The sequence below is a fragment of the Vigna unguiculata genome, chromosome 7 (genome assembly GCF_004118075.2).
Source record: "Vigna unguiculata cultivar IT97K-499-35 chromosome 7, ASM411807v1, whole genome shotgun sequence".
In the NCBI taxonomy this organism is placed as follows: domain Eukaryota; kingdom Viridiplantae; phylum Streptophyta; class Magnoliopsida; order Fabales; family Fabaceae; genus Vigna; species Vigna unguiculata.
The window spans coordinates 7,428,156-7,500,244 of record NC_040285.1 but is presented as its reverse complement, the minus strand read 5'-3'; the positions used below and the strand labels follow the sequence as shown (position 1 = coordinate 7,500,244).

At 31.4% G+C, this 72,089-nt stretch overlaps 6 protein-coding genes across 7 annotated transcripts; 2 read left to right on the top strand and 4 right to left on the bottom strand.

Moving 5' to 3' along the window:
- Positions 1 to 3,421: 3,421 nt before the first annotated feature.
- On the bottom strand, positions 3,422 to 7,552 carry LOC114192040 (threonine dehydratase biosynthetic, chloroplastic). Its single transcript, XM_028081592.1, has 9 exons — positions 7,063 to 7,552; positions 6,381 to 6,560; positions 5,987 to 6,256; positions 5,688 to 5,894; positions 5,035 to 5,283; positions 4,890 to 4,960; positions 4,540 to 4,657; positions 4,096 to 4,230; positions 3,422 to 3,997 (listed from the first exon to the last, which is right to left on the bottom strand). Exons 1-9 carry the CDS (start codon positions 7,498 to 7,500, stop codon positions 3,857 to 3,859), a joined length of 1,809 nt encoding a protein of 602 aa, XP_027937393.1. The 5' UTR covers positions 7,501 to 7,552; the 3' UTR covers positions 3,422 to 3,856.
- A 5,926-nt stretch (positions 7,553 to 13,478) lies between these two features.
- Positions 13,479 to 14,672, bottom strand: LOC114190417 (zinc finger BED domain-containing protein RICESLEEPER 3-like). Its single transcript, XM_028079289.1, has 3 exons — positions 14,355 to 14,672; positions 14,108 to 14,269; positions 13,479 to 13,535 (listed from the first exon to the last, which is right to left on the bottom strand). Exons 1-3 carry the CDS (start codon positions 14,670 to 14,672, stop codon positions 13,479 to 13,481), a joined length of 537 nt encoding a protein of 178 aa, XP_027935090.1.
- An 18,351-nt stretch (positions 14,673 to 33,023) lies between these two features.
- LOC114190368 (protein CHUP1, chloroplastic-like) lies at positions 33,024 to 34,586 on the top strand. The gene has a single exon (XM_028079218.1). It carries the CDS (start codon positions 33,245 to 33,247, stop codon positions 34,484 to 34,486), a length of 1,242 nt encoding a protein of 413 aa, XP_027935019.1. The 5' UTR covers positions 33,024 to 33,244; the 3' UTR covers positions 34,487 to 34,586.
- A 9,539-nt stretch (positions 34,587 to 44,125) lies between these two features.
- LOC114191590 (peptidyl-prolyl cis-trans isomerase FKBP16-4, chloroplastic) lies at positions 44,126 to 46,790 on the top strand. Of its 2 annotated transcripts, none has more exons than XM_028080851.1 (10): positions 44,126 to 44,365; positions 44,442 to 44,594; positions 44,690 to 44,745; positions 44,853 to 44,908; positions 45,197 to 45,254; positions 45,604 to 45,678; positions 45,906 to 46,025; positions 46,169 to 46,246; positions 46,332 to 46,372; positions 46,460 to 46,790. In XM_028080851.1, exons 1-10 carry the CDS (start codon positions 44,296 to 44,298, stop codon positions 46,485 to 46,487), a joined length of 735 nt encoding a protein of 244 aa, XP_027936652.1. In that variant the 5' UTR covers positions 44,126 to 44,295; the 3' UTR covers positions 46,488 to 46,790. The 2 variants fall into 2 exon arrangements, with proteins under 2 accessions (XP_027936652.1, XP_027936653.1); XM_028080852.1 differs by having other exon boundaries at positions 45,936 to 46,025; positions 46,460 to 46,734.
- Positions 46,773 to 54,061, bottom strand: LOC114191589 (cactin-like). The gene is made up of 14 exons (XM_028080850.1): positions 53,953 to 54,061; positions 53,378 to 53,706; positions 53,190 to 53,281; positions 52,018 to 52,117; positions 51,758 to 51,829; positions 51,500 to 51,562; positions 51,272 to 51,412; positions 50,999 to 51,094; positions 48,391 to 48,675; positions 48,180 to 48,315; positions 47,937 to 48,088; positions 47,671 to 47,847; positions 47,196 to 47,462; positions 46,773 to 47,116 (listed from the first exon to the last, which is right to left on the bottom strand). Exons 2-14 carry the CDS (start codon positions 53,663 to 53,665, stop codon positions 46,997 to 46,999), a joined length of 1,989 nt encoding a protein of 662 aa, XP_027936651.1. The 5' UTR covers positions 53,666 to 53,706; positions 53,953 to 54,061; the 3' UTR covers positions 46,773 to 46,996.
- A 13,040-nt stretch (positions 54,062 to 67,101) lies between these two features.
- Positions 67,102 to 71,444, bottom strand: LOC114190903 (polyadenylate-binding protein 7). The gene is made up of 9 exons (XM_028079971.1): positions 71,080 to 71,444; positions 69,912 to 70,030; positions 69,618 to 69,811; positions 69,109 to 69,368; positions 68,905 to 69,011; positions 68,638 to 68,827; positions 67,965 to 68,245; positions 67,534 to 67,678; positions 67,102 to 67,429 (listed from the first exon to the last, which is right to left on the bottom strand). Exons 1-9 carry the CDS (start codon positions 71,273 to 71,275, stop codon positions 67,425 to 67,427), a joined length of 1,497 nt encoding a protein of 498 aa, XP_027935772.1. The 5' UTR covers positions 71,276 to 71,444; the 3' UTR covers positions 67,102 to 67,424.
- Positions 71,445 to 72,089: the final 645 nt, after the last annotated feature.

The following is a 72,089-nucleotide window of genomic DNA, read 5'->3' as shown; positions in this document are numbered from 1 at the left end:
CCCAAGTTTGGCCTATGAATATCCTAGTCCAGTGCGTTATTCTGAACTATCCAGATATTCACCTACTTGGTAAAACTTCCTTAGACCCCACCATGGTCCCTGCCTTTCATTTTGTAGTGTATCAAACTGTGACTTCCCAAATACAAACACTTTGACACTGGTTTAATCTCAACTTATTGAAACCAGACTTAACTGATATACTCTTGGATATTTTCAAAGGTCATAAAATGTGATGACTATCAAATCATGTCATTATATAAACTATACACAAAGAATATAAAATAACAATAAAATCTACATGTAATTTTCTTCTATCCAAGCTCATTGAATAAAATAATATTTACTTTTATTTTTAATTTATATATTTATTTATTAATTATAAAATAATGATAAAATAAGAATCAAAGCAAGAACTTTAAATAAATAATTAGATAAGGATTAGAATGTTATAAATAAATATAATAATATAAATATAAATTAAACAGGACTAGTGCGTAACTAGAGATATATTAATTGAAATAAACAAATAGAGGACCAGTGCATAACTGGAGATAAATAAAATAAAATAAATAAGTAGGACCAGTGGATAACTAGAGAAATTAAATAAAAGAAATAAACAGGACCAGTACATAACTAGAGATTAAAAAATAAATAAATAAATAAATAGGACTAATGCATAACTTGAGATAAATTAAATAAAATAAATAAACAGGATCAGTGCATAATTGGAGATTAAATAAAATAAATATAAGAGATAATAAATGAAAATAAGTGAAATGAAGGTAAATAGAATAATATATGAATCAAAATAAATAAAAGGTTAATATAAAACCTATGAGTTTATCAAGATTAATATAAAAAGAGCTTAACCTCACTTCCCCTTACCTTATTGATTCAAGGGCACACTACTAATAATATTTGTAGAGGACTAGGATCTTTTTGAATCTTTGCTCTAAACTTTCTCTCTCTATTTTCTCTTTCTCTATTTTCTTTCTTTCTCTCCTTTCTTTCTTTTTCTCCTTTCTTTCTCACTTTCTCACTTTCTTACTTTCTTACGTAATTCACCTTCACTCTTTCTACATTTCTTCCATGTATTTATAGGTTAGGATAAGATTCCTTTCATTAATGAAAGGTAATCCAAAATTTTTCAAAGTAATCCATGTAATACATGTGGATGATGTAATCTTAGGTCATCTTTCTTTCATCATCCATTTAGAAGCCATGCATGTGCCAACTTGCCAAGTAATGAATGGATGCATTAAATGTAAGGTTATCACTTCTAATTATTCTTATCTTCCATGTATATAGATAAAACTCCTTTAAATCTCCTTATCTTCTTTCTTTTTCTTTTATTTCTTTTATTTTCTTTGTTTTTATTTTTTTTCCTTTTTTTTTCTTCTTATCTTCTCTCCTTATCTTCTTATCTCTTTAGAAGATTTTTTTTTAATACACACCTATTTAATAATATTTTAATTAATATATTTTTTTACCTAATATTTTTTTTAATATATATATATATACATATTTTATTAGTTTTGTTTTCTTTTTATTGTTATTTTTAATAAGTAAAAACTACATCATGATAAAATATATTTTTAATGTTTAAAATATATCATAATAAAATACAAAATATTAGTAAAAATAGAATATTTTCTAAGTGTTTTATTTAAAATAAACAATATAGTTTATTAAAAATAGGAATGTTACAACTTCCGTAGGTGGTGACTTTCATAGTTGAAAATGACTTCCGTAATTTGAAGTATTTTTCGTAAGAAGAGATGAGTGATTTAGTGACTTCCGTAAGTGTTGTGCCCGAAAGTGGATTTTCGTAGGTCTGCAAAAAATATCACTGAAAATTGACTTTTGTAAGCACGTGGGCAACTTCCGGTGAATGGTATTAGGCAACATTGGCTTAACTCATCGGATGTCGACTTTCGGAGATATCGGATTTCGAATGTCGACTTCCAGTTGCTTTTTTTTTCAATATAATTTTTTAATATTTATTATTTTATCATTGTTGTTATGTTATTTTTCTAGGTTATGTACTTTTTTTGTACTTAATTTTAATGTAAATAAGTTTTAATACTAATTAATTATAATTTAAATTAATTACAATTTAAAATAATTAAAATTTTAATTATTTACGATGAAAGAAGATAAATTTAAGATGAAACTCGAACTTGCTTGTGATTTTATGAAAGTTAAAGGAAGATTGTCCATTTTAAATAACTTTAACCACCTAGAATCTAACATTAGTAATCAATACCACTTTTTTCAAAATAAAAAATATATATAAAAACAAAATTAAAATATTCCTCCAACAATAAAATAAATATAAAAAAAATAAAACATGCATAAACAGTAAACCATAAAAAAAATTAAAAATAAATAAAATAAAATTAATAAAAAATAAAAATATTCATTCAAAAATGTAAAACAAACAAACAAACAATAAATAAATAGTAAACTTAAACAAATAATAATTAAAATACACAAAAATATAACAATAAAAAATATATAAAGAAAAAAATAAATATTCATGTAAATAAAAAAAATAAGTAAATAAAGCATAAGTTATTACTCATACCCTAACAAAATTACAAAAAAAAACAAAAAAAAAACCACTTACTCTATCTACATTACATATCCTCAACCTAGGGAAGCATCCTACGGAAGTTGAAAAAGAAAAGGAAAACCATGTTATCTTAGCTTCACGCATCAAGAAGGAAAAGAAAGAAAGAAAAACCTATGCTACCACATCTAAAGAAACAAAAGCAACTCACCACTTCTAAAAGAAAAAAAAATGTACTCACCGAAAATCGATATTCGTTTATTTTTATTTCTAGATGTCGACTTTCATAATATTGTAAAAAAATTTCGCTTTAAAGGACCAGAAGTCCACTTCCGTAAGATTGCGAATATAAGTCCACTTTGGTACCTCAAACATAAACTTATCAAATATAAACTTATCAGGTGTAAGCATTGTAATGCATACCTTTTTTCTGAGAAGAAATGAAGCAAAGTGATAAAATACCAATAGACCCTGAACTGCAAAATTCATACTTCAGCCACCAACAAAAGTTGTTTTAATGCAAGTGAAAATGGAAAAAGAGGGAGATATACTTGAGGGTGCAACAATATATATACAAACACTGTTATCAATTGAGACAGTCAACTACCTCTGGCACTTCATAATTATTTAATTATTACATTTACCTGATTAAACTTTTTTATTTATTTAATTTTTCAAGGGCATAAATGGAAGAACATGAATCTTTGGAGGTACAGAAGAAATATTGGGGGTGGGGGTGCAGAAAGAAAAGCCCTGTGCTTTATCACTTGAGGTGCTGAATAGAATGATGTTTGGATTCTTCTTTCCTTTAGAAGGTGTTCCAAGATTAATGCACAACATTAAACAGCATTTAATAAAAGTAGGCCCAACCCCATATCATGGTGTCAGCATTGGCACCTGCGAAGGTTGTTCCTTTCCATTAATGCAAGACCATAAATTCAAGTTTTTCAAACATATTCAGGCTGCTGAGTTTAGCAAACAAAAGACGCTTATATTACAGAAAAAAAAAACAAAAAAAGAAAGATCAGTCAACAATATTATAGGACTCCTCCAATGCTTTCCAAAATAAATATAAAATAAAACTACACATTATAAAAACTGTTACAGGATGCCGCACTAGGTAACAAGAGCTACTTCCTCTAATCAACAACCAATGACATGTCTGAAGAGGCACTTCTTTTTCAGCTTTTCCACATCCAACTTGTAGAGGTGAGTGATGAAATATTAAATATGAGCATTTTGTCCACTAAAATGCACAGTAATGACAAGTGCTTAAAACCATGATCAGTGCATTAGAAGCTGGAAGTCACCATCATTGTTCACCACTTGATAATCATATCCAAGTCCGTTGGCACGGTCATGGAATTCATCCATCTCACTTTTGGGTACCTGTATTCCAACTAGAACATTTGCTCCAGTCTCACCCTGTTCGTTACCAAAGTGAAACTCTAATTAAGATCAAACAACAACACCAACATGCTGTGTGTTTCACTAAAGGAATACAAAATGAAAAAACTTCCCACCTCCCCTCGGTAATGGAATAAACTAATATTCCAACGTGGACTGAAGGAGTCTAAAAATTTCATCAAGGCACCGGGTCTTTCTGGAAATGTAAAACGACAAAGAACCTCATTCTGAACATCTGATCTGCCTCCCATCTGAAATGTGTTCAAAACAACATTAACTTAGTTCAACAATACAAACACAACTGTTTGTGAGAGACACATGTTTGATGAAGACTATTGCAAGTAGACGAGATAAACAAATCAAATGGGGCGGCTTAGCTGTGTCATGTTACTTCATTTTCAACATCTAACCTTATTTGGACCGGGATCATCAGAAAATACAATATACCTAACAACAATAATGTTACAGTATTTGATGGTTGGGAATAGTGCCGGGAAAAGGGATATGAATGTACGATACGATAACCTTCACTGTGAAGGAAATTTGTGAGGCCAACATACCAGGTAACGCAAGTGGTCTTTCACCAAGTCACTTTCTGTGAGATTGAAAGTTTTGAGTTGGGAAGATTCCATCCTCTCCTGCATTGCTCTTAGCTCGGAGACTGTGTGAACCCCAACGCTGCACATTCACAATATGTTAAGGGCCGTCTTAACATAATACTAGTTGTTAACAAATAAACATCAATAATAATAAAAAGTTGATAAGAGATAGTTTCCATAGAGAATTTGAGAGTCAATGAAAACTAATAAATTATGACAGAGAGATGTTAATATTCAGCGAACATATTGGTCTATAAAAAGTTGATTGACAATGAATGAAGAAAAAAATAATCAGGCAATTATGACCTCACCTGTAAAGTACAACCGCCTTTTTATCAGAGTTGTATCTGTATTTGAATTCTGTGATGTTCACTTGCCCCACCTGCCGGACAAGATAGAAAATAAGATTATGAAGAAAACTTCTAGAAGCAATGTTTGCTAAAGTAGCAGACATACCAATTGACAAAATTGTTTGAAACTGCCAGGTTCCTCCGGCATAACAGTGGCCAGCACAGCCTCTTGTTTACGACCAACATTTGCAAGCTCAGTTACAACGCGAAGTTTATCAAAATTCATGTTTGCTCCACTGGTGATTACTACAATGTTTTCACCCCGGATCCCATTGTACCTGCAGTATGCCTCAGCTCCAGCAAGTGCAAGTGCACCTGCTGGTTCCAATATGTTCCTTTTCTCCTCAAACATATCCTGCAATAAGTTTCATCCTTGTCAAATTCCAAAAGTTCAAGTTGTACCAAAAATGCACTGTTTTTCATTAAATGTACAAGACAGTCAAAAGGGCTATGTAAACTTAAGTCTCCAATTCTGATGATACGAATAGAAGAGCTACATTTGGACCAACAGAATTCCAACAAAGGAACAGCCTCTAATAGTTCCTAAAATATGCACAAAAGATGCTACACTTTTCATGTGTAGTGAGTATAGATTTACTTCATTTGACAAGACTCAATAAAGTTCCTAAAATATGCACAACAGATGCTAAAGAAGCATACATATCACATATATGAAGTCAAAAATATAAATCTGGAAATATATTAATGCATCTGAGATTTAGAATGTAAATTTCACAAGCAAGCAAAAGAAAATGTTACCTTTATTGACGCACAAATTGAATCACGGCTCACAAGAACAACACCGTCTACCAACTCCTTGCATATTCGGAAAGTTTCTTCGCCAACCTCTTTAACAGCCACACCATCTGCAAATCCTCCAACCTGGTCCAAGATCACTCTCTGATCATGATGGAATGACAACGCCATTGCATTTGCATCAGAGGGCTCCACCCCAATAATCCTCACCTATGTATTCATACTAGCCATCAACAATCATTTCTCTTAATAAAGAAAGCCGTACAAAATCACAACAACCAATAACATAACATCATGCAAACCTCTGGATTAACCCTCTTCACATAAGCAGCAATACCAGCAATGAGACCACCCCCTCCCACAGGAACAAAGATTGCATGCACTGGACCCTGAATTTGGCGCACAATTTCCATCCCAACTGTTCCCTGACCCATGATGACATCGGGATGATCAAAAGGTGGTATGAATGTCCTACCCTCCTCTATCGCCTGCTTCTTAGCATATGCTTGTGCTTCATCGTATGAATCCCCCACAAGCACAACCTTAGCACCCAGCGCTTCCACAGATTTCCACTGCAAAGTTACAAGAAGCAAAAATGCATAACTTGATTGAACAAATTTTCCTTCTCTGGGATACAATCAAAGACACAAACATAAAAGCAAGCAGGCAAAAGCAAATATATAAACAAAAACACACCTTGATTTCTGGGGTGGTAACAGGCATAACAATCACCGCACTGCAATTCAATCTCTTGGCAGAAAATGCAACTCCTTGAGCATGATTCCCAGCAGACGAGCAGATAACCCCCTTTTCCAACAACTCTCTGGGAAGCTTTGCCATCATATTGTAAGCTCCACGAATCTTAAATGAGAAAACCTACACCCAATTTCAAATACTCATTCAATAACACGCACGTATGTTGTTCACTCATCTTTCACTGAACCATATAGCATATCTTCATGTTCCATTTGTTTCAAAATCCAGGTAAGCCCTTCACTACTAAAACTTAAAACCAAGAACTTGGTAAAAGAAAAAATAATTAAGACCGAACCACAGTTCCTTCCATCTCAAGCAAAAATTATAGCCATTTACATCACTGTAATATTTTATTAACAATAATATTTTTTCTTTAACACTGCCAACTCATGTCGTCATGTATAGTAAAGTATTGTAACGATATTTTCAAAATAGTGAACTTAGAAGTTATATCTTCCACCACGATTAATTAAAAGACAAAGATGATCTCCGGTGAGTTCGGAAGTTAAAACTCTACTCTTTTAACAATATTAGGTAAATAATGAAACATTTAAACACCCATTGCACATAAAAATCAAAAATTGATATCGACCAAGATGAAACAAAGGTGGTGGGGACTTACAGGTTGCAAATCCTCTCTCTTGAGCCAAACCTTAACCCCGAGTTTCCCAGAAAGCTTTGGCGCCAATTGCAGAGGGGACTCAATTGCTACGTCGTAGACCTTCGAAGTGAGAATATTCGTCAAATAATTCATCGCATTCATCACGCCGTCGCCACCACTGTCAGAGCGTGACCGGTGGGGAACCGCACCTACGTATCCGGGTGGATACTGGAGGGTATCCGGCGAGACCCGGGGGCGCGGGGGAGCCACAAGCGGGGGACCCTCTACGACGGCTGCCGCGGGGGAGGAAGAGTGCGCGGCCTCCGGCGGCTTGGAAAGCGTGGCGGCGATCAAGGGCCTGGGGCTAGGACGCGCCGCGAGTGGTTGGCGCGCCATTTGGTAGAGAGCTTGTCGGCGGAGGAGAGGTGGCGGTGTAGTGGCGACGCGCAACGAATCCATGGCAGTGAGGTAGGCTTGGGTCTGCGACACAAATTGTTCAGGTTGTAGTGGAATTCGTTAAACAAAATATATATATATATATATATATATATATATATATATATATATATATATATATATATATATATATATATTGATTAAGATTTGTTTGAAATCATCACGTGTCTAGAACCATTAAATGATACAAACAACACTTTCTTAACTAGTAAATTTTGTAAGAGCATGGATAAAAAAAGTATAACTAGCATTTCCTTTTAAAAAAGATTATTGATAAATAATATATCAATGTAAATGTTTATATAACGACAATCTCACACAGTTGGGATTTTAAAATTGAATCGGACAATAACATATAAAATATATAAATGAACACTACCTATTCGTAATGTTATTGGACTGATTTTGTTTAAATTTAAAATAAGTATTTAAAAAGTAAACAATTTAAAAATCAGCACGACTTATTTTAATAATTAAATGAAAATTTACTTATTTTGTAAATAACCAAAGAATGTAAAAGTCATTAGTTATCATGTCGTTTTGGTTTTAGGATGGTAAAACTCTTCCGACTATTTTGGTCCAATCTGTTTTTAACTCGAAAACGAATCAGGACGAATCATTTCGTTTATATAGTACGGGTCCAAAAATGTCATTCATCTCGTCCTCTAACAGGTTTTTAGGAATATAACCTGTCCCGTTTCTTGACAGACTAATAGGTCAACCGATCTAGTCCGTCTTTACTTTTTTTTTTTTAAAAAGTTTTTTTAACTTGATTGTCTATTAAACTATTGATTAGAAAAGAGAACATATAAAAAGGGATACACTAGACTAATATATGGAGATAAAAATCACACATTCATAAAAATAAACTCTTAAAAACTTTAGTTCATGTTAATTATTAATAAAGAGAATTTTACTTGATGCTGACAGGCCATGAGCCAGCCAATGATCAACCTGTTCTGCAATCCAATGAATTGACGTGCCAAATGGGTCGGGTTAATATAGGCTAATGAGCCTAAATTATTAACCTGATCCACCTTTTTTCTTACAAGTTGACTGGCTGGTCTGTCGAGTCTAATCCAAAATGTCATCCTACTTGATTTCAAAAGCTTTTTTAATTTTAATTTTTTTCTATTAATACATTTTGCATTATTTTTCTCAAAGTTGGAGCCTACTTATGGTGAGGTTACAAAACCATGTTAGGTTTCAATAAATCTAAATTTGGAGTTAGTTGTATACACAATTTAATGACTCATAAGATGTATAAATTCTTTTAAAATGTAGAATAACCAAATGAGTAATTTACTATTTTAACATTCTTTTATTTTTAAATAAGACCTTGAAAAGAAATTAGTTTCTTCAAGTTATTTAAAAAATGTTTAATATTGTTTAAATCGAAATCAACACAGATGAAGATGTTAGAATTTTATTGATCATATCGTTTGTAGAAACAATTTTGGTGGAGATTTGACATTTCCTTTTTATGTAGGTATTAATAGATTATTAAATGATATTTCCAATTGAAATTTGAATATATGAAAATAGATAAACAAGAAAAAGAAAGAAAAAAAAATGAATGGAAATGGTTTAACCCTAGATTTTAGAGTGAGGGTGTGAAAGGAGAGAGAGAAATAAGAGAAATTATAAAAGAGAGACCAAAAGATAACTTGTCTTTTCTTATGAATAATTTAGTGTGATACTATTAGACTAGAGAGACCTCAACTTTTCACAATACCCCACGCAGGAACTCTCACACTTTTATAATGTTTCATACTTTCTTTTTAACACTGATGTTGACATGCATATATGATAGCACAGTGTCTTAAATTTTTCAATTAAAATTTTTTAATTTTCGTGGACTCTATTTTTCAAGAGAGAGATATGCTTTAATCATTAGAGATCATGAAATATTTGATTTTCCGCATAATTTGAAAGAGAATATTGTCATTTCTCCTTATTTAATAATAATGAAAGGGAAAGAAATTGTTCCACAATGAACCCACTAAAATATTTTTTCTAATAAACCTTTTTTTTTCAATTTATTTGCTTAAGAAGATTAGTTCTCTTCAAGCTGAAAAAACGATCTCAAGACCAATTTCTTATAAGGGACTTTAATCATAACTTTTTTTATTTTTAACTTAAATACAAATATATTACTATCGTTATTTTTGTTGTTTTATTAATAAAGTGGGTCATAAATTGGCTATTTTATGAGGATGATGAACATTCATTTGCGTCAAATGACTTCATTAACTACAATGGCATTGATTATTATAATATTCTGTTACTTCTTTTTAAATGTAATAAATATATAAAGTTATTCAACAACTAACTCAATAGTTATAGTTACTTGAAAGTTATACTTAGAAGTTATACATTTCATTAATAACTTTCAATAGTTATAATTATTTAAAAGTTATACTTACAAGTTATACATTTCATTGATAACTTAGAACTTGTGAAAGTTATACGAAAAAATATGGATTAGTGAAAAATTTGGGTGACATGGTTATGTTGGGGAGGTTTTTAGATATGAATTTATTTTTGTGAACATTTATTGTTTTTACTTTTTGTCAATGAATCTATTTGTACCGTTCTCAATTTTTAAATAATTGTGGAAATATATATATATATATATATATATATATATATATATATATATATATATATATATATATATATATATATATATATATCATGTCAAAAGTGAAAAAAAAAAGTTTTCAATTGAAAATTTAAGTGATTTGAATATATATAAATATGTCAATAATGTTACTTAATATTTTTTTATTTAAATTAGTTTTTAGAAAATATTTCAATTTTAGAGATATATTTCAGTTTTAGAATTTAGTTATTATTTAAGATTAGGAGTTGAATATTCTAAATATTTTATACGTGATATTCTATAATATTTTGCTCTATATATAGGGTATATTAATAAAATACAACAACATGTTCCTCCGTATAACATATCACATATATCTCATATTTCTCATATTTTCAAAAGCCCTAAAAATCTCAACAAGTGGTATCAAGAGTCATTGTTCTTACTACCGATAGAATGGAAAGAAATATGTCACACGTCGCTATTCCACTCTTTGATGGTGAAAGCTATGATCTATGGGCAATAAGGATGCAAACATATCTAGAGGGGCTAGATCTATGGGAAGTCTTGGAGGAAGATGATGTTTCCTTGTCCGAAAATCTCATCGTGGCTCAAATAAAAGCGTATAAAGACAAAAAAAAATGAGAAAGGCAAAGGCAAAATCATACTTGTTTGCAACAAACATATCTAGAGGGGCTAGATCTATGGGAAGTCTTGGAGGAAGATGATGTTCCCTTGTCCGAAAATCTCATCGTGGCTCAAATAAAAGCGCATAAAGACAAAAAAAATGAGAAAGGCAAAGGCAAAATCATACTTGTTTGCAAGTGTTTCACAAATGATTAAGACCAGGATCATGACTCTAAAGTCTCCCAAAAAAATTTGGGAATACTTGAAAGCAGAATATGAAAGGAACGAGAAGATTCAAGGCATGAAAGTCTTGAACTTGATAAGGGAGTTCGAAATGTAAAGAATGAAATAGTCATAGACAATTAAAGAATACTCAAACAAATTGTTGGGTATTGCCAACAAAATAAAATTGTTGGGAATGGAGTTTCTAGATTCCAGACTCGTTGAGAAAATTCTGGTGACGGTGCCGGAAAGATATAAGGCATCTATTGTTTCCTCAGAAAGCACAAAAGATTTGTCTACAATTACCTTGACATAGGTGATACATGCCTTGCAAGAACAAGAACAACGAAGATTGATGAGAGAAGTTCATGAGGCGGTTGAAGGTAATTTAAATTACATCGAAAAGAATGCTCTCATAGTTAAAAAAAATAGAAGGAGCAAATACAACAAACACAAGTTTTTCCATCTTGTCCCCATTGCAAGAAAAAAGGTCATCAACCTAATTGGTGTTGGTGGAGGCCAGATGTCAAATGTTACAAATGCGGTCAATTGGGACATGTGGAAAAGGTATGCAAATCCCAAGATTCTCAAGAAGATGTTCAAATTGTGGAGGATAAAACAGAGGAGGAACTACTTCTTACAACATCATGTGTCACAACCAATGAATCTACAAAAGATTGGATTATAGATAGTGGTTGCACAAACCACATGACTCATGATATAGAACTTTTCAAGGAGCTCGATAAATCAAATATTTCCAAGTTAAGAATTGGGAATGGAGAACAACTTGTTGTGAAAGGTACAGGAACAGTTTCAATTAAAACTCATTCAAACTCATTCAAGTATCAAATTAAGTTTTGATGTCTTATATGTTCCTGAGATTACCCAGGATTTGTTAAGTGTTGCTCACATGTTAGAGAAAGATTATAATGTCTCCTTTGAAAATAAAGTTTGTGTGATAAAAAATGCTAACAATATAGAAGTATTCAAAGTCTACATGAAAGACAAAAGATTTGTGTTGGACTTCATGAAGGAGAAATGTGCTACAAATAAAGTGAGTATGAAAGAAGGATCAAAATCAGAAAATAAATATCTCTGGAAGAAAGTAGATGTCCAAGTGAAGAAAGTAGATGAAGGTTCACATTCTAATATTCACAAAATGTCCAATTCCACTACAATGAAATCCACACCTAACAAAGGAAAAGAAGATGATGTTGATATAAGAAGAAATATAAAGGATGATGCCAAATTGAAGAATGATGTGATGCCAGGGAAGAAAGAGAAAAACAAAAATTACAAGCACAAAAAGAGGAGAAAATCAAGCATCAAAAGATGGAGAATCAAATCTGAATATATAAAATTTAAATAAATAGATATTAAGCAAGAAGGAAATGTTGAGAATATTACTTAATATCTTTTTTATTTAAATTAGTTTTTAGAAATATTTCAGTTTTAGAGATATGTTTCAATTTTAGAAATTAGTTATTATTTTAGATTAGGAGTTGGATATTCTAAATATTTTATACTTGATATTTTGTTATATTTTGCTCTATATATAAGGTATATCAATAAAATACAACATGTTTCTCCGTATAACATATCACATATACCTTTCATATATCACATATCTCTCATATTTTCAAAAACCCTAAAAATTCGAACAGAATATAATATATATATATATATATATATATATATATATATTAGATTTTTAATAAGGGTGACAATGCGAGTCAGTCAGACTCGTTTAGGTCTGGTCCGCACTTGGCCCGTCCTGACCTGCATAAGTGCATGTCCATAGGTCCATGGGCCAACCTATTTTTTTCTTCTTTTTTACAAATCTTTAGGGGTGGAAAAATGGGCTAACCTAACTGTCGAGACGGTCCAACCCGTTTGACAGAAGTGGGCTGAAAACATCAATCTGACCCGCCAAGGGGCGAGCTTTTAGGCTGGTGGGTTGACGGGTTGGCCCGCCAGCTTTTGTTTTTTTTTTTCGAATTTTGGGCAAATGGTAGCTGGGTAAATCTCAATTTTTGCAACCCATTTCAATATGAACATGTGTATGCACAATTCAAAAATTTGTATTAGTGAATCAGAAGCAGAAAAATAAAAATAAAAAATAAAAAGCATCGTTGTAGTGGCCTAGTGCATGGTTACAGTGGCTAAAAAAATTGACTACAATTATATGTTTTAACAATCCATACAATATAACACTTTAAGTCTAATAAATCTATGTAAGAATTTCGTTGCTCTTGTCATAGATGAAACTAGATATTTATGCAGTACAATAAGTCCAATCAAATTTTGCTCTAAACAACTCTGATATGATATCTATGTCACACAAAAACCCACATTCAAAATGACATTTTTCACTCCAAAATATTTCCATCAAATGAAGGAAACACAAGATGAGGTTTGGTATTCAGTCCAAATCATATCCAACAAAGTCAATCACATAAAAAGAATCACAATTTTTTAGTGGCATCACAAATTATATTCATCACAAGGTGACTTAATAAATTACACACTAGAACCCACAACTATAGTTAGTGAAAAACATGGCATGAAACAAATACTCTGCAACCTGCAAAAAGTCACTAACATCAAGCTATGCGTACATAAACTTTAAATCCAATCCAAAAGCACCATAAAAAAATGCAGTTTCTATTATATTATCCAATCCAACAACACCACAAAAAGTGCAGGTTCTATTATCCCTTGTAATTTAAATACAACCAACATAAACTAGATATCTAACTCATAAACACTACACCACAATTACAAGTAAAACAAGATGCATCAAATGGGCTATCATCATAAACGGTACATAGTTAAATCAGAAACTTAATCAACAGTCATTATGTTCTCCAATGTGTGACTGTGTGAGGTACTTCATCATCTTGTGAAAACATGACACGTAAATAAAAGAAAAAGTTAGAATATCAAAATTAAGTTCAAAAAAGATAAAATATTTAGTGAATCTAAATTACAAAAATTACCTTCACAAAAAGTCATGCTTATAACTTGAAGTATGAATAAATGCTTCAACACATTCTGGTAACAATTGATTTTATACTTATTTAAAAATTTTGATCTCATGTTGAATGAATATTCAGATGCAACTGTAGTGATTTGGATACTTAGCAAATCCCTTGCCATCAATGCCAAATTTGTAAAACGTTTACTATGAGTCCTCCACCATGCAAGAACATCCATAGGCTTTGTGAAGTCAAGATCTAATATTGGCTCATCCAAATATACGTCTAGTTGATTCCATCCCATTTCTATTGCAGCTTGAAGTTTGTGCTTTTTAATTTCCTAACACGAGAAGAAAAAAATAATTAAGTCACCATCATAAATAATAATTAAACTACAATGGTTGTGCCATGGTTAGAAAACTTACATCAAAATGTGGACGTTTGGAGGAACCAGAAGATGTTGAGATATTACTATGCTTTGCTTTAGTTGAACTTGAAGTATTTGTATAATACTGAGAGAAAACATTGTACAACTTCTCATTGATGGTATCTACCTTTGCTTCCCAAGGAAGGGGATCAATTTGCTCTAAACAATATCCCAATGTTTCCAACTTCACTTTTGGGTCTAAAATAGCACCGAATGCAAGGCCCACACTATATTCATCCCAGTATTTATCAAATTTGATCATCATCCTTTCAGTCATATGTCTTATAAGGTCATCTTCATCTTTTCCTTTTTCCATTAAAAGATTTTGAATATTCCAAACTTGTAAGAAGTATAAATTGGATGTGGGATAACTTGAGGCAGAAATAAGAGTTGTGATAATAAAATGGCATCAAGAAAGTACACATTTTTTCTGCTCTCTTCCATTTCTTGGGAGATGGACAATACTTGTAATTCTTATCAACTAAGTGTAAACTTCCAAAGACTCTTTGGTATTGAAGGACACTTTGAAGCATCAAGAACGTTGAATTCCATCTTGTTAGAACATCTAAACACAAAGCACTTTTTGCATCAATGTCCCCAACTTGCTCAATGCATTGCTTAAATTTTATCATTCTTCTCTCAAATCCGGTAACATACTTGATGCTCTCCCTTATTAGATCCACACCATCACCTATCACTTTCAATCCTTCTTTCACAATGAGGTTTAAAATGTGTGCACAACAACGCACATGGAAGAACTCACCATCACAAAGTAAGAAATTTTGCAAAACAAGCTTCTCTTTTAAGGTTTTGACCAAAAGATCATTACTATAAGCATTGTCCAAAGTGATGGAAAATAATTTTTTTTCAAGCCCTCATCATGTAAAAACTCATTTATCTTCTTACACAATTCAAATCCAATATGAAGTGGAGGCAAATGACAAAAGTTTAGAATTTTTCTAGACAACTTCCAATTACTACCAACATAATGGGTTGTCAAACATAGGTAACCCTCTATAGTACAAGATGTCCACAAATCCGAAGTTAAACAAATCCTAGATAAAATGCTTATCAACTCTCCCCTCAACAAGTATTTTTCTCTCATAAATATTCTCAAAACATCACTTTTAATTGTATTTATAGACACCAAAGTAGCACCGGGATTCAAGTTGGTTATCAAAGTCCTAACTTCTTCATACTCAACAAACTTGAATGCTAAACCATGTCTGAATAAGATTAGCACACAACTCATGAGACACCATTTGATCTATTTTTTTGGATTTTAATTTTCCTTGCACATCCATCATCATTTGACTCACATCTTCAAACTTGATTTTGTTATGACGCTTTAAATGAGAGGTCCCATACGTTTTACTCACAAATAAATATTTTTTATTTCAACCATTACATTGTGCCCTCTCTTTCCCATTCTCAACAACCCCTATCTTAGTAAAAAACTTCCAACAGTCAGAAGTTGTTGTCTTTTCCTTTTTCTTATTTACTTTAACACTTTCCTTATCAACAATATCTTCAACCTCATGGACATCCCTAACATGTTTACTTACAGGTTCACTAACAGGTTTACTAACTGAGTCGTCCATTATTAATCAATTATCCCAACAATAACGTACTATAAAAAAAATATACAACACTAGTTTCAGCAAACTCAATTCACTATAATTTCAAGTAACCTCAATGAAAATAGTTCCAACAAGCTCAAAATGCAACAGGTTTCAGTAAGCTCAATCAAACAGGTTCAAAAAGCTCAATAAAAAACACTTTCAAGGTCAATCAAAACAACTACCAAGCACAGTCATACGTCAAACTCGTGATTCCAGTTACAAATTTATACTTGTTTCAACACATACACACTTCAAATGACAACATACTTTCAAACAAAATCTCAAATAAAAAATAGTTTCAAGCTCACTCAAAATAGCAATAATTACAGACATAATTATAGACATAATTACTCTTTCCAACACATACACACTTCAAACAAAATCTCCAAACAATAAAACTTTCATACAAAATAGTACCTAGAATTTTAGTAGATCACTGCCCACACCCTCCAACAATTGAAAAGAGCATACTCCAATTTGTGTCACGATTCCACGAACCCAAAGTGATTGTTGTTCTTTTTCACGGCAAATGAAATGAGCAAACACTATAGACAAAAAGTAGGGCCAATCTTTCATTATTAGGGATAATTCAGGATAAAGGAACCAACCTCTCCACCATGTCAACCTTCGTAGCCGTTGAAATTGGTGGTTGTCGAAGAGAAGGTTCAATAGTGACTTCCCCTCCCTTCATGCAAGATTGGTGTCGCAAAGATGAGAATTGAAGAAGATGGTCTTTTTCGCAAACAGGCTTCAATGAAGAAGAAATCTTAATCTAAGTTGAGGAAAAGAAGATGAGATGCTTGAATTGAGATTGTATTTGGGTTCAACTAATAAAAGAGAAGAAGTGAGTAGCTCTCTCTCGCACTCGCACAAAAAGAACATAATAAAAAAATGAATCAATGATTCACACTAACACAATGACTTGACCTGGAGGAAACACACGTAATTAGGGGTGAAACGGGTTGCGGGTGTGCCTACTCTAACCAGCCTTGTAACCTGTCAAGATAGCACAGAAAACAGGTCGAGCTGCATCGCATCTACGGGTTGGAAACCCTATCCCGACCCCCCTTTATATGTGTTGGGCTGGCGGCTCGGCCCGTTGGGCCCGACCCCCTTTGACACCCCTATTAATCTTATGATAAAACTTTCAATGTTCAATAAATTGGGAAACTTTAACAAGTTCACAAAATTAAGCAAAGATTTTGAGGAGTTGGATGATAAATTGATAATTCAACATTTTCATCATATTTATATTTGTACTTTGACGTATATGATGTATTCTTCAAATTTTAGCACATTCAAAATTACATAATACTTGTCTTTTCCAATCGTACAAGAATTTGGAACGTTCATGCAGGAGTCTACAAGGAAAGTAACTGATATACACAAATGCATGTTTTTTTTATACGAGCCACAAGCTTTAGTAGGCCTGCAGGTTCATTGTCTTGGCTCGCCCCATGCATTTTTGACGGGCCTACCACCACCCCATCGGGTCAAGTCCTTATTGCCACCCTTAATTTTTAAGTATAGTGGAAGACTTCAATTTTTGTGAATCTTGATTGTTCATTTTAGATCTTTTGTCAACATCATTCTTGATTAAAAAAATGCATATAAGTTTATATTTCAAAGTGGACAAATAAGTTTTTAATAGAAAATTTGGATAACTTGGATCTTTGATAGGAAATTTCATTATTTGAATTTTTCATTGCTCATTTTAATTTTTTTGTCAACTATAACATTCATATTTTTAAATAACTATAGTATTTATTTTATTCTTACTTTTAATATAAGTGTTAGAAAATTTTGGTTGTTCATTCTACTTCTTTCTATCAACGAATCAAATAGTATCATTCTCGATTCCAAAAGAAAATGTATGTAAGTTGGTAGTCCAAAATTGGGAAAAAAAACTAGGTTTTTCATGGAAAAATTGGGTAACTTAAGTACTTTTGGGCAATTTTATAGATAAGGTAAGAAACTTCATTATATGAATTTTTAGTTATTGATTTTCTTTTTTTTTTGTCAACAAATCCTAAAATATCCATACTTTTAAATAAGTGTTAAATATGATTTTAGTCCTTTAATGAAAATTGAAATTAGTCATTCTTCGAAACATTGACCCAATTTAATCCTCAAACTTTAGAAATACTTGAATTTAGTCATTTTAACAAAATTTTGCTAAGTTTATTTGACATTTCAAATGTGTTTCATGATAGTTTATTAGCTAGCATTGAAATAGAAATGTGTCAAACAATGTAAACAACTCAAATGCTATCATGAAACGTGTTTGAAACATTAAATAAACTTAACAAAATTTGATTAAAAACTAAATTCATGCATTTCTAAAGTTGGGATCGATGGCAAGCAGCAACAACGCGTTTTGGGATTGCTGGGAGGAAACCTTGAGTTATCTATATGGCTACCCTACAAAAGTGAAGAAGTGTGTTTACATTTTGAGAGAAGGAAGGTTGTAAGACCCGGGAATAAATAAATAAATAAATATTTGTTTGATAAATGAGAGGGAGAGAACCCTTAAGTTAATTAATGCAAAGATAAAAAATAAGGAAAAGTACTAGCTGAAGTGGTTGAGTGTATTTGGCAGTATTGAGAGGACTTATGTTTGAGCTTTGTGTATGTCAATTGTGTGTTATTTTAATTATGTATTATTTTAATAATATGTTTGACCATGATGAGTGATAATATAATCCTAGATGTATAGGAATTATCACGAAACATGAATGGATTGAATGGTTGTGCATTGGCTTGACAATTAGGTGGTTGTGTGTTTGAACCTTGGACTTTGCAAAATAAATTCCTTTTTGCCAAATCTCTTTTTGGCATGAATAAGAGGGAGCGGGAAAATACCAAGTAATGGCTCTTCAATGGCCTTTAACACCTAGCTAGCAAACACATAGGCGCGACATAGAAATTTGAGTTAAGATGAATAAGAAATATATAATTAATTATTAAAATAGTTTTTAAATGTAAAATTTGAAAAATAAAATGTGTACACAGAAGAAATTTTGAACATAACGGTTAAAGACAAAAGAGGTTTTAAAATAATTAATAATTTTAAAAATAATAATTAAGGGTAAAACGGAAATATCGAAATGTGGACACAAAAGAGGATATCCTCTTTATATATTGTTATAGATAATGGTATTTTCGTTTTTGTTAATTAATTAAGTTAATTAAGGGCTGAAAAGGGGTTGAGAGGGAAAATTTTAGAGAATTAACAGAAGGCTTGAGGGAGTATTGCTAAGGGAGAATTTTGAGCATCAAATAGAGAGTGAACATTAAGTGTTGGAAGCACATTTGGAGGGGAGAAAAGGACTAAGGCAAAAGTGGACTAGGAACATACTCTAAGCGCGAAATCAGAGCAAGGATACTAGGTTAGGAGAGCTGAAATTTGTGCTTTAATATATATATATATATATATATATATATATATATATATATATATATATATATATATATATATATATATATATATATATATATATATATATATATATATGTGTGTGTGTGTGTGTGTGTGTGTGTGTGTGTGTGTGTGTGTGTAATTACATGATGAATATATGCATGAGTGCCTTTGTCCTTCTTCCACTTACGTTGTTTTCACGTTTCTAGGTTTTTTCCCAGAAACCGCTTGGCGGCAATGAAGGCTCATTAGGCGACGCATGCTGTTTGAACTAAGTTTATGGGTTTTGCCCATAAATCGCCTAACGACAATGAAGGCCCGCTAGGCGATACGAACTGGATTGGTTCATTTTTTACGACTTTGTGATTTTTGTTTTTGGTTTTGAGTAGTTTTATGCATGATAGATGAACCTTTGTTAAATTCTACATGTTTTAGTGCATTTAAATTGCTCAAAGTAGGTGCAAATACGTTATTTTTCGTATTTTACGCATAATAGGGACCACTAGGAGGTGGTTTCCTACCGTTAGACGCTAGGTCTCTGGTTTTGTTTCATTGGGCAGTAGGATATAGTTGTTGGGCGACTACCTTTTTTCTAGTTTGTGCAGTTTTCGTAAAACTACATTTCCCGGTTTGTTAACCGTCCAATTTAGCTGAAATTTTGACAGGTGATCCATAACACATTGTTTTTTACTTTGAACGGTGAAAATTTGAATTTGAGGTCTGTAGCTAGAGATATATGTTACTCGGTTTAATTTTCCTAAGAGTATAATTAATATTGGATGCTTAAATGTTGGTATGCCTTGATTTGATTGATGAATGCATATATACATATATACATATATATATATATATATATATCAATGTTAGGTTAACATATATTACGATAAATTTGGTAATATGGATTTATTAATGTTTATTTTAATTTTGTATAAATCGAACTGTAGATCTGGTTCCTTTGGTCTAGATCTTGAGATGAATTATAGCAGTAAGTCCCGAGTCGTGGGCAGTAAGCCTATCTTTCCCATATTCGTCCTAAGATTTAGAACTAGCAACCAAGACTAAAAAAAAAAAAGTTTTTGTAAAACCAGATTTATTGGATATATGGAAACTTGACATTGATAAATGATGCCTTATGAAACCAAATGACGATGAGATACCAGATATCATACAAAATGAGTAGCGTCCTTCGATCTCTTTCCCGTCATCTTTCTATTAAAAGTTCTGCCTCCTCCTCTTCTACCTCAAATAGGTCAAATCAAAACTTGCTCCCTGAGCATAATCAAACACATGAGGAAATTCCTCCAAGAAATAATATCTTCGAAGAAGAAGTTTGCTTTGAAGATATTAACCAAGCAATAGATAACTGGGAAATACCGAAGATTCCACAGGATGAACTGTATATCCCAGAAGAAAACAAACATGTATGAAATTCGGATTACATAATCAAAACAGCAGAAAACAATATTCCGCTCGACCTTGAAGCCGAAGAAGAATTTCATCTTCTCACAAAACAATCAGTGGTTGAACATGCCAAAAAATACAAATATTTACACATAGGATGTGTTCAAGTAGCAGTTAAACCTTTAGTTAGAGAAGGTTTTAACGCCTCAATCCTCATGTGCCTTAGAGATACTAGGCACAATGATTTTCATGATTCCTTAATAGGAATCTTAGAAACAAGTCTTGGACATGGTCCTGTATATTTCAATTGTTTTCCCAACAAAACAGTGAGTCTTTTGGATAGAAATATTCTAGACTCATTATTTCTAAACATTAGGCTTCATGGATTAAACATGAAGGAGGGATCCATCCCTGCAGCATTGCTATATAGAATTCAGTACAAGGTTATGAATACTTGTAACTCTAGAGTTCTGCTGAAAACAACCGATAGGGAAACTACCTTATTTGTCACTGACATGGCCAAAGCTAATGTCACAATTCCTAGACTCATCAAATGGGATGAAGTCGATTTACCCACTTCTTGGCTGTTAGATAGGGCTACTCTTAGTGCTCTAAGGCATACTCCTGAACTTCAGGAAATAAGACAAACTGAGACAGGAAAAGTAGAAATCATCTTTGACAGAAGAAATTCCTTTTCCTCCAGATCTGAGGCTGTTAGATCAAAATACAATTCTGCTAGGAGATCCTTCTCAACAGCCTCACAACATACTTATCGAGGTAGTTCTTCTAGAATAATTACTCCTGAAGCCAATCTCCAAGGTATAGAAACAATTAATTCCATACCTAGGCCCGTGTACCAACAAAATGATGATGAAGATCATAGATCTATTCAATCTCCAACCTATTCTTCTCTTAATGAACCTTATGATACAATCTAAGTTCATTATTGATAAAGAGTCACTTCGAAATAATTTTATTCGAAGGAATTACAACCCCAAAGAAATTGGTTTTTTAAAAATTACCAAAATTCTAAAAGAGTTATTATTCAAGAAATCTATTACAATTTTCTTGAAAAGGTAAAACTAAATATCCCATTTTTTGATTGGTTTCATGCTTATACCATCAAAAACAATATAAAATATCCTTTCCAAGAAGAAATCATAGATTTCAAAACCACTAATGTCATCACGATATGGCATCTCAAGGATGGAGAAAGGGTTCAAACCGAACTACCTCCAAAAACACAATACCAACTCCCTAACCTTAGGGATGATAAGGGAAATCCAGTAATAACTGCACCCTTTAAAACCAAAGACTTAAATGAAGAACTTTCTTCAAAAGATATCAAAAGCCTTATGGAACAGACCAATTATACAAACAAATATCTCCAAGTATTAGGAGAAAAATTGATCTCTCCAAAACTTGAACTTCTAAAAATAGGTAGTTCTTCAAGACAAGCATCTACCTCAAAACAATTAGAAAAATCTTTGTTCAAACCTTTCAAAATAAGTCAGAAGACTAGACAAAACCTATTAAAAGCTAAAGCCACATAAAATCATGGTAAATTACTAAATAAAATTAATAATTTACTAACGGTATATATATATATATATATATATATATATATATATATATATATATATATATATATATATATATTTCAAAAGTTTGACTATATCATGAAAAATAACTATATATTTTCTGAAACTTTTTTTATAACTATATTAAACAACAATTAATCAATTATATAGACAAAATATAATAAAATAAACTATAATAAGAAAATCTATTTTCACTTTATTTACGTGTCATTGTTTTGAAGAATCTTTTACATTATTTCCTTATAAAAAAAAGGAAACGTAATTCATTTCGCTTTCTAAATATATCAAAACAGTTTCTATATAGTCATATGGTCTTCACAATGTGTTTCACATTAATACTAATTATCAAATGCCAAATTATTTTCGTATGAAACCTAACAAATAAAGACGTTTGTACTTGGAAGGCACAAGTTCTTAAGACTCTACAACTGAATTCAAGTTAAAGTGTGATTCTCATAAGAAACCAATATATATATATATATATATATATATATATATATATATATATATATATATATATATATATATATATATATAACTTTTCAAAATATAATCAAAGTTTAATTTTTAAACCTTTACTTTAGATACTCGGTTATTTTGACCAATATTTTTAAAAAATTAAATAATATATTTTAATTAAACTTAATATTAGTATCTAATTTTTATGTAAAAACTATTACAACTTATTTTATTGCACCGTCTTTATCTTACACGTCAAGAAATGATACGGAACACCTATGTCCTTTTTAATCATCAACAGTTTTGGCTTCTGACTTAACATTACAAAAAAAAAGTTTAAAAATGGTGAATTTAAAGAATTTAAAAAGGACATCAACTATCTCCTTTTATTAATTATTGAACATATACCAACTCAATGCATTAAATCATTCTGAATTTCATGATATTTTCCACACTATCCTTCTTTTTATACATTAAAAAAACAACAATTCACTATTTAATTTAATTGATACAGCAATTTCTTTTGGGTTGATTTTCCTAGTTTCAAATGTTTCTACATAACGTGTCGTTTGATGAAACTAACAAAAACAAGACTTTACACTAAAATGGAATGAATTTCTTGCATCTATTTTGCTATTTATATAGAAAACATTATAACAAAAGCATTCCGTACAGAACAAATTATAAGAGTCTTTCTATCAAATAAAAGAAAAATCATCATCTTGACTAGAACTGGCAAAATGAGTTGGAACTCACGAGTTAATCTGACCCATCACAGGTTTGGGTCAGGTTGGGTTGAAATTATTTTACAAATTTCAATACAGGTTTATTTTTGACTCGACTCATCTAGAACTCGGCTCATCCGGGTTGAACCCGTGGTGAGTCGGGTTGATTCACCAACGTACAGATAAAATGGTCACACAAGTATTTTTTTATTAAGTTGGGCTTTACATTTGGGTCATGTTAGATTGTTTTTTTTAGCCAACACATAAATAATTTGTATTTGTTTTTATTTTGGTTTGTATTTGGATTGTATTTGGATTGTATTAAAGTTTATTTAGATTTTAATTAGAATTATAATTTAGTTTTGACTGAAAAAATTTATATTTTTTCAATTAAGTGAACTGTGAGCCAACCCGTGGTGGGCCAGGCTAGATTTGAATTTTGTTGGCTCGTTAAAAAGTGAGTCGGGTTAGATTGACTCACTAAATCATGAACTCATGATGGATTGAGCCAAATCCGACTGAAATACCCATTTTGACAACTCTAATCTTAATATATAATCCTAAAGAACATTATATTTACCGTATGATATTTATTATACTGAGAAAAAGTGAAATAAATTTTTTTAACTTACTTTTAACCCATTATTTACATTAATGCTAATGAGCATTTTTATTTTATCTTTGTTGAACTTACGTTTAAGCCATTATCTACTTTAAGGTTAATAAATGTTATTTTTTATTCAAGTTACTTTTACGCCATCATTTACATTAATGTTAATAGATGTTGATTTTATTTATGATGAGATAAGTTTTAGCCCCATGATCTTTTTTCTAGTTTCGTGCAGCATTTTTTGTTTTTAAGCAATTTCTTTTACACAAACCGCAAAATATTAAATTAACAATGGTATTTTCATTCATCAACTCAATGTTATAATTATAGTGGATAACTTTTAGTCACTTCAAATAATTATTGATTTTTGAAAGTGGACCAATTCAGTCACTTCAAATAGATGGATTAATTAACTCAATCGACCCGTGAGTTAATTAAAAATAGGTTCGATTCTCTATATCACTTGTGAATAGGTTTAATAGATTAGCTAATCTAAAATATATATTTTTTTAAATGCACTTTTTATATTTAAATAAACTGCGAAATGCCATCACACACATAAAAAAAAAAAAAACCTTAATTCCAAATGAAAATTCTAAATAATAAATATTTAAAAAACATATAAATAAAATTACAAAAATATATATTAGTATTTAAATAAAATCCAAATGATAACTTCAAATGTAAAGCATTTTCCATAAAATATTGTGATTTTTGTCCATCAACAATATTAAAGTCTTGGAAGATAAATTGACCACAACTTCATTTTTATTTGTTATATTCTTAATGGGCTAAAACATCTTCCTCAATATTTTTAATTTCTTAATTATTTACTTAATGGGTTATGAGCCCGTGAAGTTGTTTAGGCTATATTACTTACTGCACCGTATCTCTATATTCTATCATTTCAAAATTCATTTTCCGAAACACATTAAAACAAATCCGAAGATTTTTTTTGGTTGATAATTACCCTACTTCTATTACGGAAACAATTTTCTGGGGGTGCACCAAGAAATTTGATAGGGTGCAGAAAGTCCTTGCCACTTGTTTATCTTCTGGGAATAATTCACAAATTGGCTCGAATAACCACACCCTTAAGCTTGATTTCCGTGAACTTTTTTTAAGATATCTTAAGTGAATCTATGTTTTGTAATTTAACTTGATTAAAACATATGGTTAGTTACGTTGACTATTTTGGTAGCTCTTTTTTTCTTTTTTAATGTATTGTTTTTTTTTTTTGTATAGTGTATCTATTCCCATTTAAGGTACTAAAGATATAATTCAAATATTTTTCTAAGACCATTATTATTTTGGCAAGAAACTAAATTATCTCATTAACCAAGAGCTTCAAAGTTCACATGGAAGAGATGCACCAAAAGAACGTGTTTGTGAGTCTTGTGGTTATGCAACAAAAGAATGATCATCCTCCTACAAAATTATTTTTCTTTGAGTTGTAAGAGGACAACAATGATCATCATTTGTAAAAGAAATCATGATCATCCATTTTCGTAAGGATGTTAAAATCGCATTTTTTAAATTGTTTAGTTGAAAAATAGACACATCTCATGCACTCTTAATATTCCAAGAATAGTATCCCATGTGAGTTTTATCAAAATCACGTGCCTATGTGATGGTTGTTGTTTTAGACTTTTAGGTCTTTCACATGCTATCCAATAACTTTAGGTTCATTATAGTGTTACAAAAGTTTTATCCAAGAGCCTTTAGTATGTTTAGAACTACAAACATATCATCCACAACCTCACTATCCATCATGCTTAAAGACTCATATTGACATGTGAGGATTGTTAAAGATGACAATGGGTCAGGTTGGATATAGACAGTGCTTATTCACTATTTGACCCGCAACAACTATTATAACTTGTTACTTGTCCCGTTATTGCATGATAACCATTTACAAGACATGATAACCATTTACAAGATATCTGCAAGTTTTATAAAACCTGCGGGTATATGTAGATACCCGTAGATATTTAAAAATTATATTATATAAATTTTTAAATAAAATCTAAATAAATTACAAAAGAAATATAAATTATAATATAAATTAAATTAAATTTAATATAAATTTAATTTCATCTAATAAAATGTAAATTAAATTTTAATTTGGATTAAATTTAACTTAATAAAATATAAATTAAATTTTAATTTTAATTTTTTGCATGTAAAAGATACTCGTGTGTGTGTATAGTATGATACTCGCACGCGACCTTTTATAAACCAGGTATTAAAATATTTGTAGGTACCAATTATTCGTCGCAAATTTTATCCGCGAATACTCGTGGACACAGATATTTTTCCCATCCCAAAAAGTTGTAGCTTTATTTAGCTAAAAATCTTCATTGTCCTCATAGTTTATCTTCACTAAGTCACATTACTTTGGCTTATATGAACCTACAAATATTTTTATATTCATTTTTAGAAGAAACACAAATAGAGGATATCTTCTTTTGTTGTTGAGCAACATATGATCAAACTTAGCTTTCGTGTAGTCTTTTGGAGTTTTGATGATGAAAACTCCTTTGGTTATGATAAACCATAATCAATAATGGGTGGATTTATCTTATCCTTTTAGTAGGGGTAGTCATTGCCATAACATTGGTGGCTTGTGAGATTTGTTGAACTTAAATTTTACAGTTAATTGCTTAAGCACAATCAAAATCAAGCATAAGGTTAGTCGAACTTGAATCTAAAAAAACATTGAAAACTCAAGTTGTATTTTAATCAATTAAAGTTGTTTTAATCAATCGGAACCAATTTGTAGTAAAATCCTTATATCACTTTTTCAAAACCAAAACTTATCAAATCAATTTAATTTCTTCATGAAAATATTTAGCCTTCCGAGAGAAACATAAATTTGATTTTAACAATACTTTTTAGGTAATATTACTTGAATGTTGTTATTTACATCAAGAAGACATTATGTGAAATAACCTACACTTTTTGTTATTCTATTGTGCTTAATTTTGTCATATGATTTTATTTTTTTATTAATTCTTTTCCTATTCGAGTAGTAAACTTAGATAGGATTTCTTAGTGAATCTTATATTAGAGTGTCTCAAAGGTTGATCTTAACTTTTTGTAGGTCTTGCCGTTCAAAAGTGCACATGGGTTTCAAATCCTTTATTAATTGTACCTCTAATCTTACTTGAACTCCTATTATAGTTTAAGCTCCTCTTGAATTGATGAGAAATTTTCGTGCAAAGAAGTGTTTACATGCATAAGATTTTTAGCTCTACGGACATCGATTTCCTAAAAGTCATCACGTATAAAAACAAAGTTTTATTTTTGTCCTTTTCAAACTTCACAATACAAAATTGACTTTTGGATTATGCAATCTAGAAATCAAAAATGACTTTCAGATGTGTAATTCAGAAGTAATTGTTTTTCTTTTGAAAAAAACTTCTCCATTACACCATCTATAAACAAAAAAATGACTTCCAAATTATGTGATTAGAAAATCAAATGACTTTCGGATTAAATGACTTTCGGATTGCGCAATCCAAAAACTATTTTTTTCTTTTCATTTTCTATTTCCAAATTGCATAATTTGGTTCTTTTTAGCTTCCAAATTACACACAAACAGGAACTTATTTTTTACTTTTTGATTGTATAATCAAAAACCCATTTTTAAATTCTAGATTACACAATTGAAAAAGGGTAAAAATGAAATTTTTAATATGGGAGTGCAGGAAAAGAATTCATGGAAATACAAAAAAAATGAAGACTGCCTATTTTGCTTTTGATGAGATGCCCAACCTAAGCCATGGGCTGAAAGGAAAGTCGTTTAAATCTTTTTCCGCTGTCCCTTCTTTTTTTCTCCCACAATTCTTTAGAAATCAATATATATATATATATATATATATATATATATATATATATATATATATATATATATATATATATATATATATATATTAAGAGAAATCCATTTAGTTAAAATTCATAATTGATTAACTTTAAAATTGGTGAAATACACATGCATGCACTAGCTTCTTTAGGAGATTTAATAGATATAGAATAGGTTAGCACTCGTTATTAACTTCACATTTTAACATTTCAAAAGGTAGGAATTGAGCTTCAATCACTTTTGTGAACACATCGTTGGTACCAGTTCAAGTGGGTCTGAAGATGATATATAGAGAAATAAGGAGCGAAAATAAAAAAAAAAATGTTATGCATTGTCATATAAGAGAAAGATTAAAGAAAAAAATGGCAAAAGAGAGTTAATAAAGTATTTCCTAGTTTTAAAATTGTTTAATTACTTATTTGGTCTTTGTTTTTTAAATATCAAGTTGGTCCTCCATTCTATTTTAGTCTCAATTGTGTTCTTATTTGTGAAAATTGATCCAGGTTGGTCCTGTTAGGAATAGTTCAAGTGTGAGTCAAAGTTTTACATTGGATAGAATAGACAAAATTAAACATTATATAAGAATAAAGATCCATAACACAATTTCCTTAAGGTTTTGGTGTAAAACTGTTGTCAAATATCTTATATGTGTAAGACTAATGTCATATAACCATATAGAACCATAATCTCTCAATGACTATAACCATAACCCATATATGTGAAAAATATATATAACCCAACAGTGGCGAAATGACTGCCTTAAGGTTTTGGTGTAAAATATCTTATGTGTAAAACTAATGTCATATAATCATATAGAACCACGATCTCTCAATGACTATAATCATAACTCATATATGTGAAAAATATATATAACCCAACAGGTCCTCACACTACAAAAAAACTTCTAAATAGTGACTAATTTTAGTGACCAATAATGATTAATAATTATATTAAACAACTTAGATACTCATATACAAAACTAAAAATTATTGGTTACTAAAATAGTCACTATTATGAATAAAAAATTATAATTGGTCACTAAATTGGTCTTTAAAATTAGCTACCATGGTTTTGGCTAGAGATGGCAAATAAACCCGTCCCCGTGGGTATTGCCCGAACCCGTCCCCGTTTTGACGGGGAATCCCCGCATTGACTGGGTATGGGTATGGGTATGGGTATGGGGAATCCCCGACTTTTTCAGTTGGGTATGGGGATGGGTATGGGGATGTACATATACCCGCCATAATACCCGTCCCCGCCATATCTTCATTCTCGTTTAAATTATTAAAATATTCACAATTAATCAAGTAACCCCTATATATATTTTTTTTTCTATTTTTTATTTCTTTTAATTATTTCATTTGTCATGAAACTCATTCTCATCTCCAATATATTTTTTATCTTATCATAACCTTTATGTAATTATGTTAAAATGATGTATGTTAATTAAAAAAAAATTATGCCTCACATTTGAATATTTATATTATTTTTTAATATTTTTATTTATTATAAATTTTTCTTTCACATGAGAATGTTTATACTCTCAATTTAAGATAATATAAAAAAAATTCTTTACTTATTATTATTATTAATTTTTGTTTAATTTGAAGAACTCTTTTGTTTCATTAAAATAATTTTCGTTATTTTTCAACCATTAATTATATGTTAATATTTGAAAAGTTTTCTTAATTCTCTAAGATATTTTTCGTCTTATCATACCTTAGTTATACATTTGATTTCCTTTGTGTGATTTTTTTCGATAGTCTCTCAAATTATTTCTAAAACACACATTTGTTAGTTTTTTAATATTTTTATTTATTTTTTTTATTTTCATCATGTAGAATAATATTTCGATATATTCTATCTAATTATTTTTTATTTTATAACTCATTATTAATCATAATGTAATTTTTTCACTTTAAATTCTGTTTGAAGTGGTTAAAATTTTATATATATATATATATATATATATATATATATATATATATATATATAATGATATTTAGGAATAGTATATGATAATTCACTACAAGAAAAACATGAAATGGTGACTGATTTAGTCAGTAACCCATATCAGTCACTATTTTTCGTCATTGGTGGTAGTAGTTGATTTATTGTCTGAATCAATGACTAAATTAGTGACCGATTCAATGATCGAATCTGTACTTGATTTAGTGACCAATTTAATTACTAATTTATATGTAATTTAATGACAAATTTTTTGGTCACTAATGATATTTCTATTTAATTTTAACCACTTCAAACATAATTTAATAATTAGTTCTGTAAGGTATTTTTCATTTTATCATACCTTAATTATACATTTGATTTCCTTTGTGCGATTTCTTTCGATAGTCTCTCAAATTATTTCTAAAACACACATTTGTTAGTCTTTTAATATTTTTATTTATTGTTTATTTTCATCATGTAGAATAATATTTCGATATATTCTATCTAATTATTTGTTATTTTATAACTCACTATTAATCATACTGTAATTTTTTCCACTTTAATTGTATAAATAACTTTTATTTACTACAATATAAAAATTTAATGTAATTGCTATGAATATTTTTTTGTCACTATCCAACATATATTAAAGTTCAAAAGATACAAAATCTATGTCAAAATTTTATTATTATGTTTATTATTTGTTCTTTGTGTCATTTTGATCAAGTGATGTATTATAACTTTTATTAGTGTATAAAAAAGAGATTCATTATAATTTAAAAAATTGAAGTAAACAAACATTTAAAATATATTTTAATTTGAATATTTGTTTTCCTTTTATTATTATGTTTATTATTTATTCTTTGTGTCATTTTGATCAAGTGATATATTATAACTTTTATTAGTGTATAAAAAAGATATTCATTAGAATTTAAAAAATTGAAGTAAACAAACATTTAAAATATATTTTAATTTAAATATTTGTTTTCCTTTTATATTTTTTTGAAATATTTTTTAATTTTATCAACTAAGTTCATCAATGTTGTAGTTTGCAAATTTAACAAATGTTTTGGTTCACATGAAATTTTATTTGGTATTCTAATATAAAATGTAAACAATTATAATTTATTTTAAGGTATTTGGCATCGAAGAAAATCCTCCTAATATTGAATATTTCATAATATTATATTTTCTTTACCGTAATTTTTTTCTTTTATAAAAATTAATATTGAAGTAGTTAGAACACGGGTACGGGTATGGGTACGAGATTATACCCGTTATCCGGTGGAGATGGGGATGGGAAAAAAGTTTGATACCCGTTGGGTTTGGGTATGGGGATGGGGATGAATTTTTTATGCGGGGATGGGTATGGGATAGCGAAACCCGTCCCCGCCCCGCCCCGTTGCCATCCCTAGTTTTGGCTACCAAAGGAAATTAGTCACCAAAAATTAACTACCTAACTTTTAGCTACCAAAATCACTTAGGTTCAAAATTGGTCTCTAATTAATTAATGACTAGTTATAATTTTTTATTTATAATAGTGACTATTTTAGTAACCAATAATTTTTAATTTTGTAAATTGATATCTAAATTGGTTATTATAGAGGCTAACTATTTTTGGTTTCTAAAATTGGTTTCTAATTAAAAATTTTCTTGTAGTGTGATTTGTGAGAAAATAATGCAATTTAGTCATTTTCATTAAATTTTTTGAAACAAATTAAGGATTTTTTCTCAAGATTGAAGTTGTTAAAAAGGATGGTTTGTTTTGTTTTTGTAATTAACACAATCCTTGAAGTTGTTAATACTGATGATTTGTTTTGTTGATGTAATTAACATCATTCTAATGTTAAGAAATTTAACGGAAAGGACCACTTCCATCAATGTTTAACAAATTAGGATAAGATTGCATCAATTTTCAGAAATCAAGACCAAATTTAGATTAAAAAAAACTAAAGGACCACCTTAATATTTTTGGACAAAAGTAAGGACTAAATAATTAAACCTTCTAAAAATGTTAAAATGGATTTTAAACTGTGAGCCAACCTAGTTCACCACATATTCGAATCGAGTTGAGTTGAAAAAAATTAGTTTTTTCTAATGTGGGTCAAATTGAACTCAACTCATTTAACTTCTAAGTTAAACAAGTTCAAGCTGGATTGAAGGTGAGTTGACATGTAACACAACAATAACCCTTTATTAATATTTTACCATTTTTTATTATAATTATTTACACTTCTAATTATGTAGGTTGACAATTTTTTTTTAAATACTAGAATGTTGTTATGCTTAGTTTAGATGTTTAATTTATTTGATTGGCAAATTATGTAGGTTTGACAATTTAATTTTCAACTATTATCTTTATAATAATGTTTGATGAAACAAGTGAACACTTTAAGTGTATAATAAAAAATATATATGTTTTTAGTTCCTAAATTTGGACAAACTTTGACGTGAAATTAAAATTTTATGTCTCGAACTTTGATACATTTTTGTTTCTAAACTTTATAAATTTTTGTCCTCCTAATCCAATTGCATTAAATTTTGTGGAAGTGTCAAACATATTCTAGGATAACCTTTGAGTTTTTTTTATACCATTTTGATACTTTCAAAAATATTATATCTATTCATTTTTTTAATTTTACGACAAAAATATATCAAAATTTGATAAACGAACGAATTTCAATTTCACATGTAAACTCTTTAACTAGAACATACTTAACCTAAAAAAAATTTCATTCACTTTTATTTTATTTAATAATATATAAAATAAATAAATAAAAAATTAAAATATCATTTAAATGAATGAAACTACTAATTCATCAATATGTAATATCCGAATTACAAAATTTTCAGTTCAAAAAAAAATAAATCGAATTAAAATGACTTATTTTTAGGTCAAGAAGTGAGCCCGTGTTACTTTACACCCCTAACGAGTTTCTAAAAATTTATTGATGTGTGTTTGAACACATGGAGAATATATTAACATCACACATAGCTGGTGGAAGAAAAGAAGCCCCGACATGGCAAATATCTATTTGCGAGTGCAATTGGTTGACACGGAAAGGAATCAGATTCCTTAGAGCACCAAGAGGGATTGATGGTGCCGTACAAGGTCTTTTGGAGTGGTCAAAAAGTTACACATCACTATTCCTATAAACAAACTTACCCAACTTTCCTCAAACCATTACCACTATAACAAGGATCAAATTCACATTTTCTTGTCAAAAAATTTTCATGGAACTCACACCACTCAAGCCTGAGAATTTGAAGCCACTCATCCTCAAAGCTGGTGTTCCCTTGGCTGCATCTTTAGCAGGTTTCATCTATGCATGGATACTGGCAAAGAAAAACTTGTCTTCTAAGCTGTTTTCTTCACCACAAAATGAATGTGATTCTTCAAAAATCACTTGTCATGACATCCTTTCTTTTGTGGAAGATGGAGAATCATCTACTCCTACAAATAGCTTGGTGATCCATAACAAAAAGCCATGTTTGGAACGTGAAATCACTGGCCTCAGAAACCAGATTGAAGGTCTTCAAATGAGGGAACTGGCCTTGCGTTTGCAGTTTGAGTTGTACTGTGAAATGAAGGCACAAGAATCTCTACTTGTTGAAGTCAGAAACATGTTGTCGTTGGAGAATGATCGTGCTGAGTTTTTGAGCAAAGAGGTTTCTTCCATAGAGACCGAGACAATGAGGTTGGAGAGTTTTGTGGTCCAATACATGAGTGTTGTTGAACAGATGCAGTATTGGAGATCACAGAATAGGATTCTTCAAAGGAAGGTTCAAAGGCTTCTCCGGGACTCAAAGGCCAAGTCTCGTTTGATAAAGGTGCAGGCTTTGATGATCAAAGAGAAAGAAGAAGAACTTTTGAGAAACCATGAGGATTTTCAGACAAGGGTATGCGTGATTAACAAGTTAGAGGGTGAAATCAGAGAGCTGCGAAGGATTTTGGAGCAGTTGGAGGAAGAGAAGAAGGAGGTTGTGAAGAAGCTTGAAACAGCAGAAGCAGAAAAGTTGAACAAGGAAAAGATACACAGAAAACCATTGAAATATTATTTGGAGGTTGAAGATGTGAGTAAGGAAGAGTACAACAAAGTTCTGAATGAATTGGAGGAGATGAAGAAGGAAAGATCAAGTGAAGTTGAAGAGCTGATTCATTTGAGGAGGGTGAATAGTTGTTTGAGGCAAGAGTTGATGAGCCACTATGAAGAACATCATGAGGAGGGAGAGATTGAAGGAGGCTTAAGATTTGTGCAGTGTGATTCAGAGCATGAGTTTCATCATCACAATGATTCTGCTGAGAGTGATCATGCTTCTTCAAAAAGGAAAAAGTTGCTTAAGAGGCTGAAGAGGTGGGTTGAAGGAAGTGAAAAGGTAAGAGTGAAGCCTGAAATTATGAAACAAACTTCTGTTTCCTGTGGGTCAAAGAAACCTCAGATTTCTTCAAATTCAAGGTTCTGTTCCAGTGCTTGATGAGTCAAAATGCCATGTCAGCTTTTCCCTAGCAGAAACTAAAATATATAATTAGACCAAGTCATGATCATAATAGAGCAAAGCTTAGATACTTTCCAAAGTATTTTTCAGTGTTGTTTTTATGTAAGAATTGAAGTTTCATCCAATTCTGAAACAAAAACAACAATAAAAACACTTACATAACAGCATCTAAGTTTTGATCAGCAAAATATAGCTATGGACACTAGATAATAAAGAAACTTGGATGATGGTATATAGATGCATTGCGTTTGTTGCAAAATAAATGGTGATGCCATTTCATAATAATTTGTACATTAATTCTGCATGCTGTTTTCTTTGAATGTGTATCTATCTGTTCTAAGTCACAGAGTGACCGAGTGCTGGAACTAATTCTAAAGGGTTCGAAATAATTTAAAGGTTTAATTAGTCGGAATGGTACCTACTTTCGTTGTCAGTTTGTATCCGTTTTTAAAAATATGTCAATCTAGTCTCAACTTTGACACATTCAAATGAAGGTGAGTACCATCCGACTAATTAAACCTAATTTAAACGAGTTTAAGTTTCATATTAAATAAAAAGAAAAACAAAATTAAACGTCATATAATAAAAAATCCATAAACTTAATCGGATAAATGTAAGATTAATCCCTTATATCACGTTTCGACAACATCAATATAACACAACACACCGTAACAATAACGATATAATATGCACAAAATGATCTAATTTCTGGTTAAAATTGGCATGGTTAAAGATTACATTTTGAATATATAAAATAAATGAAAGAATAACTAATCTTAATTATAAAATTATATTAAAAATTTATATCTAATAAATAAAAATTAATTTACAATATGTAAGGTTAGTTCTTATGTTAGAGATTAATTTTGTAGAATAAATTAAGATTAAAAATCTCTCTTCATATTGGACATTCTAAGGAATAAGTCATGGGAATAACTAGATTTAAAAAAATAATAATAATGATTACTTTAAATAATTGCGTAAATAGGCATACATGCATGTTAAAATGCGAATGAACTATTATTAAGCGTGTAAAATTTACACGAAATTATTTTAACTTTAAGGATATTACGGTCATAGTCTTAAATATTGACATGTTAAATGCTGTAGAATGGAGGAAGATTACAATAAAAGTGTGAAGTTTCGTATTAATGGCATACAAATATTATTTTAATGAGTTTAAAAAACACGTGATCATGGAACTTGATGTGCTTTTACAATATTTATTATTTACAAATTAATATTAATGAGAAATATAAAGCAGAATTTGTAGTAAATTTGGTTACAGGTAAGGACAAGTGGGTTAGAGCATATAAATTTATGTATTTTAAAAGATGAATTATTAAATTAATTTAAAATTTCAAAATTAAGTAATTTTAAAATTTACTGGAAATAAGGGAAAAATATATATTTAATCTTAAAGTTCGAAGGTTTTTACTTTCTACACCTTCACAATTTCTTCTTGCATCCTCCCAACTTTTCGGAAATGACCATTTTACCTTTTGTAAAAGTGATTTTCCGATTATATATTTTAAAACAATTTCAGAACAAGTTTTCGAAATTTTTATGTGACTTAACTTAAAAAAAATAAGTATTTAACTTTTAGGCACTAATATTTTCAATAAAAAATATTTATTACTGTTGTCACTCTCAGGATAATTTTTCCTTTTTTCTAATCACCACTCCAGACTTGAAAATTCATCTTAGAGTTATATTAAAGGAATATCTAATTAAATATTTAAAAAAAATAAATATTTCTTACCAAAATAATGGAGGAGACTATTAAGATAAGTTGTTGGAAAGATAGAACCTTTATATCAAGTTTAAACTTTGAGGAAATAAGCTTTGAATGAGGTCATCAAGTATGAAATGGAGGTTTATTTGCATAAGATTTTCTAACATTCAATAAAATAAGAGATTAAAAAGTGATAATTTTATAAAAACCGATGATGAAATATGGTTCTCTAATGGAGATCTTATTATATAGGCTTAAGTATAACCATTATTAATAAGATAAAAGATATATAATATATATTTTTTTGGATTTAATATGATTCATATTATATTAGAGATAAAATAGAAAAGATTGAGTTTTAATATAGAGTTGAGTCATTATAACTAATTTATTTAAAAATTATTGATAAAATTATCAATTGATTGTGGTTGATAGTTTTAGATCTTGGTGAGCTAAATTATTTCTTATTTCGCTTACACTAGTTTGTTTCAAACATCTGATTAGCAAAGACGGATGAAAGTATTAATGAAATGAAGAGAAAGCTCGAAAAATGATAAATAAAAGAACAATTAAAAATGAAAAACGAGATAAATATTTTAATGTTAACTTTCTTCACATATTCTATTATGTGAATATAGAATCGATTATGTATTATGTGTGATTCCGCATATCGAAGGGTTGAGTGAGTTCAAAGGTGAGGTGATTATAAGTGAGGAAAAAAAATCCTTGTAAGCCGCGGAACTTGTACAGAAGATTTAGAAATGTGAATTTAAATTTTTTATATATAATTTATTAATTAAAAAAACTTTTTTACTTTTTTATTTAAATCATTTTTATATCTAATTCACACTTTCTAATTTTTAATCTTTCTAATTAATTAAATTCATGTAAAAATGGATATTCTAATTTCTATTCGAAAATTATTCAACTAATTTATTTTAATTTATTTTATGCGGTGAAAAACATAAAATCCCAACATTTATAATATAAGGTTATACTAATTAGAGAAAAGTATAATTATGATTCATGTTAATTTCATAAAAAAAAATTCCTAAAATCAAGATAGTTTTCATATTAATTTAGAAAAAAATTAATTTAAGAGAAATATCGTAATGAAAAAATAATAAATCTAACCTATATAAATTATACTAAGATACTGATTCAGGAATATGCTATATTCAATCTTTCTGTTCTCCGGTTTTCATTTTTCAATTTGTCTTTCTTTTTATTTTTACACTTTATTAATGATTTTCTATGAAAAAACTTTATGGTAAGGTATAAAATTTTAATTCAATATCTATCAAATTAATTTTTATTTTCTTTTTAAATATATAAATAATTTAATATATAAATAATGTGTATATATATAACAATAAAAATAATATATAAATATATAAATTTAAATTTAAAAAATACATATAAATATATATATATATATATATATATATATATATATAAATTAAAATTAAAAATCATGGGGAGCCACCTTGGTCATAAGAAAATTCTGTCGTTGCTTGTTGTTGACTGTGGCTAAGTTTAATTCTCACTATGTGTATAAAACAAATATAATTAATAAAATAGTATAATATAATAAAATAATCACATTATTTTATTATAAGATAAATGGTTTCTTTTTGTATCATTCACTTTATTTGTTTGACATGTTCTTACATTGTTCTTAAGCTTATTTGTTGCGCACTTTTATAAGGTCTTATGTCTCATAAAAAATATAAATTACTTATTAATTAAAGGGTTAATTATGTTTTTAGTCCCTCAATTATTATTGTTTTTTGGAATTGGTCCCTCTCTCAAACGTTAAACCATTTTGGTCCTCGTGATTTTGGAACTACTGACTTTAGTCCCTAATTTGTCAACGGCGTTAAGTCTGTGACTGCGTGGCAAACGGTGTTCCATCTAGGTTGGTCATTTGATGACACGTGTCTACTCAGATGCTGACACGTGTTAAATTAATATTTATAATTCATAAATTAAAATTTTTTTCTTCATTTTGAGCACGTGCAGTTGGCCTTTTAAAGTGTGGAACCGTTAGGTTTGTGGAGGTCTGTGAATCCATCGAAGAGAAAGAGTTTGGAAGAAAGATGTGGATGTTGAAATCTGAAGGAACGGAAATAGAAAGCCATTACCACGCCATCATAGAATATTGAAGTGCTCAAGATTTGTGGATCAACATAAGGTAGGTTGATTTGATTAATTGGGAATTTTTGTGTTTTAGGGTTTGTAAATGAAGAGGAGTGTTGGGTCGAAGGGTTGTCCATTGTCTTCGTCTTCTTCTGCGCAAGTGGGATCTTCTCATTTTGGAAGAAAAGTTTGTGGTTGTGGCGACCAATTACTGCTTCTTAAAGCAACTACTACAAAGAATAATGGCAGATTTTTCTTCAAGTGTCGAAATTGGGCTGTACGTATATGTTGTTATGGTGTGTGTTTTGGTGAATTTGTTTGTGGGCATGTCTCAGTTTTCTAAAATTTCTTACTTTGCTTTGTAGACTGAATCACATTGTAACTATTTCCAATGGGCTTATGCGGTGGAAGGTGAAGTCGAACGAAAGCCTGAATGTGAAGAAGGAGAGAATGAAAATTTAAGTGGCAGTGATATAGTGATACTTCAGTTGTTGCAGAAGAATGCCAAACTAAAGAAGAAATTATCGGTGGAGAGAAAAATGGGAGAAATAAAGTTATTTTTGTTCATTTTATCTTGGGGTTTTACTGTCATACTTTGTGTTCTGTTTCTGTTAAAGACGAATTGTAAGGAATAAGGTTGAATTTAAGTGCAGATTCTGGAATGGGTTGAAGTGCAGATTCTGTTTTTGAATTGAAGTGCAAATTCTGTTTTTGTTTCTGTCAATGTTATGAAGTGCAGATTCTGGAATGGAATGTTGAATTTAAGTTTGTTAAAGCTGGTTATTTAGATTAGATTCTGGAATGGAATGTTGAATTTAAGGTTGTAAAAATATTTTATTGATTTGGATTAATATTGGGAGCAGTAATGACATGAATGGTTGGTATGATATTTTGAACAGATTTAATTGGTCATATTTTGAATCAGTTGAAGTCCATTAATGTGCCCGCGAGCAAGAATTTTTCGCATTGCTTCCCTGATTTGTAATTGGCACCATTAACCCATATTTGTACACATGCTTTTGTTCACTTTACTTAACCCAATTGGCACCATTAACGGCCATTTATATTTGGCACCATTAACCCAAATTTGTACACTTTAATAATCCAATTTAGAAAATGGAGCATCAATTTAGAACCTGCCCATGAATGATAAAGGACGAAGCAAAAAATAAATGTTAACAGTGCATGACATATACTATTGAAAACAGTGATCCAAGTGGTCCTAGATGTCTGCTAAAGCTAAAACAACAACAGCTGGAACTCTGCATCACAGCTAACAAAAAATACATTTACTTCAAAATATCCATGTGACCATCACTACAAAACACAACTCCCAATATTGTTCACATGGGTTGTCCGCTAGGTGGGTTGCTTGAACTTGCTTGTGAACCTAAAGTTGGTGCGCCGCTTGGGAGCTTCCATGACCTTCCTCCCTTCCTATTAAATTTCTTGCTTGTGGTGGTAGCAGATCTTAAAGTGGTGTTCCTCCCGGATGCCTTGCCAGTAGCAGCTGCAGTTTTTGCAGACTTCTTCCTTTTCTGTTTTCCTTGCAAAGACCGCACAGTCATTAGTTTCAACTTCATAATTATATCGTACTTCATTTGATTATGATAAACAGATTTACCTTGTTAGTTTTTCCCTGCTTGCAGCTTCTGATGTTGTGATCAAACTGGCCACAGTTACTGCACTTCATTCTAAGATGCTTCTTCCCCAACCTAGAGTGGCTGACATCTTCATCAGGTTCTCTTCTTCTTAATTTTCGTGGCCTCCCAGGAGGAGTCTCAAATATTGGGGGTAGGATTTGTGGTCCATTACTTTTAGGCCACAGTTGTTGGCCATTAATGGGTGAAATTGGTGACCCATAACAAGCTTCATAAGCCTTCCTTTTGTAATAAGCATGCGCATAATTAGAGGGTTGTTCTACCCTGTAATTGATTGCAGCCACGGCAAGTCTACATGGTATGCCAACTAAGTCCCAAAAATAACATGTGCAGTTGTGGTTTGTGAGGTCAACTATGAATTTATCCATGGTGAATCCTTGTGTAACTTCAAACTTACCATCTCCAGTCCAAACAGCAAACCAGTTTCCACTTTTCTTTATTTCCCTATCTAGCCTTGTTAGGTTTAGGCATTACAACACCCGTAAATGCACTTAATTTTTCCCGCAAATGTGCAAACCTACTCATCAAGTATGTCCTAATCCACTCCATCATTGTTATAATTGGTTTATCCCTAGCTAACAATATAGTGCTATTAAATGACTCTGATAAGTTGTTCATGAGGACATCACACCTAGAATATGCACTAAATGCATGTTTACACGAAGACTTACGTGGAATTGCATGTAACCATTCAGCAGCTTCTTGATTGACCTTCTTGAACTCTTCCATACTTGCTTCCCAGCCTTGGTAGTATGTGGCTTTAGCAGCAGCCATCATGAGATTCCTAATGATTATACCACCACCAAATCTCTTCTTGTAGTTGCTATACAGATGCCTTAGACAAAATCGATGCTCCACTCCATGCAATAGTTGATCAAATACTTGCATCAGTCCCTGTAAAATGTACATATATAATAAGTCAATCATACATATAATTTAATTGGTGACACTTAAGTACATGAATTTGAATTTACCTTTTGCTGGTCCGAAATAAATACCCATCGATTACTTTGAATGTCTCCAATGTCCTCTAACAATAATGTTAGGAACCACCTCCAAGTTTCCTTGCACTCATTCTCTACAACAGCAAATGCTAGTGGAAAGTACTGGTCATTTGGATCCCTTGCCACAACAACTAAAAGTTGGCCTCCATAGGTAGTCTTCAAATGACATCCATCAACACCTATGAATGGTCTACAGCCATTCACGAACCCTTTCTTGCACCCATCTAGACACAAATAGAAAGAACCAAACCGTGGCTGCAATGTGGGCTGAGGTTGATTAATTTTTATCTTAACTGTTGTTTCAATAGACACTCTCCTTAGCTCTGCAGCATAATCATATAGCATATTGTATTGCTTTTGCCCATCTCCTTCAAGAATGTCCATTGCAATCTCTTTTGTTCTACAAGCCCTCCAGGGGGTTATTGCAACACTGTACGACCTTCGGACATCATCAATTATTTCATTGGCTGTCATTCTCCCAACATTTCTAAACTTATCAACTACAATTTTGGAAACCCATTCCTTGTTTGAATTCTTGTTAACAAAAACTCTGCCACAATTATGACTATCAATCAAGGTCTTCACCCTAAAAGTTTGACTTCCTCCAACTTTGCTGCATAAAATCAAAAATCCACACTTCCTTTTGCAAATAGCCCTCACTCGGACATCATCATTCTTCACAAATTTAACTTCTCTGCCATTCAACACAGAATGCTCCATCAAAGCTTGCTTGAATTGTTTCAAGGAAGAAAACTCCATCCCAAGTTTGAATTTGAATTCCTTGCACATGTCTTCGCCCCTGAATATTGGGTATTTCCTCCCACCATCCCCATAACCAATGTCAACATCACTATCTAGCTCATCAGTGTTGTAGTTCGCATCTATTTCATGATCAGCAGTACTTTGTTGTGTGGTAGAAGTACCCACACCTTCACTTTGGTTTCCTTCAGCTGTAGGTATAGCAGTTGTTCTTGACCTCTTCCTATTTTTCCACTCTTGTTTGAATTTTTTCCACCTGTCTAAAACTTGAGAAAAATTCTTGTGTGGAATATCTTCCAACCCAAAACAGTCATCATCATCTCTATGTCTTTCTTCCTCACTCTCATCCAATTCATCAGCTTGATCATCACCTGAAACAACACCAGATTCATCACCAGATTCAGCACCAGCGTTTGATTCTTCTTCATTTGGCCCAGCAGCAGCAGCGTTTGCCTCTTCTTCATTCACCTCACCACCATTATGAACAGCAGTTGATTCTTCTTCATTTGGCCCAGCAGCAGCAACATTTGCCTCTTCTTCATTCACCTCACCACCATTATGAACAACAGTTTCTTCTTCTTCATTTGGCCCAGCAGCAGCAACCTCTTCTTCATCTATCACACCAACATTAACAACGGCACCAACCTCTTCATTTGCCCCAGCAACACCCTGTTCTTCAAGTATCACACCAACATTAACAGCAGCAACAACCTCCTCATTTGTCCCAACAACAGCCCCTTCAATAAGTTCAATAACTTGAGCAGAACTAACCACATGCTCCACATAAATCTCAACCTCCTCGTTTTTATTTTCTGCATATTCGGCCAACTCCAAAGCATGTCTATCGTCACATAATGGCCTTAGATCTCTATCCATTCTCCCCTTCTTCGGCTTCCACCACATATAAAGTTCTCCATCATACTTAAAATCCTTCTTCAGAATACCTAATGCTTCGAAGTACGACCACATATCTGGATCCAGTCCACAAACTACATGCTCCTCTCCACCTTCGTAACGCAGCATCCTTCCCCTAAATCTTTCAAACTTCCCCATGTCCCGGAAAACCACTGAAAAAACCATCTGTATAACAACCAAAACACAACCCTAAACCTATCAAACCCAACCACAAATCAAACCCACACTAACACAGCCGCTGCAAATTGGACCTCCAAATGCGCAATAGATTTCCCCCCAAATGAAAACCACTGAAACCCTAAATCAGAGTGACAAAGGAAAGAACTTACCTCTGCTTCCAACCAATGCTCTGCTCTTGCAACCTCGTCGAGAAAGCCAGTCACCAGCTACGCCAACAACTTCAAACAACCTCGCCCAGAACGGAATCTCGACGTTTGGTTTTCCACTCTCACCAGCACAGCAAATGAGTTTTCGCGGAGAAAATCTTTCTCCCTAACTTAGGAACCAGAGAATGACGCTGCTAATTCATAACGCCAAGCACGTGCTCAAATTCACGGTTTAAAATTTGTATTATAAAATAATTATTAAATGACTTAATGAAGAAAAAAAATTTTAATTTATGAATTATAAATATTAATTTAACACGTGTCAGCATCTGAGTAGACACGTGTCATCAGATGACCAGCCTAGGTGGAACGTCGTTTGCCACGCAGTCACAGACTTAACGCTGTTCACAAATTAGGGACTAAAGTCAGTAGTTCCAAAATCACGAGGACCAAAATGGTTTAACGTTTGGGAGAGGGACCAATTCCAAAAAACGATAATAGTTGAGGGACTAAAAACATAATTAACCCTTAATTAAATAAACAACAAATAAATAAATTATTAATAAAAAATAAAATAATAATTAGACTAACAAAAAGAGTAATTTTCTAAAACTAAAAATTATAGCATGAAAAACAAAAATGTCTTCAAAGGAAGCACTTGTCTCCTTCCTTAAACACCATTTAATAGACAAATTACTCTGTAGATTGTTATTGATGTAATAAAAAATAAATAATACTTTTTATTTATATGATTCACATTACATAAAACAGAAAAAACCGAGTTAAATTAAGCTACTGCAACTGGCTGATTTAAATATTATTATTAAAATTAGCTCATTTCAGTCCATGATTAGTATGTTACTATTTTCAAGATACTCGGATGGGTAGACAGATATAATAAAAGTTAAATTAATTTACTTAATATACAACAGGTTAAAAAAAGTTAAATAAATAAAAATATCTACTAAATTCATTTCCTATTTTCCATGTTCTTAGGTGAAATCTCCAGAGACAAAATTTGTTTAATTTCCGAAAGGTTTGTTGGTGACGCATCGATATCGAATTATATCAAGAATCTAATATTCTATATTCTGAAACCAGTGATTTTTCAATGCTTCAAAATTGTGGATGGAATTAACCACGTTATCCTCTCTGAGTTTTTTCTCTCTCTTTCTTCTCTAATTATACCAAAAGGAAAATAAAATGTACAAGATTCTGATCACACAGTATCAACCAAGAATCAAACACCATGGAACTCTCTCTGTTCCACCATCAGCACCATCCTATGATGATCCTCAATTGCCCCATTAGCATCACAAGTAACTTCTCTTTCTCTGCTTCTCCATACACTTCTTTCAATTCAAACTAGCCTGAGAATTTTCCTCAACTCTACAGGAACACACAGAAGACTTAACAAGAAAAATTCATTTAGGTTATCATGCCACTGTTCATGTTCTTCCACAAAAAACACTGCAGCAGAACCAATTACAGTGTCTTCTTTGAGTATTGAAGGAAGGAGAGCATTACTCAGTTGTCTCCTCACAACTTGTTAGTTATCAGTTAACTATCCTGGAATGTTCCCTTTCGATGTTTTCTATGTTCCATTCCATGTGATTTTCTTAGATGTTTTTATCTTATGTTAGTTGGTGGAGTCTATGCATGTGATGTGGCTGGAGCTGTTAGCACAAGTAGAAGAGCTGTATGTGGCTCCATTATTCTAGTTTGTGAGTTTATTTGAAAGAAAAATGATGGTTCTGATAATTGAGTAGTACTAAGTGGAATTTTCAACTCTTCTGTTTTCTGCAGCTAAGAGGAGCAAAAATTCCTGAAAGTGATTATACAACCTTGCCCAATGGCTTGAAGTGAGTTTATGCTAACATGTTGATTGTGAATCTTTCTACCTTATTTCCCATTTAGTATCAGATTCTGATGACTAGAGTGTGTTGAAATTCTTCAAATTAATATCATCACAATAAGAATTCCACCATCTAGTACATTTATTGATGTTTTCTTAATCATAGAGAAACTGAATCTGTCACTTTTCTTTGATTTTACATTGGTTATCTTTAAAATTTCGTAATTTGCACTATTTTTTCTTTTTGTTGATTGCATTTTAAAGATGTGCTGCTATGAAACTGTTATATCTTCAGGTACTATGATTTGAAGGTTGGAAATGGAGCTGAAGCTAAAAAGGGATCTCGTGTTGCAGTACGGTTGTGACCCAGTTAAAAATGTTTCACTCATTATTGCTTCTGCGTGTGGTTGAAAGCCATTAACTAAATGTGTCGGATTACCATATAGTTTGTGTAGTGAATAGTTAGGAATCAAATTCTGAATCTAAGTTCCACGTCTAATAAAAATGAGAAAGTTAATATATATAACAAAGACGAGACATAAACTTGTAATCTTAAGATTTTGTGTTGAAGAGGACTACTTAATTTTCTCTATAACTCTGAGGTACTGGCATGTGCATTCATATATACTGATATTACCAAAAGATTTTTATTTGATTAAGTATTACTAAGAATTCAGAAATAATGAGATTATCCTATTGTAGATTCACTATGTGGCCAAATGGAAGGGTATCACCTTTATGACTAGTAGACAAGGAATGGGTGTTGGAGGAGGAACGGTATGATCCAAGTAACTATGCAAAATTTCTCAACTCTTTCTGTATTGTGTTATTAAGATCGATTAGTGTAGCAGTTAGAAGCATCAAATGCAAATGCAATGGCATGAGAAAACGAACCAAATCATTTCTATTATTTCTCTAGAGATTCAGAGTTTCAAAAACTATTTATCCTTTACATGATTGGTCTAGATGATTACTACGATGCATTTTTTTCTGCTTGCTTATAGGTTGACGAAAACATGTTTGAATTATTGCAGCCCTATGGATTTGATGTAGGGCAATCAGAGAGGGGAACAGTCCTCAAAGGGTTGGATTTAGGTGTAGAGGGCATGCGAGTAGGAGGCCAGGTGAGACCAAAATATGGGAGCAGCTTTCTGTTTTATTAAGAATGCAAATCAAATTATTAATAATCAATAAAATTAAGTGCGCAAACTGTAAAAGCCTTTTTATCCATTTGATGTGAAGGTGTAATTTAGATGGTTTTTTGCAGCGACTATTGATTGTTCCTCCTGAACTTGCCTATGGAAGCAAGGGAGTGCAAGAAATCCCTCCTAATTCAACGATTGAGGTGAACTTTATTCGATTGTTCTCCTGTAAAAGTGATTTTTATTTTTCAACATACAATTTTACCATTTCTTACTTTCGGAATGCAGTTGGATATTGAACTGCTTTCTATCAAACAAAGTCCATTTGGGTAAGTAACGATGTCAGAATGTTTTTTTCCTTATTCCTGTATATTTTAGTCTCCTGTAGTTAATTTAGATTATTTTTGGTTGCGCAGGACTCCTGTAAAGATAGTTGAAGGTTAATACAATGATTTGATATTCAGAGTGCTTAGTCGACATTTTAAGAGAAGAAAATGATGGCCACCTACTCAGCGGCCTTTACTTTTCCCATTATGTTAATGAACAACCTGTTTCTGGAGTTACTAAGAAACATTTGATTGTTTCAATTCAGATTTCTGTTCGGTCGGAGTTGTAAAGTTCATGTGATTATCAAAACGAAAATAAAGCAGTGAAGAAAGAAACCGTATGTCTTCACTTTTTCTGTTGTGTCCTTTCGCCCCTTCCATTGTTTCCGATCATAAAACATGATTGATCGTCGTTTCCTAATTCTTTCAACATTTAACTTTCAAGTCAAATGCATCATCAAAAAACAATTATCGGGTTTTGTTCAATGTTGGTTGTACAATTCCTCCAAACACCTAAAAGAAACTATATGCCAGCAGCACCTTAACATTCACGGATATACACCTTAAATTTCAAAATGGTAACAAACCCATGTAGAACGGAGCCGGAGCCGGAGCCGGAGCCTGAAATTATCTGCGGTAGCGATAGCGTTTGAAATTGAAGTACACGTGTAGAATTCCACGTTCAAACGTGCACTTGAAACCTTTCTTATGAGAATATTCCCATTCTTTATTAACAATGCGAAAAGCCTGTCATGGAAGACACATAAAATGGGTAATTTGTTTGAGAATGTATATAAACCTTCAGAGCATCAAGAAGTAGACTTACAATGTCTTCATATGGTGGCCCTGCATGAAATCTTATGATGCAAGTCTCGCCATTGCTACCATCTTTCTCAATAGTGTAAGTTGGAGCTTTTGTCTTGTCTACTAGATCCGGGTAGAAGATGTTAAATTTATACCCTTGTACAACCTTTGGCGGTGGATTGTCGTGATCGTAATGAGTCTGGTTATATTTGTTCCATTCATACCCAGTGTGGACACGGTTGAAATACTTTGGTTTTCTGGGCCTGTATTTGTCATGCCACCAATAAACCTGCTCCAACATTGACCAATTACATCAAACTTTAAATGTTGATAATCCCACGTCCTTTAATATAGTAGTGTAAAAATCCAGAACTTTGTATAATGAACTAAATATTTTACAATCTATCAAACATGTAAATTTCGAAGAATCATAGATAGCGACAATCATTTAATGACATTTGACAGAATGAAATTGGATAATAACCAAGACAGGTTACCTGTGAATCTAGATTCACTTCAGCACCAGAGCCAAACACTGCATCCCCGTCTTCCATAGCTCCCATAGCTTTCATGGCTTTCGTCTCAAAATTATCTTCAGATGGAGCAGGCTTTAATGCCATTGCTTCTTGAATTCGTTTATGCTGCTCTTCCTTTACAGCCATACGCTTCCACTCCTGTGAACGTACCGTCATTGCAGAGTTAGACTACACACTTGACACACAAACGAGAAATATCATTGTTGAAAACCATGTTTAAAGATTACCAATAGAGCTCTGTCCTCTTCCGGGTCAATAGCTTCCTCATTTTCATCACCATGAAACAGTTCCGGTGAAAATGAGCCAGCCTGATCCTCAGCTTCTTGATCTTCTTCTACTTTAATGGGTTCAGGTGAAAATGATTCATCTGCAGATTGGGCTACACAATAAACATCGAGCAAATATCAACACAAAGTTTGGGTGGAGAATGCGTATAAACTAACAATGACAAAAATCCAAGGCTAATATACATTTTCTGTAATGTTCATTGTCTTCGTCAGAGTTTCTAACTGGAGCGTCTTCCAGTTTATCTTCATCTTCCGATGGTTGTTCAAGGTGTTGCAAATGTTTGCGTAACATCTTAGCATGGATTTCTTTTAAAGAAGCCTGCATATAGCACAATTAATAATGAAGTGAATTTATCCATTATTTTAAAGAATGCATCTTAAAAGTGAGAGTTACCTTGGCCTTATATATGTGGAGGTATTTTAAAACTGCCTCCCAATACTCAACCACCTTCGCCGTACCAGTACGCATCTCTGATGATATATGCACCTGTAAAGCTTCTAGTTCTGCATGTGTCTTCCCCTCCAAAAGCCTCTTCACATCTGGCTCAACACTGTAATGCAGACCCCTTTCTTCTGCAAGCAGCTCAGGGGGAGGTTCTTCACCACGTACCCTAGCTCGATCAATTGCATCTTTTTTTCGAGCTTCGGCGAGCTCCCAATCACACACTAGAAGGAGTGCCTGTATGAAGATATTGAGCAAGACTTCAACTTAAAACATGAATTATGACATGATTAATTTAGTGTCAAGATCAATGGCATTACATGTTAAGGAAGTCACACAATGGCCATATGAGTGAACTGAAACAGAAGAGGAAGAGATTAAGGAAACTAATTTATCTGGGATTCAATTCAGAGGATAAATTTTATATGTACATATAAAGCACAAACATAACAAGACATACATAGTCACATAAAAGACACTGCATCGAAAGGCATAAACACCAGCATGCATATAACAAAAATATATAAACTGTGGGGGAGGAGGAAGAAAGCACTCCCAATGAAAGCACCAAATGTAACAAGTAAAGAAACGAGAGAGAAGCACAATCAATTATTGAAAAAAATTCCTTGTATATCCACCAAAAGTTTGTTGAAAACAAGGAATATTCTAGGTACTGAAAACAGAATTTGCAGAAAGGAAATTTCAGAGAATTTCAGAGCCACATAAGAAGAAAAGACAATCTTTCATTCCCCCCTCACTCTCTCTCCTCATAGTGCACATATACTAACTTTTGCACCACACAAAATCAGTCAACTTGGAATTGGTTATTTTGGGCCGAGTGCTGCGCCTTATTGCCTCTCCAATTGCCCTGTGTTTTTCTGCCTTAGGCCCAACATTTCCCGCTGTGCTCATATCTGTATTTTTACTCATATCTGTATTTTTACTCGTTACACACACCTAAATGAATTTGAACTGGGAAAAGCAATCTCATTGTGTAATTGAATATTCTCCATGCTACAAGCCATTCCATAGCAGATTGTTATAGAAAAGAAACCTTAATCTAAATTTTAAATACCCATCTATGCTATGCCTGACATAGTTGGGAACAATATTCCATTCCGTTCCTCTAAAATTACATTTACACCAACCTCATAACTTTTTTGTGTATTAAGAATTTATTAGAAGAGACGAAGAAAAGTGAAGATCCAGCTGCCTCAATTTTACCCAAAATATGTGTATAATGATACTATGTTATCTACCTTAAACAGGGAATTACACAAAACACATAAACAAGCTGAAACATGTTTTACATTTCAGTAAACCACTTCCATTTTATGCAAGCAACCAGAAGTGCCAATTGTATGAGACTTTGCCAACATGTTACAACTCAAAACCAACAGTACAAACTTGTAACATAAAAACTAAAAGTTTTAGTACCTCTCAAATCCCGACCACCGTTCAGAGAGAGAGTGGAAGAACTTCATTCTAAAGCACCCAATACAACTATGACAAAAAGAACTTCAATGCTAAACAGGTTATACCTTTTATATTAGCACTAAGAAATAATAGAAGGCAGTGTTTTCATATGCCCTTCTAGAAATAAAAAATTAATAACTAAAGGGCATTATCCCTATGCTATTACCAAACAGTTAAATTCATAGCAAGTTCTTTGACAATTGAATTCAAGCATATCCAAGAACATAGACATGATATTTCCTCTTTAATCCCAAAGCAAAGAACATACACATAAAATTTCCTCTTAATTTCCGTTAGATTCTTCTGAAAGTATTTTAAAACCCAAAGCAGAAAAATGTCAGAAGTTGGTAGTTTTAAAATCAATCAGTTCAAGTAGTTAGATTACTAATTGAACCAGATATATTATATTTAAAATTTAAAAGTAAATATTATGTACATATATTTATAAACAACTTGAAAAAAATTATCCCCTTACCATAAAATACATACACAAATTAGTGACAAACTAAACTACGAAGGATTGGCATATTAACAGGCGTTAAACGTGTGTCAATCTGCATTATTTTATCATTGGTAATGCAATTATATTATGCTAAATCATATAATGATAAATAACCACTAACAAGAACAAAATGCATTAAGCTAATAATAACAAAGAAACATACTCTGCATGGAAAATCTACAAAAATATTTACAAATTAAGATAATACATATTAAACATATTCTTTGTCTAGCACTAGCATATTGGCTCCACCATCATTTTTTTATTTTATGCTGTTCTATAATTAGAGAGACTTCCAAGATACATATGTTTTGCATGTAGATGCTAATAACCTTGAATTTCAGCTGTTTTGTTGTTTTGCATTACACTTATCTATTTTTTTTTTATTGAATCATAAATGTGATCCTTGTACCAGAACTGGATAAGATTCATACTTCAAAGTCACAGTCACATTCGATAATACCTAAGGTGAATAAAAGAAGATGGTAGTATAAAAAATAGACAGGCTAAAAATTATTAAGTAATTAGTACTCTGTGAAGGACTATAAAGCAATTAACTAAAGAATGGACAAAAGATGATACCTCCCAATATTCTACATGGGTGGGTGTCGCCCTGTCAAGGTCCAGATGCATTTTGATCTCATCATGAAGCTCTTCCATTTCCTTTACTGTCAAACCCTGAATCATATAAGTCAAATTGTTATGTAAATTGTCCAACAACAATGGTACTTAAAGCTGGAAATCTTTAATCATACTAAGGAAAAGGTTCAATGAGTTTTTGAAGGATATTACATTATAATCTTCATCAGTTAAAGGATAGGGAAGATATGAATTGCTATAAATATAAATATTAACCTTGAACACCATGTATGGTTCATTTATTTCTATATCCAAATCAGCGGATCCATTGAGATGCTTGGTTAAGATATCAATCGGCTTGGCACGACCTTCACGCAATCTAATTTCGGATCTAACCTTGCTTTGATCAAAATGAAACTGCATATGAAATTGTCTTGATTACCAGATTGCAAGTACCACAACTAAAAAATTAACAATAAAATGAAAGGAATTCAAGGAACATACCTCCTCTTCTCTCTTTTCCCAGTCATGGAACTCAGCTCGTGCACGCTCTCTAGCTAACAGTGCCTGTGAGAGAGAATTTGGAAAAGATGACATAGTTTATGCACTTACAGGATAGGAAATATTTAGTATGTCATACTAGCATATACCCACCACAGCCAAGCACCAGCCAGAAACATGAGTGTCAAGTGTTAAGAAAGAATTGTCCCTCCAATAGATTAACGATAATTTTTCTAATAACAGATTATGTAATGAACTTACCATTTCTTCTTCATGTCGTGCTTTCTCAAGTGCCCTTTCTTCTCTTCTTTTTTTCACCTTTTCAATTTCTGCCTGCATTATGATTTTTACCAAGAACTTAGTGAATAAATGGCAGAGATAATGGTCAGTTGTTTGACAATTTCATCATTATAACTTAGTAAGGCTGGAAGGCAAGAAGCAAGAAGCTACAGCAAATACTTATTTAGTATTGCCTACAAAGTAATAAATATTTATTTTATCTTTTGCAGAAAAATGCATACCATCCGTTCTCTCTGTCTCATTTTTTCAGCTTTAACTGAAAATGCATCAATAGGCACACCTTGAACAACATCACGCTCAATCTTCTTCCGCCAAACAAACCTACAACTCAGTAAATTTGAGAACCATAAGATGTAGGTAGGTACCACTCGACTACTAGTACATTAGTTTGAGGTAAAACAGCTATGTGAAGCTTCTAGAACATTAAAAATGACAATAAAATTCTAAGCTTAGTGGAATCAAATAAGACAGGCAAAATGAACAAGAAAACTGATATATCGAAGTTATCTAAGAACAACAGCAAATTATATACAACTCCCCATCCACAAGAAAGTTGTCCAACAGAAACCAATAGCATTTCTAAAATAATTTTGGATGGTAAACGAATACAATTAATGATAAACTGACAGGGCAGCTTTGATTCGAACAGGAAAACTCTCTAATTTACCCGCAGGTAAACCTAAGAAACTTCAGCACTTGTAACAAGTATCCCAGAAGATTCAAAATACCAAAATGTGGGAGAGAGAGAGGGAGGGGGGAGAAGAAATGACTTTGTAAGAGGCGTCTTTCTGTGGGACCCACATTAAGGACCTCTTTCAATTTTAAGCAACTCATATATACGGGACCCATATTAAAATAATGTTTCCATTCATAAGAAACTCTTATAAAAAAATTCTATTTGAGATACACTAAGATGAATTTAGTATTACAAAATTGCCACAAAGTACCAAATACCATCCACCACCGAATTACAGAATTTAGTATAAGTAAATCAGACAAGCATTCTCCTGAAAGACTGACAATACAATTGCCGCAAAGTTTTCCAAATAATTATTATTTTATCAAACAAATTGAGGTTTTAACTAAAATTGAAAACAGAATCATGTAAGAACCTCAATCAACAATCCATCAATAATTAACTGGTTCTGCAGAAGTTTCTTACTTTCATATTATCACCTATACCAAAATTTAAACTACAGAACTCCTTAGCAATCACCTCTATATAAAATAAAATGCCAATTGTACACACACGAAAATAAGTTACAAGTATGTATCAGGAAAATTCATCTCTTATGGTAAACAGCACAAAAAAGCCCAGTTATTAGATCAACAAATCCAAAACCACACAACCCAGGAAAGAGAATAGGGAGAACCGGAGAATGTAGGAACTTACTTCTCATTAAGATTAGAGTCACCAAATGGATTTGCATCATTCGAATAACCTGACACGGTACGAGTCTTCAGTTTCTTGGCAACTTTCAATGCCTGAGCACAAAACCAAGAAGAAGGAAACATCAAAACAAATAACTCAAATAATAAAACATAAGAACACCAAACAAAGATAAAGAAGCATCTTCAAACCTTTTTCTGAGCCTTTTTGGCCAAGTACTGTGCTATTTCCTCCTCAGTAATGTACCTGGAGGACTTCTTCTTCTTGCGACCCCTGTCACTACTCTCGTCAGAGGAACTATCTGAGTCGTGCTTGCTTCGTCCACGCCGTGAACGACGGCGGCTGCGATGACCGTCTCTCCGGTGTCTCTCCGAAGACGACGAATCGCTGCTGTTTGAATCATCACTGGACTGTGAAGATGGCGAGTCTGATGAAGAATCATCAGATCTTCTTCTCTTTTTCTTACTCTTACTACCCATTCTGTTCACTTGAACTCTTCTACTCTGCTCAAGTTATAATGCTAAGCAAAAAGACAACGTAAAGTAACAATCATATTCCATAACAGCAAAACAGTGAAAGTGCTTCTGTGTAAAGTTAGAGTATGGAATAAGGATTTTCATCACAGAAAGAATCAAATTAATTGTTCAATAATAAAAAATAAATAAAAAAATTATTAACCATAGAAGATTAGAACTCGAGTAAAGGAGCAGAGTGCATTAGTTCAAAATACGAATGTGAAAAAGTAATCGATGGGAAAACGACGAACCTGTGGCGAAGAAGACGGTTGCGAAATGAAGACGACGGTGCTGATGAGCTTCCGGTAATTTCCATACCGGACATTGAAATTTGGAAACTTGGATTTTGCTTTTCGCTTCATTTTCCTTAGGAAAATAGAATGGGCCTAATCCCAAAGAGTTTTGGGTTGTTCTTCCTTTTTCCTCTAAACTTGTTCTTCCTGCACCTCTATTAGTACTATCTGCACCCCTGTACTAACCACAAAAAGATTAAAATATTCTCACTGGCTGCACCATGTCCATACTGCTATGTCTTCCTCTTCTCCAACTCTAAAACGTTGGGCTATTTGTTTAGGAAAACTGTTTTGAAAAGTATGTCATGTATTTCATAAAGTTTATTTTGTAAATTTTCTTTAGGAAATTCTTTTTCAAAACACATCTTATATATTTTGAAAAAGATAGCAGGGTACGGGTGCCATTGTTGCAACTTGGGTTATGAGTCCATTTACTTTATAATTTACATTATATTTTAAAATATTATGAGATTGGATAAAGTGATAAGAGAATACACAATCTATCTATAATATACAATACAAATTAAAGGATCACAAAAAGTAAGTTTATACACATGTCATCTTCTCAACCAATCTTCCATTTCAAAATTCAAATAATTTTTACCTCTTTAACTATTTCTTATACGTGTCTTTTTCTCAGCTTGTCACGTATGCAACTTCACTTTCCATCTCTCTGTCGTATCAAACCCTTCCATCTCTTTCTCACTTTCCACCCCTCTCACTTTTTTCAAAAAGTCTCTTCACTTTCCATTTCTCGAACCCTACCATCTCTTTCTCATTCTCCACCTCTTTGTCGCCTCAAACCCTACCATTTCTTTCTCATTTCTTCTTCGAATCCTACTCTCCATAAACCCTACCATTTGTTTCTCATTTCTTCTTTGAATCCTACTCTCTATTTTCATCTCTTCACTTTTAATATCTCAAATACCCAACTTAAACCTTTTTCAATTTTAAACCCTAAATGTTTTTTTCTATCATTTTAGTGATTGTTCTCACAATTTCTTTTCACCATTGGGTTATTCGACCACTACTTGGTAAGGTTATGGTTTTTCTTTTGTGTAGATGATTATTTTTATTTAATTTCCAACTTTGTTTTTGTTTATTTTTGAGTTTTTCGACCACTACTTGGTAAGGTTATTGTTTTTTTTGGATAGATGATTCTTTTTATGTAATTTCCAACTTCGTTTTTGGTTATTCTAACACTACTTGGTCAGGTCTTGGTTTTTTTTGTTTATGCATTTTTTTTTGTACATTTTTTTTTTGTTATGCCTTCACTAACAAAGAAGAAGATAGAAGAAGTCTTCACAGGAGGCAAGGCCGAAATAGATACTATAAGAAGATACCTTTATCATGACGAGGAGCAGATTCCAGTTTATGATGACAAGTAAGCGACCACATCTTTCTTTTTCTGTGTAAAACACATCACAAAAATATGCAAAAAATTCTTATGATCTCTGATAAAATCACTATTCTCCATCTAGGATGTTATTTGAGCTTTTATTCTTAAGGTGTGCTCAAGTTGGATCTGATTGGACCTCAACTTTCAAGAAACGCCAACATTTCAGGTTGAGTTATGTTTAAAGGCATTCATATTCATAATTTTCATTATCTTTTTTGGGTGGATGAAACTGATATGTTTAAATTATGTGACAGAGTTGCATTTTCAGAATTTGTAGCAAAAACTGTGGCCAACTTAACTGATAAGCAAATGATGTCAATTAGTTCTGAATATGGCATTGAGATAAGCAGAGTCCAAGGAGTAGTTGATAATTCTAACCAAATTTTAAATGTTAGAAAACTCAAAAGCAGAGTCCACAGTTGAATAAATTGATAATGGAATACCTTCAATATATTGTATTGATTTTTTTAATTGTTGTATTGTTGATTCAAAGATATAATTATAAGTTGGTTTTCACATGCATGGGTGGTGTTTGTTTATTTCTTGGCACCATAAGACTGTTTGAAAATTATTGTTTTGTGGCCTGTGTAATCTTTTATTGATTTGTGTTAACTGAGAAAGAGTTTTAGTAATTGTAGAAGGAAATGCTTCATTGTTAATGGATTTATCTTCATTTGTATATGCACTCAAGACAATAAATTAAAACTAACAAACATGAAATGGGATTGGTTGTTTAGCATATAAATCTTACATTTACTCTCTGTTGTTTCTTTTTAGAGTATCAAGGTTATGTTTTATTGTAAAGCAGATTGTAGTACAACGTTCTGTTATTTACATTCAAATTTTAATTGTCTTAATTATTCACATGTTGGATTAAACAATACTTGCATTGTTATGGAGTTTAGATTGTTGCATTATTACTTTCCCTTGATTCCAAAGTTGACTTCTGATGAAGAGACGAAACAAATTTTGTGATGACATTTTCATTTGATGTTCTTTGTTTTTTATGCATGATTGTGTCTAAAATCACAATCATATTTTTTTATTCATTTAAAGTATTTTAGATGAAAGAACAACTTGATCCTTTGATAACAGATTAATTTTTTAATGCTATGCTCGATTGTTGTAATACATTAAACACTAATTACATTGTTATGGAGTTTATATAGTTGCTATTTCTTTCCCTACATTACAAAGTTGACTTCTGATGAAGAGAGGAAACATTTAGGAACTCGATTGGTAAGAAACATAAAAATAAACATCTTTCGGGATTGGATCCAAACTGTCTTGATATTTGTTCAAAGCTACTACACTTCAATCTAGATAATTTTTTTATATATGTTAGTTTGGTGGTTTACTCAATTCTGATTTTTTTTTCAACACAAGGTGGCACTGCTGTCTTAGCCAGTGTTGGAATTCCAGAAAAAAGGAAGCAATTTTATTCAAAAAAGATGGCCCGCTGCTATGCTCATTCTCATGCTTTAGAAGCTCAAAGCAAGAACTAAAGTTGTTCTCGATGGGATTGGATATGAGAACTAATAATGTAAAAGATTATGAAAATATATATGAAATTAGTATGTATTTGCTTTAGATTGAATTAGACAAAATATGTTCATGCTATCACTTGCTTTCAGACTGCACTTACATTGTGAAATAATAGTAAATATCATATGTCAATAATAGTAAATATCACTTCTTCATATATATTATATCTTTTTGTATAAATTTTTCTACAATAATAAAAATCAACATACGTTTACTAAATACAATCTTAATAGGTATTATTTTTGTACAATCTCTATCATTTATGTTAGAAATATAATATGTTTATTAAATTTAAATAATTATTTTGTAATTAATTGTTTCTTGACGTGATTTATTTCGAAACGATTTTCTTATTTATATTTTTTTAAAATTTTAAATTAACGTACCTTTCCACGATTTCTAACCTTATGTTTATTTTATTTTATGTAGGTTTTCCTATATCTGATTTTTCTCTTTTGATATGCAGACAGTTGGACTCCTCAGTTAACTAAAATGGTAGAAGATGTACATGACAACATCAGGTCAGTTCTTTCCTTTCTCTTCTTTCTATTCTCTTCACACTTTCCTTTTCTTCAAAAGTTCAAACCAGATATTTATTTGAAACCAGATATTTATTTCATTTTTCATCTTACGTTACAACATTTATGTTACTGTTTCGTAACTTTTTTCAATTTATTTCTTATTTGATATAAAAAAGCTACATGACTCCATTAGGTCAATTCTTCCTTTTTATTTTTTTTGTTCTTTTCATAATTTCCTTTTCTTCCAATGTTCAAATGACATCTTTATTTGAAATCAGATCTTTATTTCCTTTTTCATATTATTTTTCAACCTTTTGCAACATTTAAAGGTGGTGTAGGTTTTCTTTTTTCTTCTTCTCTCTGCCATTTTTTCTTTTCTTGCACAACATTGAGCCATGTGAAAAAGAACTTTTGGTTTCTTCTATGGTCTTCATATGTTTGACAGTCACTTTTCCCAATTTTTACTCGATTTGGTTAACCAAAACCAGAGTATGCGTATGGTTTTAGTTTAAATGAATCTTTAGGCATGTCAAAAAAGTGCTTTTGCTTTCTTCTTTTATTCTTGCAGAGAAAAAAGTGTTAATGTCTTTATTTATTGTTAGAAAATAATTTAGTATCCTCATTAATTTGTAGCCATTTGGATTTGTCGATCGACACTTTGTTGTTGGTTATGCACACGAATTAGGTCCACAGTGGCACTTGGTAGATGTAAATGGTAAGAGCACGACAGTTACCTATAACATGGATTCAGATAACCCAAGAATCACTGAAGGTTGGAGTAATATGAGAAATTTGTATCACATTCAAAGTGACTCTCACATCCAGTTTCAGTATTTGGGAAATTCTTTATTTCACCTCACCGTATTTAAAGGTGGTTGTACACCAAGGAGTTTGACAACATTTATGCACCGTATCAGTCATCAAGATATAAGATCTATATTTTCAGTAAAATTGACAAAGTATCAAAGCAAAGCAAGTTACTTGGTATATGCCTTCTGGTTTCTTCTTATCCTTAGAAGTATAATTAAATGGAAATACTGAATGTACTAACAATAACCTTATGAATCATGTAGGACTTGCCATCAAAGTTTGTCAACTTCATTCGGGAGGAGAATGTAGAAGATATGTTTCTTATAGGGCCCAAAACTATAGTGAATTGCAAAATACTAATATCAAACAAACATAGAAGTTCAACAAAGATAGGTCAAGGTTGAAGGCTATTTTGTTATGAAAATGAATTAAAAGAATGAGATATTGTTGTCTTTCAAGCATACAATGATTTCATCGAACCAAATATTGAAGTGTTTGTTAATGGTTGTTGTTGTGATTAGATTAAGCATAATTTTGTAATATTGTTGTTCAAGATGGTGTACTTCATCAATTATGGTTATTGAACTTGGTTATATGACAATATGGTTGTTGTGATTAGATTAATAATAAAATATTAATGTACACTTTTTCTTATAAATTTATAATTTATAATCAATATTAAAAATGATCTCATGTATTGCACGAGTCAAAAAACTAGTTTAACATACATGTCAAAGATGGAACACTAACACATGTGACTAGTTTCTTTTTAGTATATTCGTATCGATCATAATTTCAGTTATTTCTTTTTTTTAACTAAAATTGTATTAGGAATGACACTTTAGAATTTTTTTTTTATTGTGAACTTTTTAAAGTTATTTTCATTATTTGTATAAATGTATTTTTAATTTTCTTTTTAAATAAAGTGATTTTATAATTTTTATTTTGCTATATTTTAATTATTTGTTTTTTGTTTTTTTATTTAACTAATTTTATGTTTAAAATTAATTTAATTAATTGAATACATGATAAAGATTATTATGGTAAAAAAATTGAGATTACCTAATACAAAAAATTTAATAGATTAGACAAATAAATAATATAAAATGATACATCATTGGTTATATAGGGACAATTTCTACCATTTTGACCTTAGTTACAACACTAAGAACATTTTCTTGGCTTATCCTGAGTTGATTGAGGTCATCTCGATTATCATATATTCAATTAATTAAATTTTAAATTAGTTAAATAAAAAATAAAAATAAAATCATTAAAATATAACATATTAAAAATTATAAAATCACTTTACTTTAAATAAATTAAAAATACATTTAAATAAATAATAAAAAGAAATTCCGAATAAAAATAGTTCAAACGAACATATGATGACTTTATACTTTACAAAAAAAAAATCTAAAGTCATTGCTCCTAATACGACTTTAGTTGAAATAGGAAAAATAAAGGAAATTAACTGAAGTTGTCATTACTATGAAGACTTCATTAAAAAAAGAGAATAAGTGAAAGTCGTAGCACGTCATACGACTTCATCTCTGACAGTATGTTAAAACGACTTAACCCAATCTCGTAATATTTTAAAAACATACCCCTTTACGTAAATTGAAAAGTAGATTGACTCATTTATGTAATTAATCTGCAATTGGTGTAGTTGATGGTGCAGTTATATATTTAGGATTTTTATTCCCATAGTGTCTTCTCCCTTCTTCATTGTTACTTTTTCAAAAGCTGAAAATAGTAATTCTATACCATGATTTGATAATAAACAATATTTAATTAAAATTGGTTTTTGATTTAGAGAATATAATTAATTTCAATTTGAACGATTATAATAAGTAGCTATTAGATACAAATTACATGTAGTAAATGACAAAGTAGGAATTATTGCATTTGATCTATTAATCCTCATTACAGTTGTAAACATAAAAAACATCTTCATCATCTTTTTCTTTTTATTTTGCATCCACTTAATCTTGGTTTAAAATGACTCCGTAATTAGGATGTGTACTTCTTCCAATTCAGCTTGTAAATCTTGCAATCCAGATATACCTTTAACTTTAATAATTTCATCCACATCTAACATTTTATCTACCTGATAGGTTGATTCATCTTTCGCATCAATAGATTTTATACGACCCCTTGATTTCATTTTAATGGCAACACACCAACCACCCACATTTATCCTTCCACAATGGTTGTTATGTTAAATAATAGAATTGCCTAACACTGTGTGCAATAATAAACTTATCAAAATGTTCATATATTTTATCCATTTGAATATCTATAACCCCATATTTAGGATCGACATTTAGTACCTCTAGTAGATGGATTAAATCAATTAATTTCTTAGGATAACTTGAAGTATTGTACTCTAATTCATATATGTGTTGAATGATCCCATAAAAATCATTCTTACCTCCTTTTGTTAGACCCTTAACATTGATCTCACTATTATTTTCTTTTTTGTGTTACCTCCATAAATGAGTATGGAATTTGTATCCATTAACAAAGTATGTGTGTCATTCTTTAACGCATATCAAAGGACGTTGTGATAAATTCCTTAAGTGTTGGCTCCTTACATTTAATGGCTCATTGTCAACCTATGAATGTATAAGGCAATATCCTATAATGAAATGCGGAAAAATAAGAAACTTTTATTGTTACATACTTGTTTCTTGAACCATGAAAGAAACTTTGTATGCATACGTGTAAAACCATTTTGCACATTCTCTAAGAATGAACTGTTCAAAATATATAATTGAGAAGGAAAATTATGAGGATAGTGTAATTAATTAAGAAAGGCTTGATTAGTAAGTTGTTCATTATATTTAGGCTTATAAATAATTTTTGTTCCTAAATTTATTTTGACACAATTGAGTCCCACTACAACAAATTTTAATTTAGGCAACACCAAACTTGACCACGAATATAAAATTGCTGCCTAAACATATTATAAACAATAGTTTTACAGTCGTGGCTTAAAGACTACCAAAGAATGTTTTATGCCACATTTATATAAGTGAAGTATTTAAAACATGTAGGTTAAAAATTGAAAATGTGGTCTAAAGTAGATTACAAATTTCCCTCCAAAATTTTCGTCTTCCCTCCCTCGTCCCTTGGGTAAATCTAATAGATTTTTGAAAAACATTTCATTCTTCCCTCACGCTCATACACCCCAAAAAATGTTATCTCCCACCCTTCTTCTGTCCTTTGCAGATTGAAAAAATCTCTTTCCTCCCTCACAATATCCCTTTGCTTACCTCAACCTCACACCATTTCAATTTATGAACTGAAAAATCTCTCATGCCATAACATATCGTGCATTGTGTAACTTTGTCACCATCGTCGTCTTGCAACATTTTCATCATTATCGCCTTACAACTTCGACCGTTGTTCGCCAACCGACAACTTCAAATGTCGTTTGCCACCTTGCAAGTTCGATTGTCACACACCACCGTGCATGTTCGATCGTCGCTCTACAACTTCAATTGTTGTACATCACCTTGAAAGTTCAATCTTTGGACTTAACTTTGGTACGTGTTGTTGTGTGGATGTTGTATGGTGAAGAAAGGTTAGTATGTAACTTAGGGTTTTGCCTTTGGTTTGGTTAATTTGTTTGATTTTGTAACTTTTTGTATCTTATGCTATAGATTTTTCAACAAATATGTGGGACATTGTTGGTGACAGGTTCATTACAAGAGAAGGATCGCCTCGTTATTAGGTATTTCTCTAACTTGCTTTTCTAATTGTTGATATGTTTTTAATTGATATGGTTAAGCGTAAGTGGCAACACCTCGACAATCTAGTTTTCGGTTTTTCACCATTCTGACTTCGAGCTAATATCATGTTAATGCTTATACAACTTACTTATATTGTTGTCTACCTTTTTTTTATATAAAATATATAAATGTTATATTTCAGTTGCATGTGGCTTCAATGTTTACTCGTAACACTCTATGATATAGCGGAATTTCAACTTTTTTTGTGATTTTGCACTATTGACAATAATGTACAATGATATGTTTTTAAAGCAATATTTTAGAAGAATGGAAACTTTCAAGAGTTCCATTTGCATACTAGGATTGTCTGGGTTCTCCTTTTTTAAGCAATATTTTCTACCTTTTTGTTTGTATTTCAAAGTATTTTATCCTGTAATATGTATATGATCCTGGTCTGATACTGAACATTCACTATTTCTTTTTTCTTTGCGAGGAGAGTGTGGATTAATTAGAAATATTAGGACTTTATGTTTTGAAATAATTTATGGGATATGGATATATTAGAAATATTATACTTGTCCTTATCATTTTGGATACAGATAGAATTTTTGTTCATTGGTTTGAAGTGTGATTTTGAGCTTTTATGCAAGCTACTCACAACTACAATTTTATACATATAAAAAATCATATAAAACCACATTTTAATAAATGTGGCTTAAACTCAAAGACAACATTTATACATGTGTGGTCTAAACTCAATCTCAAAACTTGTTGCCTATTGTGAAGATATTAAGCCACGATTTTAACAATGTTGTCATACTAAAAATCATGGTCTATCACCTACGGCTACGCTCACGAGTCCACACTTAAAAAACTGTTGTCTAAACTTTAGCCCACGGTTTTTATGGTTTAGACTACAATTTTACGATGTTGCCTAAAATGATTTTTGTTGTAGTGTCCCTATATTTTTTTTTAAATATAGTCCATTTTCATTAAATCAACATTAATGATGTTAGAAGGTGACCACGTATCAGTCTAAACCATATTTCCCCTCTTAAACTCTTTTTTCTTCTCTAGTGACATAACCCCACCACCACCAACTCCGACAACACTCACAACCATTACCAGTGGCGAAACTTAGACAAAAAATTTAGGGGCGCCAAATTAAATTTGTTATATATAATTTTTTTTTCATTTTTTCTCTTCATTTCTTCGGCTTAAAACAAGCACAAATAATAGTATAATTCAAAAAAATATGATTATCATTCGATATTATATCATGCTATTATATCATGATATAAACCATGAATACCATTTTTATAAGTCTTTCGTACCTCATCAATTTGATTTGGTGGGTATTATCAAATTTGAGGACATTTTTCCCGGATCGTGTTCTAATGAATTCTTAAATTCATTATATATAACCCTAGGAAATTTAGAGATTTGTTTTTCATTGTCTTGAATTCTTGGTTCTCATGAAATTTCTTAAGTTTAGTTAATGTAGATGCTTTTTTTTTTCATCTTTATCACAAACCTTCCTCTTTCCAAAAAAGAATCAATTCTTTTAATCTTTATCATAATCTTTCTAATATAAATTTATCATCTCTCACCTATTTAGAAAAAGAAAAATTGTATTTCACAAATCATAATTATCACAATGCAAAACATAACAAAATTCATACAACTTTAATTAAATAAGCAACACTATATAAATTCAAAACTTTAAAAAAAATTTACCATAGGCAGCAGAAAATATGAAATCCCTAAATTTCATAATTAAGAGTTATAATAATTTGGGAAAAATTATAATTAAGGTTCATACAAATTTCATAAAACAATCCCTAAAATCAAAATTAGGGTTTATACTCATTTGGAATAAACTTAATTTAGGAGAAACATCTTAAAAAGAATTATAAATTTAACCTATATAAATTATAATAAAATACTAACCTTGATAGGTAAGAGATCATCCGAGAATGTATACTTCAATTTCAATTTATGTGTTCCCCAATCTCTATTTTCTAATTTATCTCTTTATATTTATTTCTTCTCACACATTTTCATGATAATTTACACTATGGAAAGTTCTTATAGTTAGAAAAAAAAAACTCTAATCTCTTTTATAAATCAATGTCTCCATTGAACTTTTTATTTTATTTTTTATTATAATTTTTCATAATATAAATTTAATATAAATAATACATAAATATAATTTTAAAAAATAAATATATATATATATATATATATATAAAATAAATTTCAAAAATTTTGGGGGACACCCCTGTCATTTAATAGTTCCGCCGATGACCATTACCACCACCTTGGCGACACCCATGACCACTTATTCTCCTCCTCCTTCTCTTCTACCTTCACTCTTTCCACTTTTCCATTCCTTAACACAAACAGACGCACACATATGCACACTCAAACACACTCTCAAATTAAAAATCAAATTCAAAATCCCACTAGGGTTACGATTTCTAACTCCCCTTCAGTTCTCCCTATAATGCACTACGATTCCAAGGCCCTATCATGGAGCCACCTACAATCGAGGGATTGGAACTTTGAATAAAGGAATTAGAGCTTTGAATTAAGGAATTGAGATTTATCAATGAGAGACTCTTAAAGAGAAGATAAGTGGGTGGAGAGGGGGTGAAGAGGTTTGTGCATTTTGTAAGGATAGTCTTCTTTGCCACTACCAAACTCCTAAAAGATGGTCATGTGAAGGTTTAAGAAGTGGTGGCTTGGGCTATTTATGAACTCATTGCCAATAACCTCAAATGATAAAGATCATTTCTCTCGGAACGATGCCGGCGGTGGGAAAGGAGGAAGAGGGTGGGTGGTAGGATTGTGTCGCAAAAGAAAAAAGGAGTTTGAAAGGAAGAAGAGGTTTAATTTGACACATCATCATCTTTTAACAGAAGGAACCAAGTTAATTGTATTTAAAACATATAAAGACTCAATTGAGTAAAAAAATGTAGGAATAAAAGTAAATCATAGACCATAATATAAAATTCAAATTACTTATTCAGTCATCGAAAAAATAATGTTAGTTTTCTCTAAAATACTTATTCTATGTAGGGTTTAACTTCAACTTAGTTGATCAACACATAAACATGCACAATTTAATTCTTCCTTTGTTAACCAATACACTTTCACTTTCCCATAATGACAACCAAGCTGATTAAAAGCTGATAACATTGATGGAATCCTTTCATCTTTAAGGGTTCATTCGTTTCTAGAAATCTATGGCAACATCATAAGATTTTTCAAATAGTGAGAACTTATATGTGGTATCACGGTGCAAGTAGGATGCATAAATTGATCCTTCAACTCTAGATTTATTTTTAAAAAACTGTTTTGAATCTCTTGGAAGTCCTATATTGACTAGTGTTAAGGTCAGTTTAGAATATATAAGTGGGTGCAAACCTCATCTTATAAGTCAATTTTGAGAGATTGAGTTAGACTTAAAGTTCACTTCTTAACATGGTATCAGAGTCATGAGTTAGAGCCTATCCTAACAAACTTTATTATTTGTTGGACGTATTGTTCCACTCGCTATTGTACCGCTATTGGATCACCCGTTAATGTATAGTCTTATGCTCAAGATGTATATATATGAACGTGCCTATCTTGTTGAAGGTGTGTTTGACAAGCTTGTCAATTAAGAGAAACAAAATTTAAACTTTGTCTGTATATTAGATGAAACTCTGAATTATTTTCATAAAATTTAAATACATATTGTTTTTACATTTTTTTTCTGGTTTATTGAAAGAAGAATTTGTTGGTGAGATAAAATAAAAGTAGAGAAATGTATACACAAAATCAAGGAAACTCACTCAAACACAATGTAAACATACATAATCACGAGAAAAACAAGAATATGCATAATTGATGATCTCCCATCTTCAACGTTATACATATATACAAACAAAGATTGATATAGAATTCATACAATTGATTTTATTAGAAGAATTGATATTATTAGAAGAAAAATAGATGAAATGATTTATATACAGTTATTTGATTATTTGTTTTAGGATTAAGAAGAGAAGTTCACAAATCTATTTTTTATTAGAAAATTATTTTGCTTTTAGTCCATTAAAAGATGAAAGTACATAACAGTATCGTCATATGAATCAATATAGTGAATTTCAATGCATTAGAATTGGACTTTGATCATTTGAAAGCCTAAGTAAAATCACCACGAACACAAGCTCTAATAGTTTTAATCAATTTTAATTGATTAAAATAAACTTTAGTCTAGTACAATTTAATTTGATTAAAATAACTAAAATTTCTTGAGATATTTTGACAAATTAAAATGTTTCTTAACGAATTAAAACATTAGAAAAATCTTTGCACCTCGAATATAGAATTAAAACAATACTACACAACTAATCCAGGATTATAACATTAAAAGATAACCCATACAATAATTAATATTCAATTAAAAACTTATTTTTAGTAAGAGATTTGGTGAAAATATTAGCCAATTAAATACAACTACTAACAAATCTCAATTTAGTATTATATATATTATATAGTTGAGAATATATATATATATATATATATATATATATAATTGAACATTTACATTTTTAGTTGTATATTTTAATTTTGAGTTTTATTTTCTTTTTCAAAGTAGATAATAAATTAAAAGATGAAAATTTTAATATTATTTTTACAATTAAATAAATATCTTTTTCATATTTTTAGGTGAGAGAGTTGAATTCAAGTAAATTGAAACTAATTTTGACTTTTGACCCATCTAGACCTAATGGATTTCATCACCAAATCTAAAAGAGTAGTTTTTAAACAATATAAGGATTATTTAAGTGGTAAACTAGAGAGACAATTTATGTATAAACTAATCTTAATTTATAAAAACTATTTTATTTTTGTAATTTCGTTACAAATGTTTATGAAAAAATTAAAACATACCAATATGGAAAGCAGAAATCCCTCTACTCTGTAAAGATGTAAGAACAAACTTACAATTTTGGTAACTAAATCATCCAATCAAAGCAAATTCTCTCTTTTATTTAGTAGAAATCAGATTTTTATTAGACGCATTGCTAAAAGAATTGGCGTATGGGGTGAAAGACATTTCTTAACGAAAAAGATGAAAATTCATACAAGAATCCAAGATTATCCATGTAATCAAAATTCAAACAAAGTTTACCCCGAAAGATACCATCAATTATTCAGTATCAATACTATGACAAAGAAAGAAGAGTTGTTCCCATTCCGTTTATTCTCATTTATCAGATATCTCAGTTATTGGAAGCTTCTACCATGTCATGATCTAAGCTCCAAAACTGGTATCATCTCAAGGTTGAAATCGTCAACAGAGCACAACAACACGTCACTTTTGGAGGAAGTGTCTCTCCATAAGCATTCCTGGAATCTTCGCAGCTAAGCTGTGCAAGATAACATAAATCATTGCAGTTAAAAATTCAAAAACGTAACTACAAATGCTAAAAATAAAGTTTCTGAAGAAATGGGTGAAGAAAAAGAAGCAAACCTGCCATGTACTCTCTTGAGTCCAATGGCTGATAATAGTGCTGCAGTTGCGGGATATATACACCAGTTTGAGCTTTTCCCATTGAATTCATATGCCCATTCATCATGCCCCTATTTAGCCTACGATTCCTATTAGTGCTAGGAACCTGAAAATAAGAGAAATGAAATATAAATTTCATGTCTAAGACTCATTCAAGCTTTCATCAAATCAGATTTGCTTGTCCTAATGACGTATTTACATTTCCCCGGGGAGGATTTAGTACAATTAAATATTAGTTTGACAAATGATTTGCATAAAGGAATAAAAGTTAGAGATACGCTGTAATGATATAGCTACTTATTTTTTTCCTAGTAAATATTATTCCCAAAATAATATTAAATGGTCAAAAAACATTAATTATTTTAAAGTTGTTCTGTAAATTCGATACTCACAATAGGAACCTGTGATGGTTGAAATGGTCTAGTAGGAGGCGTAAAGTCATTAGCCCTCCATCCTGATCCCAATCCCAGAGGTTGATACAAAAGCCCAGATTGAAACACATGTGAAGTAACATTTGGATAAAAGTAAGGTGTAAAGCCAGGAGGGATAACTGTAGCAGGAGATCCATTCAATCGTGCTTGTTGGGGTGCATAGTGGAGCTTCAGCTGTGTTTTCCTATCCTCCTTCCTCTGCGCGAAAGCAATATACAGTGGCTTACCATAGAACATGCATCCTGCGGCATGTAGCAGCATTGTAAATAAGAGCATAAACAACGAGATAAAATCAGTGTTTACACCATAAACAACATAGTGGTCCTGGATGGAATAAGTGTTCAAATTCATTGAAGTAACATGGATGTAAATTCTCAAGATCATAACTTTAATTAGAATTTGGTATTAAAAATTAAAAACGACATATAAATTATATCTGATCTTTCAATCCCCAAGACTAAGAAAAAAAGTTTGTAATCCTATAAATGTAACATATAAGTTTTGTGTTCTATTATTGAAATGTTATAGCAAGCACTTGTCCCCTGTTTCATAGTATTAATACAAATCTAGCTAAAAACAGAACATGGTCGCATTCAATCCCATGACACTACAATATTACATCGGCAAAACTCACCATAAAAAGTGCTCATAGCTTTAATAGCCTCCTCAGGGTTGGAGAAGCAGACAAAACCAAACCCCTTGCTTATCCCTTTTTCATTTCGCATAACTTTTACAGAAGTGATTGTGCCACATGAACTAAACAGATCTCGTAGTTCTTTTTCACCAACAGCGTCATCAATGTTCTTCACATAAAGGTTGGAGCCCTGGAAGTTAAATGAAGACATTGTCAGAAGAAAAAGGAATTCACAAGTTAAACGTAAGAGAAAGGGCATGGAATTACCTTTGATTTCTGTATTTGCTCCTTGCGTTTTTCCTCAAATTGATTATGCAAGAGTTGCTCACGTTCAGCCTTCTTCTGCGCCCTAGACACATAAAGATTCTTTGAACCTACATATGACAAATCAAAAGGCAGATATGAATCAATATCAAAAAAGGTAATTTTGTGAATAAACACCACCTGTACATTAAAAGATAAATACACTACCAAATTGCGATCCATTCATTGTTTCCATCGCCTTTCTAGCATCATCTGGACTATCATAGTTAACAAATGCAAAACCCTTGGATAGCCCATTGTCGTCCTTTGCGATAGCCAAACTAATAATTTTTCCAAAAGTGGAGAACTTTTCCCGAAGAAGTGCTTCCGTAATATCCGAATCCAAGTTTTTAATGTACAAATTTGTATACTTGGAATCATAACCGGGCAAAATGCGGTCACCTTTTCTGACAAACTTCCCAACATATCTATTAGAAAATTAGAGTCAGATTAATATTTACCTTAGACAAATATGTGTATAGAAAGTGGATAAAGTAATTAAATAAAGGCTCAAAACTTTACGGTCTTGACACTAGTTAAGGAATCGATCAGAAAAAAGTTATCGACAAATAAGTTGGAAATCACAGCGTGGTGCATCAATAACAAGTTTTAGTAAAACTTCCACTTTTGATTCCTTAACTAGCGTTTGTCCTGAAATAATGAAGAGCTTTACATACATCTGTTTGTCTCTCACGGTAGAGCCATTCAACTTCTCAATGGCACTATTTGCAGATTCCTCCGATTCAAATTGAACAAAGCCATACCCTTTGCTCTTCCCATCGTCATACACGACTACTTTGCTGGACAAAACATTTCCATATTTTTGAAATAAATCATGTAGCACCGCATTATCTATTGATTCTGCCAAGTTCTGCCATGGTATTGAACACCAGAAATTTTCCATTAGAATTCACTTTAAGCAATAACGAACCAGAAATGATTTAACTATTCATACAAAGCTGTAGATATACCTTAACAAACACATTCCCTCTGCCACTTTTCCTTCCATTAGGATCGCGATGTGACCACATGACCCTTATCACTTTTCCAAAGAGATAAGAATTATTTTTCACTTTAATAGCTCGGTTTGCTACACAATAAGCATACCAAGGTTAATCGAATCAGACTACATCAACAGGTGTAAACATTCTAAGAGCAACAATAATCCAAGAAAGCATATTCTTTACTCTCTTCAGAAAGTACAAGTAGAACTAAAAAAAATGAAATTGAAGTAAGCTCTTGCTTCTTCGTGAACAATCTAATTTAGGAAATTGAGTTAGTAAGCACCTTGTCTTAAAGATAGTCTAAGATAGCAATTAATAGTCTCCATCTTTTTTCAAAGAGAAAATCTTGCAGTTAATGAAAAAATTACAACTACAAATTTCAAGCCACACACTAACACAATTCGGTCAGAAAAGTTTAAGCAAAAGCACTTTATCAAATCTTAGTCTAGTGTGTATTGTCCGGATTCTAGGCAAATTTTCCCGACATATATAAAAATAAAACCGCAAAAAGCTAGTTTCACTTCAATCATCGACATTGCAAGAAATTGCGGACAAATAACCTCAATTGTAGTTGCTATGCAGCCACTGATAGCCCAAGAACCTAGACGCTACGACTAAAATTGCATTGCAGACCATTTTATGAAAAAAATAGTTTTTACCTTCATTCCCACACGATAAACATGCAAGACTCTTCGAAGATTAGCGTTTCTTTACAAAAACAACAATAGTATCAACATACCCTCTGAAGGCCAAATCTCAAACATCAAAATACGTGCCAAGAAATTAAATACCCTAGCCAACAAAACATTAATTCGAACTAGCAATATTTGCACATCATTCCTTTACCACTTATCGGCATCGATAAATAAAAATCCATGTAACTAGCAATTTCCAAGATCTCTCTTGAAGACCTAAAACAAAACACCAATTCACACTACCAAAGACAGGTTAGTGTAAAGATAAATTTAAAAAAGAAAAAAAAAAAAAAAAAACTCTCTCAATACACAAAGACGAACAAGAACAATCAAAGAAACGATAAAGATAAAGAAAACGCAGCCATGCAATGCATCAAAGCAATTGTTAATCGTGAATGTTACTGTATATGAATATCTCATATAGAGAGAGCGAGTGATACCGTCTTGCTGAGACATAAAGTTGACGTAACCGTAACGGAGCGACGCCCTCGTCATGGAATCCCTGCAGACGCGGACGGAAGAGAGGCTTTCGAATTCACGGAAGGCCTGGAATAGTTGGGTGTCGGTGATGTCAGGATGAAGATCTCCAACGTAAAGCGAAGACTGAGCAGCGGCAACCGTAGCTGGAACGGCCATTGTTGGATCGGAGAATAGAGAGCGGTAAAGAATGGAAGACTGAAAAGGTGGTGACTAAAACCCTTCCTCGAACGACGGCGTTTTCTATGAGAATCTTGATGAGAGACTGAGAGTGCACGCAGAGAGAGAAAGGAGGTGGTGCGACTGTGTGACCAGTGAGTGTGAGGATCTTGCATGCACGCAGACGCAGAAGGATCGACCACTCAGTATTAATAGGTGAACAATGATGGAATTATGATCACGCGCATTATGATCACGCGCTTTGTTAATGCGTCGCTGCACCTTGTTTTTATGGTTTTACATATATATAATTTTTTATATAATTATTTATATAAGAAAACAAATGAAAAAAAAATGGTATAAAATATATGATAATAATGTAAGAGTGATTAGAAAATGTTTTATGAGAGATGCATCATAAATATTATTCTATTTTATTCTAAAATAACTGAAATTCTTGCCATGTAGAAAGTTCCAAATTCAGTTATGTCTTATCTTTAATGAAGCATTTAGTTCTTTTTAATATGTCCTCAAGCTAATTAATTTTTCATTTTTACTTACATAATTTATCTATGGAAAGAGTGAGACTATTTTATTAAATTTATTTTAAGAAATTAACATATTTATTATAATTTTGTATTCCTTTAAACTTATTCTTATATATATTTGAAGATAAGTACTTTCTCCATTTCTAATTAAGTATCAAAATTTTGAAGTTGAAGTTTTTTTGTTTTAATTATTTTTCATTTACATAGTTCAAGGTCACGTTAATTATTTGTTTATTCATTATACTTAGGAATGAAAAAGGAAAAAA

Excerpts from the sequence above, each read along its gene's own strand:
- LOC114192040 (XM_028081592.1), bottom strand. The coding sequence starts at position 7,500 with ATGGATTCGTTGCGCGTCGCCACTACACCGCCACCTCTCCTCCGCCGA. Across the intron at positions 5,895-5,986 it reads TGAAGAGGGTTAATCCAGAG|GTGAGGATTATTGGGGTGGA; the intron begins GTTTGCATGATG and ends ATGAATACATAG. Across the intron at positions 3,998-4,095 it reads TATTCCATTACCGAGGGGAG|GGTGAGACTGGAGCAAATGT; the intron begins GTGGGAAGTTTT and ends GGTAACGAACAG.
- LOC114190417 (XM_028079289.1), bottom strand. The coding sequence starts at position 14,672 with ATGGAAAAAGGAAAAGATGAAGATGACCTTATAAGACATATGACTGAA. Across the intron at positions 14,270-14,354 it reads CCAAACGTCCACATTTTGAT|GAAATTAAAAAGCACAAACT; the intron begins GTAAGTTTTCTA and ends TTCTCGTGTTAG. Across the intron at positions 13,536-14,107 it reads TTACAAATTTGGCATTGATG|GTTGCAGAGTATTTGTTTCA; the intron begins GCAAGGGATTTG and ends GACTTTTTGCAG.
- LOC114190368 (XM_028079218.1), top strand. The coding sequence starts at position 33,245 with ATGGAACTCACACCACTCAAGCCTGAGAATTTGAAGCCACTCATCCTC.
- LOC114191590 (XM_028080851.1), top strand. The coding sequence starts at position 44,296 with ATGGAACTCTCTCTGTTCCACCATCAGCACCATCCTATGATGATCCTC. Across the intron at positions 44,746-44,852 it reads TTAGCACAAGTAGAAGAGCT|CTAAGAGGAGCAAAAATTCC; the intron begins GTATGTGGCTCC and ends TGTTTTCTGCAG. Across the intron at positions 46,373-46,459 it reads ATCAAACAAAGTCCATTTGG|GACTCCTGTAAAGATAGTTG; the intron begins GTAAGTAACGAT and ends TTGGTTGCGCAG.
- LOC114191589 (XM_028080850.1), bottom strand. The coding sequence starts at position 53,665 with ATGGGTAGTAAGAGTAAGAAAAAGAGAAGAAGATCTGATGATTCTTCA. Across the intron at positions 51,830-52,017 it reads TGAGACAGAGAGAACGGATG|GCAGAAATTGAAAAGGTGAA; the intron begins GTATGCATTTTT and ends ATCATAATGCAG. Across the intron at positions 48,089-48,179 it reads CAATGAACATTACAGAAAAT|CCCAATCTGCAGATGAATCA; the intron begins GTATATTAGCCT and ends TTTATTGTGTAG.
- LOC114190903 (XM_028079971.1), bottom strand. The coding sequence starts at position 71,275 with ATGGCCGTTCCAGCTACGGTTGCCGCTGCTCAGTCTTCGCTTTACGTT. Across the intron at positions 70,031-71,079 it reads CTTTATGTCTCAGCAAGACG|CAAACCGAGCTATTAAAGTG; the intron begins GTATCACTCGCT and ends CTTATTGTGTAG. Across the intron at positions 69,369-69,617 it reads ACCGTGAGAGACAAACAGAT|ATATGTTGGGAAGTTTGTCA; the intron begins GTATGTAAAGCT and ends ATTTTCTAATAG.